Raw genomic sequence first — 63,629 nt, 5'->3', positions numbered from 1 at the left:
AACCAAATTATTTGCAGTTTCCTACGACAAATATCTCAACACATACACTGCAGCCTTCACTTAATTAAATATTATGCAGAAACAAGAGACTGAGCTAGAAATAAAATACAACACAAATGACACCATTATTTTTAGACAAATGTCCCCGAGAAAACCCAATGCGGGAAAACCGGTGCAGCAGATTTGAGGGTTTATTATTATGCAAGAGAAAATATGAGTACAATTCTTGGATGCTCAACTAGCAACCCGATAGAGAGAGAAACTAGACAAAATGAATGGTGAAATGATCTCACCCGGTCACTGGGAAAATCTGAGTCTGATCACGCTAAACAGAAGCCTCTGTGCAAAACTGCATCACTCCCACACAGTTCCTGCGTCACCCCTGCTGGGTATCACGTTGCTCCTTCTCTGGACCCTCTACTAGTTGGAAAATCCAAATCTCTGCATCCCGGTCTCACACCCTGCTCCCGGCTACTGAAACTCGATTTCCTCAGCATGAATTCGATCTCCCTCTAAGGCTTGCGCTACCACTGCGTCAGCTCTACGTGGGCCATGGTCTGCCTCTCTCTGGACATCATTCTGCCCTCTCTCTGCCTCATACTCTCCGACCCAGGAAAACTTCCTTCTTCCGGATACTCACTGCCCCTCTCTGCAAGAAATCTCCTTGATTAGAATTTCCTCCTTAGAACTTCACACTTCAGAAATTCGATCTCTTGATCTCTTGGTGTGTCTTCCAAATGAGCCTCAAACCCCTTCTTATATCTTCCTGTTGGACAACTAACGACCTAGATTAAATCATAATCAAAGGCTTAGATCATTTTGGCTTGATCCGTGTCTTTTTCTAGAAGTTTTACACCTGATTAGATTAATACCTATTAATATTTTAATTTTCCTAAGTTTAGACTTAGGAACCCCATTAAAAATATTAATTATTTTAATAAAATCACTTCTAGGTGGAATTTCCCAAAATGCTTTCTGGGTTCTTTAGAATACATGTGCCCAATCCTCCTTGCAAAATTTGAGGCTTAAAGCACATCCGATGCTACCCCAAATCAACAACCCCCACTAAGTGTCGAAGGAGGCAATTATTGCAATGACCCGATCTCCAAGGTACAATTATGGAAATGGGGTCTAAAATTTCAACCTTTTTTCCAAATTCCTCGAAACTTAAAATGGATAACATGGTTGCATCTGTCTCATCAAGACCTTTCTAATGTATAAAATTCGTCTCAATCCGATTTTCGGATCAAAAGATATGGTTGATTAAAGTCTGGCCTATCAGATAGTGCCATGTCACTTGGCCTACCACATGGTGCCCATGTGGCTACCCAAGTTAGAGCCCACCATTACCACATGACATTTATATCCTAGCTTCCAACCTGTTCATGCTAGTCTAATGTATAACATATGCATATAATACAAAGGAGGTATGCGAACGCAGGCCCCTCTACAACCATGACATCCTGGGAATAAAATTCTAATGAGATCCTCTGTTATTCCTCATTGAAACTTCCAGGGAGGAAGCATTGGGGTTTTGTGGACCCTCCTCCAACATGCACTAGTCACTCATTTGCTATGGTTTCATGCTTGGCTCCACCACCGCCACATCATCCCAACCCTTAATTCCTTGCGACACATTTAAAACTGCTTGGGTTATGTGGATCTACCACGTCATATCACCACGTCAACTTGCTTCAACCAATCAAATGAGTTGTGCTCCCATTGCACTTGTGCATGTGGGCCCCACCACGACCATATCATCTCAGAGATTAAATCCCTGAGAGATCCGCACATGCCTTCGCTTGAAACCTCTAGGGTAATTCTTTTGGGGCTATGTGAATGACGCTAATGGGCTTGCGCATCCAACAATTTAGATCTCTTCCTCCTTCGCACTTTGTCGTCACTCCTAGCCCTACCAAGTAAATAGGGGTTATATTGTCATGTGCCTACTCTAGATAAGCCTTAAGAGTTAATGACCATGGATTATATGGTAGACATGCCCTCATTTAAGTATGTTAACAATTGGGTAGTGATGGTTTTTGATTGGTTCTCTAAGGCGACCATCTTGGAACCCTACAAGAATAATATCACATTAGAAACCATTGCTAAGTTCTTCTTTGAGCATGTTTGGGTTTATTTTGGGCTACCACAAACCAATATTTTAGATAGGACAATAGGTTCCTCAATATGATATTGTTTAACAAATGGTCAATGATAGACACCAAGTTGATCAAAGTAATTTCCTTCCACCCCCAAATCGATGGACATGTAGAGGTAGTTAGCAAGATGATTTTAATTATCCTCAAAATATATAAATCTGAGCATCCACATACATGGGACAAAGCCTTCCCTAATCTCAACATATCTACAATAAATCCCTTCAGAGTTCTATAGGCCACAACCCTTTTTAGGTGTGTTTGGGATCCCAACCACTAGCCCCAATTGACATAACTCTACCTATTTCATCTACATAGGAAAAGTCTCATGCTTATATTGGGGTAAACAAGGCAACATAGATTGTTGAACAAATCTAGCACATATAACAATAAGTTCATGATATTTTGTAGAAAGCCAATGCCAAGTACTAGTAGTGAGATGATCAACATTAGGTTCAACACAAGATTCAAGTTAGTAATAGGGTTTGGTTGCACTTGTATAAAGAGTGCTCACATGTTCTCATAGGAAGCTCAAACCAATATGATATGGCCCTTATACCATTACCATGGCTATGGGTGAAAATTTGTTTGAAATGAGTATTCCACCTTTCCTTAGATTACACATTATATTTAATTTGACACTACTTTGGATATATTTTCCACCTCTATTATAATACCCTTGAGGTGATAGAGCACTTCACCCCTTTAGAACTCAACCTTAATTGCATTTGAGTCTTCTTTAGTTGATTGGATCATGGGCGCCAAGATGGTCACTTACCAACATAACTTTTAATTCCCTTGTAAAAGTAGGTTAGTTTCTCCACTAGAGTAAGTGGTTCACCAAGAGTTAGATTCAACATAAGTTTCCCCACCCAGTGGAGGAACTAGATGTGATGGAGACTACTGCTTCCTAAAGTGGGAAAACTAAACCACATATATATAGGTGTTAGGAATAAGATAATTGAGTTATAGAATCAAAATTAATTCAGAAATAAAACATAGAATGACACAATACAAAAGAGACACCAATATACTTCATTCACTTGATTTGGTTTATGTCCATAGACAAGTAGGTCCTTCCTTTTTATTCCGTCCAAAAAAATGAAGAGATACAACTTGTAGCACATCGACTGCAACCTCCTCTTCACTCTCTCGTAGTCTCCTCTCTTTCAATTACAACACTTGGTCAATAATACATAGTCACAATACATTACATCATAAAAAAAGGGTTACCTTCGGGGGCAAAATACTATCAACATAACTTCTACCATTAAATCTATGACCTAATGATGAATGACATAGTTTGACTATGAAATTACAATATTTTACAAGACATTTTTTCCAAAAAAAATATCTTTAGGGGTGCCGCCCTTGAACCCTTGCTAAGAGGGCAAGCCCCCTAACACCCCCTGTCAGGAAGTATGATCCAAATGCAGCTAAAAACAAAACTTATGAATCATGAAGATAATTGGTCTCCACAACCAACAAGGCCACCCACATCTACAATTGACTAAAAAACAATGCTAGTACACATTGCTAGTTCTACAACGGTTTCACAACTCCTAAGCTCGTGATGCAATTTTGAGCACTTCCCAAGCATTTTTAACAATATACAATTGCTAAGTTGACCAAACATATAAAGCTCAAAATAATATTTGTAATGATCCAAGAAACACTTCAAAGGTCATATGTGAAGTTGTAGCCCTGAGTGGTTGACTTATCACCTAGAGTCCTCAGATTCACATTCCTTTTGCTACCTCATCTTTTAAAGTTAGAGTTTTGGATCTAAGGTTCTTGTTTCTTAGAGTTTTAAAATTTATGTTAAAAGGCAATTTCAACCTCTTGTTTTACATTTTTGATATAAGTAAGTGTAACCAATACATCTCTTTTCATAGATAATTTACCATAATTTCAGCCAATTTGAATTACTTGGCATATCTTCGTATTTTCACTTTTCATCCCTTTATAGAGTTTAGGTGTCACCATATCACCATGCTCTTTGCAATAGCTCTATGTTATTTCACCTTTAAATACTATCTACATTTCATTCTTAACATAATTTGGATAAGATCCGTAATAAAGGTTATTCTAAAACATCATAGAATATGGATATTTGGTTATTATTATTGCTATTAAATGAAGGAGGGGAAGGCCTAACAAACTAGCATAACTAATCATTGTAAGGATCACTCATATATAACTTTTCAAATAATGAGGTGATCCCTTAGTTCTAGATTGTGCTTAGATCGAGGCTAGCTCGCATGTTGGATGGGACACCACTTTTTCCTACAACAGAAGTACGCGCTGAGGATTCAGTATACTGGTAAAGATAAAAGCAGCGAATATGCGGTGCGCGTCGTCGCCGCCTCTTATCCATACTAACAGCCCAACAGGTATATTCAATCCCCACATTTCATGTATCTGATATCTTGGTTAGTTCTGCAGCGTCCCTGGCTTCTCCTTTTCTAGCTTTTGTGATGACCTTCTCCTTTTCTAGCTTTTCTGATGGAATAGAACGATGCCAATAGAAAACGTCTGTGATGGAATGTAACGATGCCAATAGAAATTTTGTTGCAGCTGAAAATATGTATATTTTCAATCTACTTTCACTGAAAATTGATACCTGCATCTTTTAACATTAAATTTAAGAACCCAAACGAAAACAAGGCTGTAACTGCGAACAAAGTAATCTTCAAGTTAATTTCAATAAGACTATAGAACCGTTTACTATAAGAGATCATCGGCTGAATCTCATCAATTCACTCGCTTGACTGTTATGGGGTTCTTATTGAGTTTTCACTTTCACATGTATAGTATTCGTCATAACTATTCATGCCCCTGTTCTTTAAAATTGATGGGGGTATATGTCAAGGTTCAAAGTTCACGGACTCCACTTGATACCTTGACCAAAGTCCATTCTCATGGCTGTTCTGTTATCGAGAGGTAGCTAGTGGGGACCTGGAGGTAAGGATTGAAGAAATGACACCAGGAGGTCATGACCCAGGCACACATTTATGGATCTAAGCTCTCCTCCATGTTCTCCTTAAGGCCTGCCATTTGAGTGTATCAGGCTCTGGTTCAATGGTAAGTTGGAGTGCTATTCGTCAGTGGTTTAATGGCAAGTTGGAGTGCTTGTTCTGAAGATAATCCAAGTGCAAATCCTGACGGGCAGGCTACAGTAAAAACTGCACTACAGTAAAAACTGCACTTGAGACCAGACGACTGTGATGGTCCATGGGTGATGCACAATCAAGTTCTGCAATTCTCTAACATGGTACATAACTGGACTGGTACCATTAGTGTAGCAACTACATTGCAAAAAGCTAAAAACAAGGAACTAATGGTCTTATAGACTATTTTGAGTCTGATAGACCTTAAAATATAATTTCATTTCATTTCATAGGTAGCTTACTTAAGCAATCAAAATATGCAATGATACAGAACTAAGTAGTATGACATAATTAACACTGTAACTAACAAGAAAATAGAAGGGAATGGACTGAATCCAGAGCTCTTTATTGAATAGCATCTCAATTCAAACTGTGGATTATAATGTGGAGGTCTTAATCTCTCCATAATTCACAATATTTACAGTAATAAGATAAAAAGGGCAGACAATTTCAAACTTCTCTATGTACAAGTTGAGATTCGTTCTTCTCTTCTCTGTTGTGGATCTGGAGCTGCATCTTCTCTTCGCCGTGGCAATCTGCTGGAATTGCTGGGATTGCTCTCCTTTGATAATTCAATGGTTTTATAATTTTCTCTTAGACTCTTTGGTTCATTTGGTAGCTCAATACTCTGTAACTCTCTACCTTCTTCATACTTGTCTCTACGATTACCTAAAGTAGCTTGTGCACTTCTTATTTTAGGTATTTTGTCTTTCAGAGTTTTTTTAGCATATGTACTGTAGTAATAATGGCCTTTTTGTTTCTTTCACTAATCTAAGTAATTTAAACAATATGAACTGTAGATTAAAATTAAATTCTTGATGCCGATTGCTTGAGCCCAAGGATGCTCTTACATCAAATACCTTGGGAAGAAAAACATGAACATTCAACTCATGTGGATAGCTCCATGTGTTGATTTTTGTGTAGCATCGTGAGGTATTCTCGCATGCCAAGAGGCCTTCTAAGTTGGCCTAGAAAAATTATGGAAATTAAAATAAAAAAAATATATTTTTGGATTTCATGTAGGCTCAAAAGGGACAAGTCAGCCCCACCATGGAAGGGTGTGTCCCTTGAGGTAAATGCACCCATTTGACTTGTATATACACATGATGTGACGTTTCATTTGATCACTTACTCATCATCATCTCTCTTCTATAGAAGATGTTCGTGGGAGCAGAAAAAGGCTGAAGTGACTGAAGTTTGGACTTGGTTTTTGGCACAGATTTCTAGACATTTTATTGTAGATCTTGATGAAGAAGAATTTCTCCTAGAAGAAGAGCTGCTGGATTTTCTCCCATGTTTGGGTTTCCCAGGGAAAATTTGTTGTCTCTATTGCACATGGCCGTCTCTTTACATTCTTACTGTTTTCATTACATTACTGCTGAAATCTTCTGTGTATAATTGCTCAATAATATCAATGGCATAATATAAACTGTATGAAGATTATTAGGTAGTAATTATCAGATCAGAAGATTAGTTTCTATTGTGTTTATTGTAGAAAATCAACACCGTGGACCCTTCAAGTAATGTAGGCCTAAAAGCAACCCAATTCCTCCTTTGCAATCCATGATGCATCCTCTAAATTTTTGTTCTTCGTTTTGATTAAATATTCAAATTGGTCTTGACCTCGATTCTTTTGCCTATTTTTTATTTTTATTTTTTCTTCTTTAGGAGGCCTGACTGGCAATGGTACTTCCCGTTCTTGCATGATGCCTGCTTCACCGTCCTCTTCTTCTTCATGAAATTCATATAAGTTAGAAACATTAAATATTGGAGAAATGTCAAAGGTCTTTGGAAAACCCAGCTTGTAGGCATTATCAAATATTTTCTCAATATCTTACATTGACTGATTTTCTTGTACTTGAGCTTGTTGTACATTCCTCTAGGAAATCTATCCTTCCTCAAATGTGCCATGATAGGATCACCCTCTTTGAAAACCTTCAACTCTCTATCCAAATTTTCTTTCTGTTTATAGCTAGCATTACTCTGTTGTAATTTCTTTTTGACTTGTCCATGAATTTCATGCATGCCTTCTGCAAAATTATATGCATCCGCGCTCCTGTCCTCCACTTCTGGCAACTTAACCAGGTCTACAACACCCTTTGGAGACCTTCCATACACTACTTGAAATGGACTTTTACTTGTGGATCTATTTACTGCATTTTTGAAAGCAAATTCATTTTGAGCTATAGCCAAATCCCATTGGCTTGGTTTGTCTCCAATCAGACTTCTCAACAAGTTTACTAGAATTTGGTTAACTACCTTTGTCTGAACATTTGTTTGTGGATGATACACCAAACTGTACTGCAACCTGGGACCCATCTTCTTCCAAATAATCCTCAAAATTTTTCCTAGGAATTGAGTATCTTTGTCTGAAATGATACTCTTAGGCAGCCCATGCAACCTTACAATTTTTTGGAAAAATAGTATAGGTATGTGTGTAGCATCATTGGTCTTCTTACATGGTATGAAATGTGCCATCATAGAATATCTACCCACCACCATTAGAACTGAATCATGAGCTCTCTGTGTCTTAGGAAGTCCCAAAATAAATCCTTGCTTATGTCTTCACATGGATTTTAGGTACAGGTAAAGGAGTATATAACCTAGTGTTTTGGCTTCTCGCCTTGACCAATTGACAAATTCTACAACACTCAACAAATTTCTTGCCATCTTTATTGATACTAGGCCAAAAGTTCCTTTCATCCACCAATGCCTTGGTCTTATCTGCTCCAAAATGCACACCTAAAGCTCTGCCATGTATCTCTCTACAAGTATCTTCCATCTAGTGTTTGTTGTAGAATTGGGTCTTAATGAATTTTTTACCAAATAATTGTTGAATCTTTTTTGGCTCTAACATCTCCTTGACAAGATTATCATCAAGTTTCTATTGAGGAACCTAGGCATAGCTTTCTTCCATATTGTCTCCAAGTTGATTGAAAGATGCTAGGGTTTGAGGAGTTAAGAAACATATTTGTAGCTTTCTTTATCTTCCTTGAGTTGTTTCCATCATTCCTCTTAGATTTTGCCTTAGAATCCATTAACCCTTGATTGAAAAAGGCACTAGTCCACTCTTGTGTCAATCCTATAAAAATTAAACCTATTTTTTTTTCTTATTGTTTCTAGGATAAATTAGGGTATGGTTAGGGAAAAATTTGCATTTGTTAACTTTATTTACCTTAGACATTATAGTCCTAGGGTTAGACTTTACATGCATTAAACTGGAAAAGTGGAATTATTTTTTTTAATGCATTTTTCAACCAATAATTGGGCATGATGTCTAGGGTTTTTCTTGTTGTTCTACGTGTTTTCAGCTATTGAAAATTGCTGTATTCTACTTCCAAACTTACTCATTAAATAGTCCTTATTTTTCACTTGCCTATTAAAATTATTGGGTATTTTTGTATTGCTGTTATAAATATTTAGATCCTGTAATTGAGTTGATTAAAGCCCTAGTTTATAACAACAATTTGTAATTTATAGATAACATGTGTTTGGTAGCCTATTTAAGCCTTTCCAAGTCTAATTAAACCCTTTAGATTTAACCACAGGTTCCTCAGAAATCGTTGTCTTGGTATTACATCTTGTCTCACCCAAAACCCTAATTATTGTACATTTAGCCTTGGGATTAGTTTATAGTAAAACTCATAGGGGGTATTTAGCCAGGGAGCACTTGGGTTATCTAATACCTAATATCTACTAAGGGAGCCTCCCTTGTGGAGATATCTAACCATAGAATAGTAGAGGAACAATTGCCAAGGTGACAATGGTTATTGATCCCATTGTTGCTCTTAATCTAGAGTGCTTATTGAGGCTTTGCACTAAGGTGCTAGATTTTGTAGTATCATTTTTGGTGCCGTTGCGACAAAGGAGTTGAGTTCTTGTCCTTGTGGTCCGAAGTCTATGCTTCAATCCTTCTTGATGAGCTTATCCCAAAACCTTGATTAAATTCCACATACAACGATTCCATAATCTTGTTCTAGCTCAACAACTCCTAGTTTAAAGCCTAGTAAGAAACTATTATTCGTGCCAAAAGGAAGAAAGCTCAAAAGACTCCTATAGTTAAAACTCTCTTCAATAGTCCTGTTGTCGCTCAAGTTGCACACAAAAATGCAACAACGCTCAGGGTGGGGGTTGTCACTCTGATCCCTGCCCTCTCCATTTAAGCTGTCTCCTAAATGCAGGCTAAGGGGGTAGTCTCTATAGACGAGATGATGAACAACTTGTTGGGAACCAACAAGTCAAGGAGACACAATTGAATGGCCTAGCAACTTGGTTGAAATTAAGAGTCAAGTACAATTATTAAGCACGCTTTGATTAGATTCCTTAAGATTATAAGTTAGAGACCAACGCCTTTAAAAATTAATTACTTCCAAAAATATGAATTGAATTCCAAGTTACCGGATGAACAGTTGTTGCGGGATGCAAACTTTATCCTAAATGAAATGTAGGGCCTAAATCTATGTGAGATGCAACCTCTTGGTAGATTTTAATTATATGCCTACTTTAGGTGAATCCTTGTCCTCAATTCTTTTGAAGCTAGTCTTGAAAGCAAGTTGTAGAGAGAAGCCTAAAGGAAGGAGGCTATGGCCTCATTAACGATACCTACCGTGGGGTTCTAATCACCTAGATGTCTCCGTTCCTGCAAGGGATTTCCCACATGTCTCCGTTCCTACAAGGGATTTCCCACATGAGAACTGCAAGGTCACCTATGTTAACTGTGAATGAGGTTCTAGACTTCGCAAATTGTGTGAAAAAGGTGGTCCTATCTTCTTACAACCAAACTAATGCTTGGAGGTGAATATTAGAGATGCACTTCAAACCTAGAATGAAGATGCAAAATATGAGTGATTGCTTCAATGAGATTATATAAATGTGCTAAGTACTTCAACAAGATTAGATTACTTGAAATCCAAGATGCTTATTCAACATAAGATGACAAGAGCAATTCAACGAAGCACTTAGAGAACAATTGAAAGACTATCTCAAAGACGCAAGATAAACAATTCCAATTGATAGTGAAAATTTCTAAAATGGAAATCCTATTGCAGTGATTAATATGACTTCTTCTACTTATTACTTCCGAGATAAGTTATCTACTGTATTCTTATAGTAAATATCGAAACATATTCTATTGCAGCCTTCACAATTAAAACATTGCAGAAATAAAAATGTAAGAAAAAGGCTGGCACATATACAAACACCATAACACAGTTATTTTTGGATAATTGTCCCCGGAAAAACCCAATGCGGGAAAACCGGTGCGATAGATGAGGGTTTTATTATTCTTCAACGAAAATCAACATGTACAAAATTTCACCTAGTAGTAGAGATTTGAGAAATATTTACAGACATTCCTGAACCAATGTCTGACCCGAGAGAGAGGTTCCTTGACCCTCTGCGTCTCTCTGGCTTGCCCAGTGTCAATTTCTCTGGCCTCTGGACTGGCCTGTGCAATGCCCATGCTTCCCTGCAAAATTTGAGGCTTAGAGCACATATGATTCTACCCCAAATCAACATGCTTATTTGATTCTTCCTGTAAGATAATCTTTAGAGCACAATAATGAGAGCAATATATTCTTGTGTTACTTAACAATTAGAGATGATATCTTATGTTATGAACCAATTAGATACGAGAAAGATGCAATTTCTCTTAATAGCAAGCACAAGGAAATATGAGATTGCTAACAATGATTCTTTTAATATAACTAATGCAATTACCAAAAATGAGATGCCAATAATGCAAAGAGGTATAATGACAATGCAAGGATGCAAATGCAAGGGTTAGTATGATATACTATGCAAGTGCAACTCTAATGTCAATGAAATGCTTTGCAATGATGTAAGAAGAAATGTATGAAATGCAATGGAAGGCTATTGTTAAGACACAAATGCAACTTAGGATATTCAAGAGCTCCTTTACCACTGTTATAGATCAACCCACAAATTGCACAATATCAGTCCCAAAATACAATGACAATTCCAATGGTAAAGCTTTAAACAAATATGGAGTGACTTTTAGGGCTATGAGGCTTATTAGAATTAAATTTTAGGCACTCTTATGAATGATTATGAGCCAACATTTATGTCACTTATGCCACTGTTACTAATACCTCTGATATGATATAAATTTTAACAGTGAAAAGAGGGATAAAAGATGCAAACCCTTAGAGGCCTATGCCAAGTTTAGGGACACCCAAGAGAGAAGTCACTCCTCCAATGCTTGCACTCACAAAGAGTTCGCTTGAAACACAAGGAGCAGAGCTTTTGGACCACTGCAACCACTAAAATGTTAGAAAAAACATGTGCAATTAATGGATCAGACTTGTACAAGACTAGTTAACAAGACTAGGGCTTAGCGTTTTGATGTCTTGGCCTTGTAACCCTTCAAAAAGAACCTGCAACACCAATGGATCATCCTCAAACCAACTATGTATGATGGATCTAGCCCTCCAAAGGTTGCAGCTAGGCCTAGGAAGCCCAATGAGGCTTGCAGCTTAGTGGGAAAGAGGCTTTAGGACTCATGACTAGGGATTTTAGCCCTCCTTGTGCAAGTGGCTAGGCCTCCAGGGGCTTGGATTATGAAACAAATGACTTTAAGCCCTTGAAACCCTTCTTCAATGGATAGTAAGCTTGCAAAACTAAGATTAGTGCACAAAATCACAAGAAATACAATGAGAAACCCTTACAAACCCCTGCAAAACAAATTGTTGGCCCTTGTTATCACTTGCAAAGATGAATTTAAGCCCTTCTTGGGCTGCGACTAAGTCAAGAAGGCCTATTTAGGCTTGTGGCTAGGGTAAAATGGCCCTTTTTGGGTTGCGGCCACGGCCTCAAAACTCTGCAATTAGGCCTCAAGGGCCTTCAAACCTTTGTGACCACCTCTTTCAAGCAAGAAATGTCAATTTCAAGCCCAAAAACGATCTCCAGCACCAAGAAACCCCCTACAAAATCACTCTAGAAGATAATTACTGATGAAAACCCTAATTGTAGCAGCAAACAAGCCCTCTAGGGTTAGCGACTTCCTCTTGGATGCTAGGCGTTGCAAAAATGGCACTTGGGTCTTGTAGCTTAGGGCTTCTAGACCCCAAATCAACCCTCCTTGGCTGACCGACTTCTTCCTTCAGGTTGGACAACTCCTTCTAAAGCCGAATGCCCCCTCAAACCCTAGTCATTTAGGCTAGGTAAGGGTTAGGATCGTCACCCTTGATTTTCTTAATCCATTGGTACCTGCAAGTCAAATAAATATAGCCAAGCCATGAGATCTAGAAAATTCTGAAAGCAAAACCCCAAACTATTATTTACAAATGAGAAAATAATATACACGGGTTAAAATAATTACAAAATAATTTACAAATTATTTACACTATTCAGAAATGAAATTATGCTCTACTTAGCAAATAAATCTTTATAGCCCAATTAGATTTTGAGAATAATTGATAGAAATAATTTGTAATTAATTGTACAAACCCAAACTCCGCACAAGGGATCGTTAGATAAGCTCTAAGTCCAAACAAAATGCAATCACCTTGAAGTCCATGTACTTGGGTCATACCCAAGGTAATATCTGAAGATCTCTACACATAAGATAGAATATTAGTTCCAGAGGGGCTCGATTCACACACAAAGTCTAGAGATCTAGAGATCCCTGCTAGATCTGCTAGGTTCAATGTGCTTACTCTAACCCAATACCTAAAGCAAGATACCTTTGCTAATATATTATCCAATCACTGGTTATGGAACAATAATTTATAGTTAAAATAATTAGGGCATTAAAATAAATTCAACACATACCATGATTCATCAAGGGAGAATACACCTTGAATTGAAACGCCAAAGACTTTTTATTAATGCAGAAATTTTGGCAGAGCTTAGTCGAGTACAAAAAAAATTGATCTAGTGAGATCCAGTTACAATGAGGAGCTTTAGACCTTCCTTATATAGAAAAAATGAGAAGGAATAACTCCTCCAAGTGGAAATAATGGCTAGTTGCATTGATCCATGGCTTGATCCTGGAAGAAAAATTTCGACCTTCCTTGTTCACTATGTTGGAGGGGTCAAACTTTGACTTCTGGACCATGGAGGACATCCAAAAAATAGAATTTTTGTTACTTGTGCAAAATAATCATTTGCTTGGCCCAAAAATTCGATTTGCTGGAGAAAATATTCTTCTGGGTCCAACGAATTTCTGGATTGGGTCCTTCTACCTTGGAAATGAGGCATTTAAATTTTGACTTGAATTATTTCCTTTGAAAATAGCCTCCAATATTTTTTTGATGAATTCTCCACTTGGAGGGTAATTAATTTTTCCTTCATTTCTTTTTTGGATAATTTATGCTTATTTATTTTTTATTTTTTACCAGAAATTAAAAAAAGGACTCAAGTGGGGATTAAATAATTTTCCACCCTCTAAGTGTATCTAAAAATATTTTGGTAACAGTGTTCTAATTATGAGGAACCATTCACCAAAAAATATTCCTAGATAACACTTTCACATCAAGATATTACGATTTCAACCCCTAGAAGGGGAAATACACATAGACTTAGACTCTTAAGACTCAATCAAATTTTGCAACAAGACACATGATCTAGTATGAGAAAAAGACATAGACTCATTAACACTAGGACTCACCTAAGACCTCGTCAATGAGCTCCACCCTAGCTTTGGGATATATCTGGGAGAAAAACTCTGCCAATTATCTGTGTTTACAAACACAAATATTTTGTGAGGTTAAAAAACTCCCTAGAGTGAAACCCTTTGAGAAGAATCATAGGCTTATCTAGGTTTTGTTACATGGCTTAAGAATCATGTTTACATTACAAAAGCAGAATTTGGATTTACAATCATGATATTGACACAATTTTTGGTCCACTGGTGTATACTCTGCTTCCTGGACTGTTGACATGTACATGGTCAACATCTGGTTCTATTTGGGGACACGTTGCTTCAACAAAGGAATGTGAGAATCCAAAATCCTGTATCCAAGAAAACAAAGAAGCATTTGGTAGATATCCATTCTAATACACTCAACATCATCATAAACATTAAATATATATGTGAACAACTAGAATAGAAAATTCTATTCTAACAATGAAACTTAAAGCCATAAAACATAAATGCTGAAATGAAAACTATCTAATGACAGAAATAAGAATCTATCTAAGAGAGTAGGGTTAGAGATACTATACAAAAGATGCCCTATGGCATTGCTACTACTCAATCTAGTAGGGGTCCTAGGAGGGGTTCCAAAGAGGCAACTACTAGACCAAGTAGCAACAATGGGACAAGGACTCACTGTCACCTCAGTTTATGTCCCTTGCTCTTTAAGGACTTTCATCGATGGGAGGAGTCCCAGTATGAGGGAAATCACTATGAATGGTAAGTCAATGATGGGATAGATAGTGATTTCAAGAGCACATTCACAAGAGAGACTCAAATTACAGGCCTGCTTACTTTAGAAGCAAGGTGTGGGGCTCTCCAAGAAAGGCTCAAAGGAGGCCTAGACCTAGGGATTATAGATATTGCTTGATAGGAAATGCCCTAGACCTAATATTCCTAAGAGAAGAGGGTTTTTAAGTGGCCTTTGTGAAATAATGAATGATGAAGGTGTAGGACCACAAAGAAGCCCAAGTGGACCCAAGGAAGGTCTAGGGTTTCAGGTGAAACTTTAAACAAAAGATCTAGATGAAACAAGAGAGGAGAAGGAGATCAATGAAATTGGATTTTGCTTGATTTGTGATGCAATGACCCTTGATGAAGCCACTAACCAAGGAAACCAAGGGACAAGAACGAAATTGGAACTAGGGCTTGAGATATTTCAAAATCCAGCCACGGAAAATCCTTCAAAATTTGTGAGGGCCTAGAGAAAACAACAACACAGTTGTAGCCCAACTCGCTCTTGGAATGGATGCCTATAGTGGATTTCACTTGAGTCCCTAGGAGACCTCTAGGGTTAGGCGTAGAAAGGAGAAAAAGAGGTGAAAGAGATATTCGTTAAGGTGATCACCAAGGATAAGATCAGTGCCTAGCCTATTGGGAGAATGGAGTCCACATGCTTTCAATTTTTGGAGTGTTTTTACCCAATCAAGGAGTCCTATGGCAACTTTGCATGGCCCTAGAGGCAGCGACTAGGTTACCACAAGAATTTGTACTTCTTATTGTAGGAATTTGATGACTTCTCAAGGTAATTATGGAGGTAATGTACCCCTAGGTACATTCATTAACTATACCTAAACATTTAACATATGCAATATCCTCACAAGATCTAAATTCGACAAATTTGCATTAAATTAGGGCAGAATTTCAGATTTCATGAGCGAAAATTCCATACATTAATCATGTATACAAGAGATAAAGATAAGCATGAAATAGCACTTACAAGTATAGCGAGTATATCCAACCATCAAATAGAGACAAAATCGAAGCTCCAAGACCAAGAAAAGATATCCAAACATCAAAATGCATCAATGATTCTCCAATTTGTCCTCTAATAGGTATAGCGAAATTCTCAAGAGAGAGAGATACAAATCCAAGTGATGATGAGGAATGGAATGATCCTCTCATCAATATATATGATCCTCTAAGGGTTTGACTTGTGTAATTAGGCCTAATGATGCCCCTACAAATAAAATAATGTGAAAAATAACATCACTTGGTGACAAGCCCACCAAGATAACTCCATAATATAATAAGCCTCTCAAGAGGGCCAAAATGATATATAAATAGCTAGGAGGGCCATTGGAAGGCCTAATGGGTCCAATATGTGCCAAAGTGAGTGGAAGGGCTCCAATTCCAAATATAGTGACAAAGGGGGTGGTCATTTGATCTCCAAGCAAATGGGCTGTGGTGCTCCCAAGTGGTTGTGGGGCCATAAGAACATCCTCATGGGTCTCCAAGTAGATCGATCAAGCTTGTATCCCATCTGTAAGGGCTGGAACAATGATGCAAGCCCTCCCTTTGTCTCACATGGTGAGACACAATCCCTTCTGGGCCCTGGATCAACTGCCAAGTGTGTAGTGGGTTGGGCAAGGTGGTCCAGGTGCATCATCATCATCAAATAGGTGGAACACAAGCAAGTAATGGATGGTACTGAAGGATACCATGGCATGGCTATCTGCTATAGTGGAGGACCATGGATCTCAATGCACACCCTACAAATGCCAATATGACCCTCTAGAGGGCTTGGACCCTGTATAGGGAGACCAAACCCCAAGATGAAGACCCACCTGCAATCCTGTATAAGATCCAATGTGTCTCCTCACCTTCCAGTACAACAAATCATCAGTGTAATTGAGTAAATGAGCTTACAAACCATGGAACCAAGTGGACACTTCATAGTGGCATGCCCTTCCATAATGGGCTTTAGAGTATGCAAGTGTCTCCAAGTTCAAGAAGGAGGTTAATCAAGGACGTAATTAGGTGGTTTCAACTATTAAGGGAGCGACAGGTCCATGGTACATCCATAAAGTGGCAGGTGTCATGTGATATGATGATGGAACAAAGTGGGGAATTAGGGGAAGGCTCTAAGCCACATGCCATAGTACAAGGGTAGGTAAGATAAGGGTTGCCCACACTTGGGTGTATGAATGTAGGAGGGAGTAATCGTGGTACATGAGTTACCTCGGTCTTTGTTTTTCCACCCTTCTTCATATGCCTTTTGCCTTTTATTGGTTTTTCTTTTAAAACTGCTCGGGGCTTTAGGGGATGAGGGCATGACGTGTAAGGTATCGCAGTTATTACCCCCTTAGGGTTGGGTAGTTCATCGCCCACCGGGGGTTGGGACAATCATGGGCTCCTTAATGATGCAGGGGGCCAATATAGGGGCCCGAGGAACCAGGGTGACGACCATAATGATAGGGGGTAGAGCTCATGTTGGCTTTTGACCATGTGCTAAATTTGTATGTCTCGACCGCCTTTTGCATTTTATGGTACATTTCCTGTTCAGTATTGATAGTGGCCAAATTAATGCTTTTTACTTTCTTTTTAGTTGCATCAACCTCCGGGAATCGTTCCAGGCCTGACCCAAGGTGTGGACAAGGGGAGGGGGAGGCTAACTCCTTGTGGACCCAATGGACAAATGTGGACTCGGATGGGAAATATGTGAAAAGGGGTTATAATGAGTAGAGGGGAGTGATGTATGTGGTGTTGAGAAGCGGGACAACGCAACCAAAATCAAGCTTTCCTATGTAGTACCACTCCTAAAGCTAGTAGCCAATAAAGGAGATCACACAAGACTAGGATACAAGGTTAACCACCAAGTTGGACAAGGGGACAAGAGTACAAACCAAGCCTACTCTTTTCGCCGAATCCCCCCATTAATCCATGCCTAGAAGTGTCCATGATAAGTAAGCAAAGATACCCAACTGCATAATGAAAAGCCATACCTTCGGGGTTGGAAGGCGCACCTTCAAACATACAATCATAACAAATGGGCAAGGGTCCATAATGATTGGCTCAAATGGCGAAGATGGTGGCACATCGAGCTATTTGGTGGCTGCTAGTTGTCAGCTGAGGACCATCTAGGAGCAAAAATTCTCCTATGGGTGTCACCCACAGGTGGTGGTAACATGTATCAGATGTCATCCCTGAGGTCTAATCCGGAGAAGTCGTTTGCTCAGAAGCGGATCCATTGGCCGCTTTTTTGATGTACCTTGTTGAATCTTGGTCCTCTTAGGATGATGAAAGACCTCGATGTTGCATTGTATAGACCAATCAAATCTCTTCCTCTTCCTTTTCCTTTTCATGAGATGGGATGATGTATAGTCTCGGGCTTGTTCTTCCATAGGCTCAAAGAAATCGGTCAATATTGCATTATATTCTGTAGGATGTCCTTCAACCTCTGTGTTGTTGGGCCTCCTTAGATCCTCAACATGATGTCTTCTTTCAATTTCTCTGTAAAGTCTGACCATACCACCCTCAGCTACAGGAATAGTGGCATAGGGTAAATCTAATTGAATGCACCCTCCGAGATCAACTACAAACTTCCTAGATAAGAGCATTCCCCATACATTAGGTACATCTATAATGGCAATATCCATGGTGATTATTATATGGGAATGCTGCCAAGAAGACCTGCAAGTCTTCTTTAACTTGATTTCCTCATCCTTATGGTGTGCATCAACCTTATCCTATTGAGATATACTTATAGCTTTCAGAAATGCGACTCTTTGGGATGGACTCTTCAAAAGCTAAAGGACAGGGACAAAGATCTTTGCATTACTTACTCATCTGACCCAGTCAATTTTTAAACTGGATTGATATGTTTTTGAAGCAATATGTTCCTTTTTCTACCCTTTATCTTTCTTGAGATAAGTATAATCTTTACTTCCAACAGTTTCTAGGATTTGCTCCTGAGATGGATTTTCTCCATATAATTCTGTAATTGGATCCTTTTCATCACTGAAATTGTTGATGGTGAAGGATGAAGGAATCATATCCATGTCATCATCCCCAAGGCATAAGGGGGAATGCTAATTGATCACATTGATTCCCACTTGACTTTCATCTAAGATTCTTCTGGCAAAACCACAAGAGCTTTATTCATCGAAGCTTTCACAAGGACGGCAGAATGGCACAGGCTGATCAACCACATTTGTAGATTCTAGCGAATTTGGCGTTCTTTACTCATTTCGAGAATAATTCTTTTGCCATGCATTGTTAATACCCTTTTATTATTATTATTTCTAGGTTGAATATTTTGAGCTTGTGATCTTTCCATTTGAATCAACCTAGCTTGCATAACACTCATCTGTTGAAAAATGTGTAACTAGGTGTGGTCTTCATTAGTATGAAATGTATTCTTGTATATATAAAATGAAAAAGAAATTATTATTATTGGAGCATGGGTTTCATGCTCAAGTTCTTTTATTTTATAGGTCAAGCACCTATTGAGTGCTTCTAGGGTTTGTCCTAGGTATAAGAATCATTGTCATATATGGAAGACCCTATGGGCACATTGTAAATTGTAAAAGAAAATTTATTTTGTCTTAAAAATGTCAAAACACCTCCAAGATCAAGTTGGCCTACATGAGTTGTCAAGTTGGCCTAAGTGAAGAGACATGTCCACCCTTGAAGGAAGCCTATATATAAGAGGAACTCGTCCTTCATTTGGATCATTCACTCACTCATCTCTCATATGAAGAAGGAAGCAACAAAAGGACGCAGAAGGAAGTGCGAAAAAGAAGTCAAGTGTTTTTGGGTCCCTCTACTTTCTTCTGGGAATGCGAAGTTAGGGTTTCTGCACTGGGAAGTCTAGAAGTTCGATTTTGGAAGCAGGAAGAGCAAGAAGGCAAGCGCAGGTCTCTTAGGGTTTGCTATTAGCCCTAAGACTCAAATCAAGGCAATCGAGGTCAAGGGAAGAGCATCAAGAGGGAGATGGAGTCTCCTAGTGAAGAAGCATCAGTTGTTGGGGCAGAATTTCAGATTTATTGGGGAGGTCAAAGATATTGTAGCAGGAGGTTGAGGAAGACTTGATCTTGGAGGGTTCTTGTCTGAGTCTAGGTCATGGTATTCGTCAATTGAAAGATCTAAGAGATAAGAAGAGATTTTATGGGTTTTCCCCTAAAGAGGAGGGGTTTTGGCCCTGACTTGGAGCCTACATATTGTGTCATTGTTCTTATTGTTTTTGGTAGCTATTTGATGTATTGCATATTGAACTAACAAAGATCAAAGCTAATAAGTAAAAAGCTAACACAAGCAGTTATCAAGTCAAATAGAATTAACTACTGAATTCTCAACATGGTATCAGAGCTTTGGTTATCTAAGGGCATCATGAAGATCTCATCTAAAATGAAGAAGGTCATCAAAAGGATTGCAAGCCATTTCAAGAAAAGCATCAAAGAGGTATGGAGTCTTATATTCTCTTCAAAGAAGGAATCAATCGTAGAAAAAGATGAAGGAATCTTCTCTGCTCTTTCTGGAACATTTCAAGACGAAGACATCTAGGTAATTGATAGCGGTGCATCAAGGCACATGATTGGTCACTCTCACCAATTAAAGACCTTATCAAAAGGAAAATCCGCATACTCTGTGGAACTTGGAGACAACAAGAGCTATCTTGTGAAAGGCATTGGATCATCATCCATAAAGCTAGAAGATGGAAGCAACATCCACCTCAACAACATTCTGTTTGTTCCAGGTTTGCACAAAAATCTACTTTCTATTTCCCGTTTAGAAGATAAAGGAGATAGAGTAGCATTTATTGATGGAAAAATAGTTGTTTGGGCAAAAGACTCAAGCACAGAAAAAGCTAAAGTAATTGGTATTCGAGAAAGAAGACTCTACAGATTAATATCTCCTGTAAATCATGCCCTAGTTCACACTGAGATTAGTCCATGTGAACTTTGGCATAGAAGGTTTGGTCATCTACATTTCAAAATTCTTCCAACCCTAAATTCTATAGTAGATGGAATACCAAGTCTAAAGGAGGATCATGAAGGTGTCTGCAAAGGATGTGCATTAGGCAAAAATACCAAGAAACCATTTGGAAGCAGTGCTTCATGGTTGAAAGAAATCTTGGATCTCATTCACTCTGATGTATGTGGCCCTATGACTCCAAAATCACTTGGAGGACATCTTTATTTTGTCACATTCATAGATGATCACTCAAGAAAGACCTGGGTTTACTTAATGAAAACCAAGGATGAAGTATTCACTAAATTTCAAGAATTCAAAGCTGAAGTAGAGAACCTTACAAAAATAAGGATCAAAATACTAAGATCATAGCATTCTGTAGGGAATATGGGATTAAGAGGGAGTTGATAGTTCCATACAATCTCGAACAAAATGGAGTTGTAAAAAGAAAGAATAGGTCCATTGAAGAAAGTGTAAAAGCAATGATACATGATGAAGATCTACCAAAGTTTCTATGGGGTGAGGCAACTAAGAGTCTAAGACAATAGTCTACATACAAAATCGATGTCCTCACAGATCTCTAGACAACAAAACTCCAGAAGAAGTGTTCACTAGGAAGAAGCCATCCGTCGATCATCTTCGAATATTTGGATGTCGTGTGTACATTCGTGTACCAAAAGACAAAAGAAAGAAGCTAGATCCTTCCGGTGTGAAAGGTATATTTGTTGGGTATAGTAACTCATCGAGAGCCTATAGAGTTTATGTGAAAGATGGACATCACATTGAAGTTAGTTGTGATGTCATATTTGATGAAAGCATAGCATTTAAGAAATCAAAACAACTTTCTATAGATTTTGATGACGAAGAACTTCCTATGTTTGAGGAAGAAGTTGACAAGGAAGAAGGATCCCACCATGATGAAGAAGGACCAAGTGAACCTATTCAACCTGTGGTCACTCAAGAAACAAGGAAAAGGCCTAATTGGTTGAAGTCTACACTACTTGATGCAGAAGGTCATGGAGCAACTCAAGGATCATTTAGAGAAAGTAAAAGACCCAAGAGATACTTTGGGTATGTTGCATACATGACAAAATTAATAGAAGCAGAACCATCCACTTTCGAAGAGGCTATAGAACATCAAGAATGGAAAGATGCCATGAATGAAGAATATCAATCTATAATGAAGAATGGAGTATGGGAGATCGTACCAAGGCCTGAAGACAAATTTGTAGTTACTTCCAAGTGGATCTATAAGATCAAGCATGCAGTCGATGGAAGCATAGACAAGTATAAAGCAAGATTTGTGGCAAGAGGGTTCTCTCAACTTGAAGGCATCGACTATGAAGAAACTTTTGCTCCAACAACAAGATACACAACAATTCGATCATTAGTCTCTCTGGCAGCATCGATGGGATGGAACATCCACCAAATGGATGTCAAGACTGCGTTTCTGAATGGCACAATAGATGAAGAAGTCTACATAGAACAACCCTTGGGATTCGAAATCAAAGATAGGAAGGCATATGTTTGCAGATTAAAGAAAGCATTATATGGCCTCAAGCAAGCACCAAGGGCATGGTATGCAAGAATGGATGCATATCTACAAAGACTAGGCTTCACAAAAAGTTCTGCTGACTCAAACCTCTATATTAAGGTTGTAAACAATGAACCTGTAATCATTCTTCTATATGTAGATGATCTTCTCTTAACAGGTGTAGAAGGTCGAATTGAAGAATGTAAGAAGAAATGACAACATAATTTGACATGAAGGATCTGGGGCTGATGCATTACTATCAGGGACTAGAAGTTTGGCAGGAACCTAATGAAGTCTATTTAGGTCAAGGAAAGTACATGATCAAGATTTTGAAGAAGTTCAACTTGATGGACTGTAAAGAGATGACTACTCCAATGATCACAAACTTGAAAAGACCAAGGAGTTCCGAATCAAGCCTTGTGGACCCTTCCAGATATAGACAATTGATTTGCTCATTAATGTACTTGGTGAATACTCGTCCAGGCATATGTTTTGTAGTAAATATACTTAGTCAATTCCAAGTGGAGCCGAAGCATGATCACTAGATAGCAGCAAAACATATTCTAAGATATCTACGAGGAACCATCAACTATTGTCTGAAATATGATAGAAGGAATAATGTTCGATAGATTGGTTATACAGATTCTGACTGGGGATGCAGTGAACAAGATGGAAGAAGCACTACATGAGGATGTTTTAGTTTGGGATCATCTATGGTCTCATGGATGAGTAGAAAACAAAACACTGTTGCCTTGAGTAGTACTGAAGCAGAGTATATTGCAGCGTGTGAAGTTAGCTAGGAAGTAGTTTGGTTAAGCTGTTGTTTGACTTATTTGAAGGATCGATGAACTCTACAGTGATACGTTGTGATAACACAAGTTGTATTAGTTTGTCTGAGGACCCAGTGTTTCATGGGAAGACAAAGCATATCGACAACAAGTATCACTATATACGAGAGCTAGTGCACAATGGTGTGGTGTAACTATAGTATATCTCCATTGATGAGCAAGTCGCTGACATATTGACAAAGTCACTTCCAAACAAGAAGCTTGTATACTTAAGGGACAAGCCGGGTTTGGTGGATTTGTCCTCTCAGATTGAGAGGGAGGGATAGACACAAGCATTCTTGTCTTCATTTGGGAAGAAAGAATGGAGGGTTGGGTAACCATCTGGCATTCGATACTCTTTGAGAATGTGGTAGGGCATTCAAGACAAGAGTAGTCGTGGACCGATATTCTTTGAGGATTAACTACCCAAGATAAGGATAGTCCAATGAGAGGTCATACTCTGGGAACACCTAGGTGGGGTATGTATCTTGGAGAGACAATGATGTTGGTATCTACTATCTACACATCATTGGTCTCCCAACATTGTGCTTTGATCTTGTGGAGAGATAGAGCTGTTAGTCAAGGCCTTGCTATATAACAATGCCAGTCATTATGATGCTAGACAGATGGGTTACCAATCTGACTCTTCTTATGAGATCTCTTCAGATTGAGAATGACCATGTACCTTCTATGAATACCTCCCTATTTAAGAGGGAGTGTTGAAAAATGTGTAACTAGGTTTGGTCTTCATTAGTATGAAATGTATTCTTGTATATATAAAATGAAAAAGAAATTATTATTATTATTGGAGGATGGGTTTCATGCTCAAGTTCTTTTATTTTATAGGTCAAGCACCCATTGAGTGCTTCTAGGGTTTGTCTTAGGTATAAGAGTCATTGTCATATATGGAAGACCCTATGGGTACATTGTAAATTGTAAAAGAAAATTTATTGTCCTAAAAATGTCAAAATACCTCCAAGATCAAGGCAGCCTACATGAGCTGTCAAGTTGGCCTAAGTGAAGAGACATGTCCACCCTTGAAGGAAGCATATATATAAGAGGAACTTGTCCTTCATTTGGATCATTCACTTACACATCTCTCATACGAAGAAGGAGGCAGCAGAAGGACGAAGAAGAAGTCGAAGTGTTTTTGGGTCCCTCCACTTTCTTCTGGGAATGTGAAGTTAGGGTTTCTACACTGGAAGTCTAGAAGTTAGATTTTGGAAGCAGGAAGAGCAAGAAGGCAAGAAAAGGTCTCTTAGGGTTTCCTATTAGCCCTAAGACTCAAATCAAGGCAAGCGAGGTCAAGGGAAGAGCAACAAGAGGGAGATCAAAGTCTCCTAGTGAAGAGGCAACAGTTGCTGGGGCAGAATTTCGTATTTACTGGGGAGGTTGAAGATATTGCAGCAGGAGGTCAAGGAAGACTTGATCTTGGAGGGTTCTTGTCTGAGTCTAGGTCATGGTATTCATCAATTGAAAGATCTTAAGAGATAAGAAGAGATTTTATAGGTTTTCCCCTCAAGAGGAGGGGTTTTGGCCTTGGCTTGGAGCCTACATATTGTGTCATTGTTCTTATTGTTTTTGGTAGCATTTTGATGTATTGCATATTGAACTAACAAAGATCAAACCTATTAAGTAAAAAGATAACACAAGCAGTTATCAAGTCAAACAGAATTTACATATACATTGCCCTACTGAATTCTCAACATCATCTCCCTAGCATGTTCAATTTTCATATCCTTGATTAATCGAGTCAACTCTTTAACAGGGTCATGGTCAACCTCTTTGACTTCTTTTCCTTTAGGATCACGAGACCGAGTTGGACCTCTTTCAAAACCAGGAATCTCAGACTTACTAGATGCCTTCTTATCTTTTTCCAATTCTTTAGCTAAAGTATGGGTAGTCTTCAAGTCACTTGGATTAGCACATCTCAACTCATAAGAAGTATCAACACTAAATGCATCTAGATAGTATTCAAATAAAGATTTATCAGTGGGCTTATAATCTTGATGCATGTCTTTAATAATACCATTAAACTTCTTATTTAATTCATCAATGGTCTCATTTTCCTTTTTCTTGATATCACTAATGGGTCTGAGTAAATATCTTCCTTCTCTCTTATCCCCATATTTACCTTTGAAGGCAATGAAGATGGCTTGCAGAGAGTTGAAGGAATTGTTAGGCTTGTCTAAGAACCAGTCCAATGCCTTTTCTTCCAAGGAAATGACAAAGAGCTTCATCTTGACATCTTCGTGATTGTAAGCTGCTCTGATGGCATGTTTCCACAAGAAAGTTGAAAAGGCTCTGATATGAGCATGAACACTAATTGCATTGTTCCTTGGAAAGAAAGAATTTTGTTGAAACCATTCTCTAGAAGATCATGAGGCTGACTTTGTATATTAGCAAAGTTACAAGGAGCAAAAAAATCCGTGGTGTCTTGCTTGGCGGGGTCAAGAAAAAGCAAATGGATATTAGGGAGGGCTTCTTGTCCGAGAAAGATAAGATGTTCACTACAATGTAATTTGTTTAATCGAGCTTTAAGGGCCTTTTAAGGATCTAGAGCGGGATTAACCAAACTACTAGGATATCTTCTAGTATATGCTCTTGTGAAAGGATGAATAAGTGGAGTCGCCACCCAAACAGGAAACTAATCTAAATGCCCAAGTGATAGAAAATGTTGTGATAGCAAGGATGAAAAGATGTCATGAAACCAAGGATGAAAAGATTATTCCCCGACAACGACACCATAAAATGTTGTTGCTCAAATTGCACACAGGAATGCGACAATGCTCAAGGCGAGGGCTGTTGATTTTTGGTAGCATCAGATGTGCTCTAAACCTCAAAATTTGCAGGGAGGCTAGGACACATGTATTCCACAATACCCAAAAATAATTTTGGGAAATTCCACCCGCAGACAATTTTATTAAAATAATTAATTATTTTTAATGGGTGCCTATGTCTAAACTTAGGAAATTAAAATAATTAAAGGTCATTAATCAAACTGAGGGTGAAACTTCTAGAAGAAGACGAAGATTGAGTCCAAATGATATGAGCCATTGATTAGAATCTAATCTAGATTGTTGATTACTCAACTGGAGGATTATAAGGACTTTGATGGGCATTTGGAAAACACCTCAGAGAGATCAAGAGATCGAATTTCTCAAAGAGGGTAGCACAATAGTTGCTAGAGAGAAGATCGAAGTGATTTCATGCAGTGAGGGGTAGGGATAGTTTCGGAGGGAGATTTCCTGATCCAGGAATACATCGCAGAGGAGGCAGAGGGACATCCGAGAGAGGCAGCGCAGAGGCTACGTTGTGTGAAAATTCCTCAACAGGAATCCCTACTGCAACAACTGATGATATTACTTCTATTTGTTAAATTCCATTAAACAAATTACTTGCAGTTTCCTACGACAAATATCGTACTACATACACTGCAACCTTCACTTAATTAAGTATTATGCGGAAACAAGAGATTGCGAAAGAAAGAAAATACAACACAATTGACACCGTTATTTTTGGACAAATGTCCCTAGAAAAACCCAATGCAGGAAAACTGGTGCGACAGATCTGAGGGTTTTATTATTATGCAGGAGAAAATTTGAGTACAATTATTGGATGCTCAACTAGCAATCCGATACAGAGAGAAACTGGACAAAATGAATGATGAAATGATCTCACCCTGTCACTGGGAGAATCTGAGTCTGATCACACTGAATTGGAACCTCTGCGCAACACTGCGTCACTCCTATGCAGTTATTGCGTCACCCCTGTTGGGTATCACACTTCTCCTTCTCTGGACCCTCTACTGGTTGGAAAATCCGAATTTCTGCCTCCTGGTCTCACACCCCAACTCCCAGCTACTGAAACTCGATTTCCTTAGTGGGAATTCGATCTCCCTTTAAGGCCTGCGCTGCCACTACGTCAGCTCTGCGTGGGCCATCATCTGCCTTTCTCTGGACGTTGTTCTGCCCTTTCTCTGCCTCGTACTCTCTAGCCTAGGAAAATTTCCTTCTTCTGGATACTCACTGCCCCTCTCTGCAAGAAATCTCCTCTATCAGAATTTCCTCTTGAGAACTTCTCACTTCAGACATTCGATCTCTTGATCTCTCGGTGTGTTTTCCAAATGACCCTCAAGATCCCTTAAATAATCTTTTTGTTGACATTCAACAGCTCAGATTAAAAGCTAATCAATGACTAATATCATTTTAGCTTGATCCTCATCTTCTTCTAGAAGTTACACCCACAATTAGATTAATACCCATTAATATTTTTAATTTCCTAAGTTTAGACTTAAGGTCCCATTAAAAAATATTAATTATTTTAATAAAATTGTCTCTGGGTGGAATTTCTAAAAACGTTTTCTAGGTTCTTTGGAATACATGTGCCCAAGCCTCCCTGCAAAATTTGAGGCCTAGAGCACATCTGATGCTACCCCAAATCAACACTCCCTCTTAGTGAGGAATGTGCTCTAGCAATATATGATGTTGCATACTGCTCTGACTCTGAAGCATCGTTCTCTGCGTTGCTGATGTCTGACATGTTGTCCACCAACTATTGCGTTGCTACTGTAACTGTACTGCGGCTGACACTGCCACTGTCAACATTACATCCGTACTACAACTCCCTCTCAAGTGCTGCATCTGTGCTGCTGTTAGCACTGCCACTGCCAACAACCACTGCACTACACACTGTTGCTGCTACTCAATCAGCAACGGAAAAACATCCAAAATTACTGAACTAACCGTGTTCAGTATGATACCACATGAATGTCGAAGCCTGATTGCTGGTAGTCTCTGCGCTGACCCTTTGAATCTACTGCGCTGCTGCTAACCTCTGTGTTGTGCCATCTGCACTGCTGCCAACTCTGCTCTGCGCTGCTTAGACTCTAGCGCTCCTAGCCACTGCAATTGTCTCTCTGACACTCCTCCGCACCATCTGACACTAGTCCATCCTGCTGCTCCTGATCTGGGCTCTCGTAGCAAGGAAATGATCCTAGAGGTGGATTCCTCAAGGATCGTGCCCATCTGTAGCTCTTTCAAACTACAACTCCAAATCAGCCCACCTCCCTCTTGGAGGTGTCTCGACTGTCATGGCGAACTCCTCCTCTTCGATCTTCATGGCTGTAACCTTTAGATCGTGTTTCTTATCCTTGTCCTTCTTCTTGAGAGGACACTGAGTAGCGTAGTGACCCATCTCACCACACCTGAAACACTTGATCTTTGAGACGTCTTTCTTATGTCTCCATTGGTCCTGTTGTCCCTTCGATGCAAGGGCTGCATTCTCCTCCTCCTCCTTGGGCTTCGACCCATTGCTGCTGCTGCTTTCGTCAAGTTTGACCTTGACCAAGTCTCTCCTCAGCTCCTCTTGTTTTAGAGCTGCCCACATCTCATCCCAATTAGGCAATGCTGCTCTGCCTAGGATACTCTGGACAAAGACTTGCCACTCATCTGAGACAGAATTGAGGGCTAGTCTAACCAACTCTAAATCCTGAGGTGTATGCCCTGCAGCGAACAACTCATCATGGGTTTCCTCAGCTTCGTGAGGAATGGATCCACATGCTCTCCCTTCTGCATCTGAGCAGATCTTAGCTTCTGCTCCAAGTACATCTTCCACTGCTTGGAAGATCCTAGATATAACGTGGCCAAGGCATCCCACATCTCCTTAGCAGCCCCTTTGCTAGCAATGTGACACACCATGTGATCCTTGACTCTGTCCAGGATCATCCTCTTGGCCTTCGCCATCTCTGCCTTGTTCTTCTTTAGCGAATCTGGGTCGGCAGGTTCAGCCACCACGTTGTCGACGTATGGCTTGAGGGCATGCTCATCTAGAAGGAATGACATTCTAGCCTTCTAGATGACATAGTTGGATGCTCCATCCAACCTGTCTCGATCCCTCAAGCCACTGGTTGCCATATCTGCCAAAAATAGAAAGTCGAATGACCTCCTCTCTCCTCTATGTTGCTGCTGGGCTAGCCTATACACTCCCCACTGGAGCTAGTAAAACTGCTGCCCCTTGCTGCTACTCAACTCTAAAGAATTCAAATTCCTTGGCTAGGAATTCTCTAAGGAAGAAATTCGCTCCGCTGTGCTTCTCCTCTTTCTTCTTATGATCTTGTGCCTAGCGAACTGCCTGCAGAAAAATCTGCGTCCCACCAACTTTCCTCACGCTGAGGCTTCAATGCTACTCCCTCTGCCCCGACAAAAAATTGAACCGAAAGTCCTCTCCGTTGACTCACTCAGAGAGAGACAACCTCAAACTTTCAACCCTCTGGCTAAGAACTTCGTAAACCCTCTGGGGTTTCGAACTGCTGCCTCTTGCAACTTTTTCAAACTCCCTCTTCTGCTCAGCGCTGGATCTACCGGCTCTGCTCTTCTTGCTTCACCTGCAACTTTGATACCATGTGAAAATTCCTCAACAAGAATCCCTATTGCAACAACTGATGATATTACTCCTATTTGTTAAATTCCTTTAAACAAATTACTTGCAGTTTCCTATGACAAATATCGTAATACATACACTGCAGCCTTCACTTAATTAAATATTATGCGGAAACAAGAGATTGAGCAAGAAAGAAAATACAACATAATTGACACTGTTATTTTTGGACAAATGTCTCCGGAAAAACCCAATGTGGGAAAACCGGTGCAACAGATCTGAGGGTTTTATTATTATGCATGAGAAAATTTGAGTACAATTCTTGGATGCTCAACTAGCAATCGAATACATGGAGAAACTAGACAAAATGAATGATGAAATGATCTCACCCTATCACTGGCAGAATCTGAGTATGATCATGCTGAATTGGAGCCTTTGCGTACCCTCTGCGCAAAACTGTCACTCCTACGCAGTTCCTGCATCACCCCTGCTGGGTATCACGCTGCTCCTTCTCTAGACCCTTTGCTGGTTGGAAAATCTGAATTTCTGCCTCCTCGTCTCGTACCTTGGCTCCCAACTACTGAAACTCGATTTCCTCAGCAAGAATTTGATCTCCCTCTAAGGCCTGCACTGCGACTGCATCAATTCTGCGTGGACCAGCATCTACCTTTCTCTAGACATCGTTCTACCCTCTCTCTGCCTCGTACTCTTCGGCCCAGGAAAACATCCTTCTTCTGAATACTCACTGCCCCTCTATGCAAGAAATCTTCTCGATCAGAATTTCCTCCTGAGAACTTCTTACTTCAGAAATTCGATCACTTGATCTCTCGGTGTGTTTTCCAAATGACCCTCAAGCGCCCTTAAATAATCTTCTCGTTGACATTCAAGGGCCTAGATTAAAAGCTAATCAATGGCTAAGATCATTTTAGCTTGATCCTCGTCTTCTTTTAGAAGTTACACCCACAATTAGATTAATACCCATTAATATTTCTAATTTCCTAAGTTTAGACTTAGGGTCCCATTAAAAAATATTAATTATTTTAATAAAATTGTCTCTGGGTGGAATTTCCCAAAACTCTTTCTGGGTTCTTTGGAATACATGTGGCCAAGCCTCCCTGCAAAATTTGAGGCCTAGAGCACATTCGATGCTATCCCAAATCAACACGCTGGGCAGCGTAAGCTCATGCAGAGGCAATGCAAAGCCTCAGAGGGAATCCACAAATTCGCTGGGGAGTCGATTTCCAGAGCCATATGCCGGGGTGTGAGACCAGGAGGGTAGAAATCGAAGTCTCAGAGGAAAATCGATCAGCCGAGAGGAGTGACAGTTCCCAGAAGCTGTGACGCAGAGCAGTGTAGTGATTGCGCAAAAACAGCTAGGGGTCGACCATTCAGTTGTTGGATCATTGTCGGATCGCCAACGATAGTGTGAGGTATATCTCACTCATCTCCCTATCAGTCAGATTCTCTGTATTGGATAACCAACAAGGCATTCATATATTGTATTAAGAAAACTACTGCTTCATAATACAAACCCTTAGTTGCTACACCTGTTTTCCCGCATTGGGTTTTTCTGGGGACATTTGTCCAAAAATAACGGTGTCATGTGTTGTATATTTTTTTCTTGCTCAGTTTCTTGTTTCCGCATATAATTTAATTGGTGAACGCTGTAGTGTATTAGTTTCGGTATTTGCTGTAGGATGCAGTGAATAATTTGTTCAGTAATTAACAAATAGAAGAAACTTAATCAGTTGCTGCAGAAGAAATTTGGGTTTACAAATTTTCACTTGGTATCAAAGTTGAGTGAAGCAAGAGAGCAGAACCAGAAGAGCCCAACGCTGAAGAGGAGGGAAGTCGAAGTGTTATGTAGGCAGCAAATCAAATCCCTAGAGGGATTGCACAGTCCAGGCCAGGAGGGCAAAATTTTCGAGGAAAGTCTCTCTCTGAGTGAGTCAACAGAGAGAAAGACTTCTAGATCGAAGTTTGCTAGTGTCTGAGGGAGCAACGCAAAAGCTTCAGCGCAAATTAGTTTTCTGCAGCAGTTGCTGGGGTAGAAAAGCGTCAGAAGGAAGAAGGCGACACTATCGAGGGAATTTTTTCCTCAGAGAATTCCTAGCCAGGGAATTAAATTTCTCTATTGCTTAGAAGCAACAGAGAGAAGTAGATCTACTAACTCCAGCAGGGAGTGCGTAGGCTAGCCTAGTGCTGTGCAGAGGAGAGAGGAGGCAGTTCGACATTTCGTTGGCAGAGATGGCAGCTAATGGGTTGCGAGATCAGGATCGGTTGGAGGTTGCATCCAACTATGTGATTTGGAAGGCAAGGATCTCATGTCTTCTAGATGAGCACGATCTTAAAACCTATGTCAACAGTGTGGTAGCTGTACTCGCGGATCTAGATCTGCTCAAGAAATACAAGGCTGAGATGGCAAAGGCCAAGCGATTGATCCTCGATAGAGTGAGAGATCACGTAGTGTGTCACATTGCTGGCAAGGACACTGCCTGACAGATGTGCGAGGCATTGGCCACGCTATACAGAGGATCTTCCGAGCAGTGGAAGATGTACTTGGAGCAGAAGATGAGATCCACGCAGATGTAGAAGGTGGAATGCATTGATTTGTTCCTAACAAAGCTTCAGGAAATCCAAGACTCATTGGTAGCTGTGGGGTCAACACCTCAGCTTACCAAGATGGTGAGGCTGGCCTTGAATTCAGTCTCAGAAGAATGGCAAGTGTTTGTCCAGAGTATCCTGGGTAGAGAGAGATTGCCGGATTGGGAAGGAATGTGGGCCGCTCTTCAACAGGAAGAGATGAGGAGAGACTTAGTCAAGTGCAAACTTGATAGCAGCAGCAGCAGTGGAACGAAGCCCAAGGAGGAGGAAGAGAATGCAACCCTTGCATCTAAGGGGCAGCAGGAGCAACAGAAGAATAAGAAATTTGTCTCGAAGATCAAGTGCTTTTGGTGTCGTGAACTTGGTCACTACGCTGCACAGTGTCCTCTCAAGAAAAAGGACAAAGACAAGAAGCATGATTTGAAGGCTGCATCCGCAAAGATCGAGGAGGAGGAGTTTGCCATGGTTGCCTAGATACCTCCAGGGGAGAGGTGGGGTGATCTAGAATTGTAGTTCGAAAGAACTGCAGATGGGTAGGATCCTTGAGGAGTCCACCTCTTGGATCAAAACCTTGCTACGAGAGCCTAGATCAGAAGTAGTAGGATGGACCAGTGTCAGTTGGTGCAGAGGAGTGCCAGAGTGACAGTTGCAGTGGCTAGGAGTGCCAGAGACTGAGCAGCGCAAAGCAGAGTTGGAAACGGTGCGGTTGGCACAGTGCAAAGTCAGGAGCAATGCAAAGGCTTTAGAGGGTCAGCGCGGAGACTAGCAGCAGTAAAAACTCCAACAATAGATGCATCATATTGAACACATGTTCAGTTATTTTGGATGCTTTTTCGTCGTTGATGCAATAGCAACAGTGAATGGAGAAGATTGCAGTGTTGGCAGTGGCAGTGGCAACAGCAGCACAAATGCAACATTTACGAGGGTTGCAGTGTTGGCAGTGGTAGGCTCAGTAGTAGTACAGATGCAACATTTGCACAGTAGTTGATGGGCAGTGATGTCAGACATCAGCAGCGCAGAGGGAGATGTTACAGAGTTCGAGTGATGCTTCAGCAGGTTGCATTACTAGAGCACATTCCTCGCTAAGAGGGAGTGTTGATTTATGGCAGCATCGGATGTGTTCTACGCCTCAAAATTTGGAGGGAGGCGGACACATGTATTTCACAATACCCAAGAATCGTTTTGGGAAATTCCACCCGAAGATAATTTTATTAAAATAATTAATTATTTTTAATGGGTGCCTAAGTCTAAACTGAGGAAATTAAAATAACTAAAGGGTATTAATCAAACTGAGGGTGAAACTTCTAGAAGAAGACGAAGATCGAGTCCAAATGATCTGAGCCATTGATTATAATCTAATCTGGGCCGTTGATTACTCAATTGGAGGATTATATGAAGGACTTTGATGGGCATTTGGAAAACACATAAGAGAGAGATCAAGAGATCAAATTTCTCAGAGAGGGCAGCACAACAATTGCTAGAGAGAAGATCGAAGTGATTTCTTGCAGTGAGGGGCAGGGATAGTTCTAGAGGGAGATTTCTCGATCCGGAAATACATCGGAGAGGAGGCAGAGAAACCTCTGGGAGAGGCAGCGCAGAGGCTACGTTGGGCAGCATAAGCTCATGCAGAGGCATCACAGAGCCTCAGAGGGAATCCGCAAATTTTCTGGAGAATCAATTTCCAGAGCCAGAAGCTGGGGTGTGAGACTGGGAGGGCAGAAATCGAAGTCTCAGAGGCAAATCGATCCGCCGAGAAGAGTGATGCAGTTCCCAGATGCTGTGACGCAGAGCAGTGCAGTGATTGCGTAGAAATTGATCAGTGTTGGATTGTCGGTGATAGTGTGAGGTATATCTCACTCATTTATCTGTCAGTCAGATTCTCTGTATTGGATAGCCAACAAGGCATCCAAAGATTGTATTCAGAAAACCACTGCTTAATAATACAAACCCTCAGCTGCTGCACCGATTTTCCTGCATTGGGTTTTTTCGGGGACGTTTGTCCAAAAATAACAGTGTCATGTATTGTGTATTTCTTTCTTGCTCAGTTTCTTGTTTCCGCATATAATCTTTTGGTGAAGGCTGCAATGTATTAGTTTCGGTATTTGCTGTAGGATGCAGTAAATAATTTGTTCAGTAATTAACAAATAGAAGAAACTTAATCAGTTGCTACAGTAGAAATTTGGGTTTCCAAATTTTCACAAGGGCTTGTTGAAAAATCTAGGGCAAAGTAGTGTAGTGTGGTTCTTCATTACTTGATAACAATTTGTGGAGCCTTTTTACTTTTCTTGTTAGCTTATTCTTCTTCTTATTATTGCATATGTGTGTACTTCATGAAACTGCTACCAAAACATAATACAGGAACACAAGATGTTGGCTCTCTGCCAGGGCCAAAACCTCTCTTCTCTTGAGAGGAAAACCCTTTAGTGAATTTCTCTTATTGAAACTTCTATTGATCAATGCCAAACCCTAGACCCCTTACTAAGATATCCTCCAAGCACAAGTCAAGTCTTTACTCCTTTTGGCACCATATACCCAGGAACACAAGATGTTGGCTCTCTGCCAGGGCCAAAACCTCTCTTCTCTTGAGAGGAAAACCCTTTAGTGAATTTCTCTTATTGAAACTTCTATTGATCAATGCCAAACCCTAGACCCCTTACTAAGATATCCTCCAAGCACAAGTCAAGTCTTTACTCCTTTTGGCACCATATACCCCGGCACTTCATCCTCCACTGTTCTTTGGCACTTCATCCCCCACTGTTCTTCGGCACTTCGTTCTCTTATGAATCTTGTCTAGAAATAGACCTTCTTGAGTGAGTCTTCTAGATGAGGTGTTCCTCTTCTATCCCTTGCACAAGTAGACTTCAACGTTGACCAACCGAGATCCTTACTGAGTATGGCAATGCTGCTGTTTTGCTGCCTTAGTTTCTTGCACGTGTGGGAGGATTACTAGGTTCATATGCTCTTCTCTCCTTCGCTTGAGTGTCTTTCTTCCACGCTAGAGTAGGAGGCCTTTGTAGGCCTGCTTACTAGCCCAAACAATGAAGAATATGCAACTGTGATTTTATTGCTGATATAGTCGTAGACTGTCCTTCATTCCCTTGCACGTGTGACTGTGTATACCCTAGAAATAGTCCCTTCATCTTTGTTGTTCTTCCTCTTCTCTTCATTGCCCTTGTAGACCCTTTACCTTGGCTTCCTTCGACCTTCTTGTCCTCTCTGTTTCTTGCATATTTCAAAGCTTGAGTAGTGTGTTTTATTTGGAGTGGACAACCTCTATAAATAGAGGACTGTCCCTCCATTTAAGCTGACTTATAGGCCGACTTGATTGACTGTATGTAGGCCAACTTTGAGGGCTGTTTGGTGGCTGATTTATTGAGCAGAATTTAGATAGTTTCCATGGTGGTGTATCATGCTTGAAGGAGCTTCTTGAAGGTGTCATTACATAGGAGTAGACTTGACTTTGCTTGGAAGTTTCCCTTTGACTTTAATATATATTTATACATAGTGGAACATGGCCGTAAGGCCTTCAATATTTTCTCTTGACTATTTGACTCACCTATAGCACTTTGACATGTCCTAGACCTACTTCAATGAGCAAGAAACTCATTGTCATATATTATAAAAATAATATTTCTTTTCTTGAATAAGTACAAATATCAAAAGTACATTTATGAAGAACGAACCTAACTACACTTCCTTCAACACTCCCTCTTAACTAGGGACGTATTCATACAATATTACAAAGTGTTTTGGCTATTATCAATCTTGAAGAATTCACATAAGAGAAACTGGATTAGCAATCCATTTGTTATAGCATCATAACCATCAACATTGTCATAGTGCAAGGCCTTGACTAACAGCTCCATCTCTCTACGAGACCATGAGCTACAATGATGGTGAGACCAATGATTTATAGACACTTTCATCATTGTCTCTCAAGGTACATACCCACCCGGGTGTTCTCCGAGTATGACCTTCTAGGACTATTCTTATTTTGGGTTCCCAGCCCTCAAAGAATATCGGTCCTCATGCCTACTCTTGTCTTGGATGCCCTACACATCCTCAAGGAGTCTTGGATGCCAGATGATTACCCAATCCTCCCATTCTTTCTTCCCAAGTGAAGACAAGAATGTTGTGTCTATCTTGTGTCTACATTTCCATTTAGGGCCTTCATCTAGACTTACGGCTGTTAGTCCCAGTCTAGTGCATGACCCATGAAATGGAAAATACAATTGTCACTCCTTTGTAATCAGGGGTGATCGAAAACTCCCTCTTTATCATGGACCTGTCAGAGGTCCCTCTTAACTGGGGACTCTTTCCTTCATCAGTAGCTTCTTCTTCGTGGGTCCTTTAGCTGCTTGATCTCCTTCCTTGCTTGATGTCATGAAGTCTTTGTTCAAACTTCTTCTAGGTAGGGCGCCATCCATTGATCACTTTCCTCCTTGGTTTGTCAAGTCATTGCTTTCTTCGAGGAAAATGGTTGTAATGTCATATATCAGGATTCCTTGTCATCTTGGCTACTCCTTTGTCATCTTGTCCATGCTTCGGAATATTCTTCTCATGGATGCTTCTTTGTACTTGCTTGTTTACATGTTCTGACCTAGTAACCCATCATGACTTCATCCTGATATTACTTCAACATTGCTTTTCCTTTTGTTGGATGGCTTCTTCATCACGACATCTTTATAGAGTGAAATCAATTATCTGCAGCTTTTATATCTCCAAGGCCTTCATAGGTGTCAAGGGTCCTTTCTTCCTTTATCAGAGTTGTCCTGCCTTCTTTTGGGAGATTTTTTCAGAGCATTTTGTTAGATAGTGATTCTCGGTGATCATGGTGTTCTTCCACATGCTTGATCTCTTTCTTCATTTGCTTCTTCTCAGATGGATAGGTCAACCATTTAATGCTTCTTGTGAGAGTATTCCTTTATTGCTTGATTTCTGGACTTGTTAGCATTTTTTCTTGCTTCTTAGTCAACAATCTTATGCTCCTTATGTGAGCATATTCTTTTGTTGACCTTCATTGCATTGTGGTACATGCCTTCGAGCATATGGTCTTGGTGAAAGAGATTCTTTCATGCTTGATCATGTTATAGAACTATCCCATGACTCAATAATATACAAATGATAACTTGACTAAACTTTAATGCATACATACCTCATCTTGATTCTCTTTGATCATCCTTTGGTGTGGCCCTTCTTGCTTCATCTTAGCTTGCCTGCATATCATCCTTTTCTTATTCCCAATGAGACATCTGCCTTGGTTCATGAACCTTCTTTTGAAGATTCAACCACAGGATCTTAAAGATCCTTACCTTGCAAAAGTTTCCTTTCTTTTGATGATGGAGGTCTTCTAAGATTCTTAATCATGATCGATTTTCCTTTCATCATGTATGAGGTCCTATACTAGGTATGCTTCTTCTACATGAATATCTTGAGCTATATCTTCCATGCTCCTATATTCTAGAAGATATTTCTACTTATGCATTTTTGTTCTTATCATAAATGCTACATTTACATGAGTATCTAGAACTCTATGTACATCATGCTACTAGATTCTAGAGGGGGCCTTTGATTTAGTCATTTGTAATGGCTTGACTAGATGGGCAAAGTCCGGTAATTTCACTTGCAATACTTACAATGGAGCAGGTGTAGTAGATTATGTAATTTGCTCGCATGGTTTGTGTGAGAAAATTGAGAAAGTTTTGATTGGAGATCAACTGTGGGACTTAAAATCAGATCACAAGCCAATTTATTTATGTTTCTCTTGGACTGGAAAGAAACAATTAAAGTAAAAAATTCAGCATGTCCAACAAAATCTCCCACAGGGCAGAATTCTTTTGACTCCAGAAAATTGTAATACCTTCAAAATGACGCTAGAGAGGCTCTTTGAGAAGGAGATAATCACAATTCACAACTTTCATAGTTATGAATTAACACATTTAATTCAATGCGCACTTTCAAAGTGCAAAAGAGCAAAAATTAAGAAGTCTGAAACAAATTGCTTTCCAGTTAATGCTTGGTTTGACGAGGAATGCAAAAAGGCAAGGAGAATGTGGAAAGAGTCAAACAAGGATAACATAAAGCTCAAAGCTTACAAGCAGTTATTAAGCAAGAAAAAGGTCGATTTCATGGTTTCAAGGAGGGAAGAACTAATCTTCCTTGGGAAAAATAATCCCAAATTATTTTGGAAGGAGCTCCAACCGAAAAAGATACAAATTGGAAATAGTATTACAACTTCTAAATGGTTTGACTATGCAAGACAACTCTATGAGCAAGATCCCAAGGTTGACCCTCCCCCCTTGGTCAACACTGATACTGAACTCTTCATGGTGCAAGAGGTAGAGATGGGTATCAAGAAGTTGGGTGTTGGAAAAGCAAAAGACTTAGCTGAACTCCAAGCAGAATATCTAAAGTGGGGCTCAAAGATCCTTGCACCTCACATTACAAAATTTTTCAACAACATCATACAACAGGGGCTCCCCATAGAGTGGACAACTAGTCTGGCAATAACTCTTTTCAAAAGCGGTGGCATTAATAATCCCTCCAATTATAGGACCATCATGATAAACCTTTGTTTGCAAAGCTATTTGGAAGCATGCTAGAAAATAAAATTAGCAAGTGGGTAGAAGAAAGGGATAAGTGTGCTAAAGGGAGAGCAGGTTTTAGACCTAAACATTCCATAGTTGATCATTGTATAACTTTAAGCCACATCATTGAAAAAGTTTGGGAGAAAAAGGAAGAAGTCTTTTGTTGCTTTGTTGATTTCAGAAAAGCGTTTGACTCGGTTCCTAGGGATAAGCTTTGGCACAAAATGGAGGAACTTGGGGTTCCTAAACATTTGAGAGCAATTGTGCATAGGTTGTATGAAGAGGTGAAAGTCAAAATTAGAACTTCAGCAGACATTTCTGAAAGTTTTAGAAGTGATATCAGGGTTAAGCAAGGTTGGCCACTGTCTCCTTCCATTTTTGGTTTATATATTGACAAGCTTGAGGAGTGGTTAAATTCGCAAGGGGTGATGGTATCTTTTTGGGCAAGTTTGTTATAAAGCTTCTTTTGTATGCAAATGACCTTATTCTGATTGCTAAATCGACCTTTGGTTTGCGAGAGCACTTACTATCCCTTGAGCATTTTTGTAGAAGTGTGGGGATGCAAGTCAATATCAACAAAACAAAAGTAGTGATTTTCTCTAAGAAAAGAAAATATAACCAACATAAGTTTTTTGGAGGCAACATTATGGAAGAAGTTGCGGATTACAAATACCTCGGAATTGACTTCAACAAAATCTAAGTTGGGTTGGTTGTAGAAAGAAAGGAACTTTGGGGGGTTGGAAAGCATTTTATGCTTTTCAAAATAGGTGTAGAGAGGCAGAGTTATGGGACTGGAAAACCACTCAAACTCTTTTGGGCTTCTAGTCATTCCGGTGATTCTCTATGGTTGTGAACTATGGGCCAACAGTACATTCGACATGCAGTGGAGACAAATTGAGAAAATTCAGAAGCATTTGACTACAAACAAATTCAAGATTAAAAGTGCAGTTCCTTATGATATCTTGTTAAGTGAAACAGGGGCTGCTCCTATTGAAGCAATTGCTATGGTGCTAGTCATAAGGCATTTAAAAAAATTTGAGCAAATGGAAGAGGGTAGATGGCCTAAGGTTGTCTTTAATGACAGATTGTGCAATAGAAATATAAACTTGGATGCAACAAAATAACAAATGGTTTAGTAAATGGGGTATTTGCTTGAACGCGTGTCCCATAAATAGCAAAGAGATAAAAACTTTTGTTATGGAAAAGTTCCACAAGCGTACTTGGGATAAGGAGCTAGGAAGAAAGAAAAAGTACTATATTGAAGTGTTTAATCCCACTCATAGTCATCAACCAAAAACATACATAGAGGCCAATATTTATTGGAGAGTCAAAATTGTTATCGCTCAGTTAAGGACTAATTCTCATCAACTCCGTTGTGAAACAGGGTGCTGGAAAAGGCCAAAAGAAGTGTGGGAGAAAAGAGTATGCATTTTTGTTCTTCCAGAAAAGTGGAAACAGAAAAACATTTCATTTTAGAATGTGAGGCCTTCAAAGACAATAGGGAAAGTTATGGAGATATGCTGGCAGCTAGCTCTTGGGATAATCTATTTAGCGAGGGGTTTGTCGAGAAGCTGGGAGCATTTATTGTGAAGCTTCACAGAAAAAGGGCCGATTACTTCAAGCAAATGAAGAAGCAATTTGTCCCATAGGCTATCTTTAGCCTTGTGGACATTAAATAATTTCTTTCTTTCTTCTAGAAGCCATTAAAGGGTCGAATACATCAGACAGGTGAAGAAGCACTCTGTCTCATAGCCTATCTTTAGGGTCATGGACCTTAAAATAATTTCTTTCTTTCTTCTTCTTTTTTTTTTTTAATTTTTTTATATTTAATTTTATTTTTGGTAATATTTTTGGGGTGGAGTGGGTCAGGTATGGAGGGCGAGCGAGGGGGGTAGGCAGGGGGAGGAGGGCAGTGGGGTGGGATGGAGAGAGCGAGGGGGTGGCGATTTTTTTCTTTTCTTTTTTTAATAATTTTCAAATTTTTTTGATGATTTTTTTTTTTTTATATATATTATATATATATATATATTTAAATTTAAATATTTTAATTTTTTATTTTATTTTATTTTAATTGTTTTGAATTTTTTGTGTTTTGTTTGTTTGTTTGTTTGTTTTTTTTTTTTTTAAATTTAATTTTTTTTTTTATTTAATTTTTTTGGTAATTATTTAACTTTTTTTTTAAATGATGTTTTTATTTTTAACTTAAAAAAATGATTTTTATTTATCTTTTCTTAAATTATATATATATTTTTAATTTTTTGTTTTGATTAAAATGTTTCATTTTTACAAGTTTTGTTTTGTTTTGTTTTTTTTTTTTAATATAGTTTTTGATATTTGATTTTTTTTTTTGGCATGAATCGTCCCCTTGCTACCCCTGGCCGGTTTGGCCTCAGGGTGATTGGCGATTTTATGTTTTGTTTTGTTTTTCTTTTTTGTAAGTTTTTTTTGTTTGTTTATATCTTACAATTTTTTAATTAATTAATTAATTTTATTATTATTATTATTTTTTAATTTTTTAATTTTAAATTTAAATAATTTTAAATTTTTAAATTTAAACATTTTTAAATTTTAATTTTTTATAATAATTTTAATTTTATAATATATATATATATATATATATATAGATTTTTTTTTTTTAAATTTATATATATGTATGTATATATTTTTTAATTTAAATATTTATATATATTTTTTAAATTTATTTTATTTATTTTATTTTTTTGTAACTATTTAACTTTTTTTTTTAAATAATGGTTTATTTTTTTATTTTTAACTTAAAAAAATGGTTTTAATTTTAATTTTAATTTATTTTTTCTTAAATTATAATTACTATATGTATATATATATTTTTTAATTTTTTAATTTATTTTTTTGTTGTATTTATTTATCTTTTATTTAAATTTTTCATTTTTACAAGTTAATTTTGATTTTTTTTTGTCATGAATCATCCCCTTGCCACCCCTGGCCAGTTGGGCCTCAGGGTGGCTGGGGAATTTTTTTTTTTTTTTTTTCAAGTTTTTAATTTTTTTAATGTTGTATTTTATTTTGTAACTTTTTAATTTTTAATTTGGTTTTTATTTTATTTTACTCTTTTTGTTTTTGTTTTTTTTAAATTTTACATGATATGGTTAATTTTTTTTACATTTTATAGTTGTTGTTGTTTTCTTTTGTATTTTTGTGTTTTTTTTTATTGTTTTTTTTTTCAATATTATAATTTTTGTTTTCTTATGTATCTTTCATATATATATATATATATATATATATAATTTTTTTTGTAGGGCCCATGTCAATGCTTGTCTAGCAACCCGATCCCATTATGTGCAATTTGATAGTTGTTATATTGAATCGAGCCTGCCCCACAATGTGTTAATTTCATGGTTGGTCTTTAAGTTTTCATTACAATGGGTTGAGCTCACCTATACTGTGTGTCAATTTGATAGTTGATTTTTAATTTTTTTTGCATTATATCAAGTTGTCATAGGCTAATATTTTAAAATCGCTATACATCTAGCATTTAAAAAAAATTACTCTTGGTATAATAACTATTTAATTTAGGTGTTCTTTTTTTTAATTTTTTTAGTCATATTTTTTTTTTTTTTTTTTTCCATAATGTCATGTTTGAAATATTTTGAAAACTTAAGATTGTTTTTTAGTCATAATCTTTGGTTTTAATTCCATGGTTGAAAAATTGTCAAGATTTTAGTGTTTTTTTAAGTCGTGATATTTTATCTTTAATGCTATGGTTGAAAACAGTTATAAGTATTTTTTCTTAGCACCATGCTTGAAAAATGTTGGAATTTTAAGGTTTTTCAAAGAAGTGATATTTTAAATTTAATGTCATGCTTAAAAATCGTTGGAGTTTTAAGGCTTTTCAAAGACGTGATGTTTTATCTCTAATGTCATGCTTGAAAATCGTTGGAAATTTAAAGTTTTTCAGAGTCATGATATTTTATTCTTAACGTCATTATTAAAAAACGTTGAAAATGTACCCTGAAAAAGAACACGTTATTTCAACATCAACACTTTTCGATTTCAAGGTGTTTTTTGCACCAAACAAAATGGCTTTTATTGTCTTTTACTGTTATTTTTAAAAAATATTGAAAATTTACTCTGAAAAAAATGCTGATGCATAATCAACACTTTTTATTTTTGGGTTGTTTTTTGGGTTTTTTGGGCTCGAGTACCCGTTTTGAGGTAATAGTTCCCATTTGATCGGTAGCTATGTTTTCTACTAACATGAAATGTAAATCTAATCTAAAGACAAAAATGAAATGCTGAAATAACAAGGAATAGGGTTAGAAATACAATACAGAGGATGCCCTATGGCATCAGATGTTATCATTGAAGAACAACTTGAGCATTTGACCATTTGCAGGTAAGTCAAGTGGTTCACTCTCCAATGTACTCAAGTGAAATGAATTTGGTCCAGCAATTGCCTCTGATAATATAAGGACCCGGCTACAAACTGTCAAATTTCTTGTGATTTACTGGTTTCTCATTCCTGCAATCCCAAAGTAATACCATATCTCCAACTTGCAAAAATCTAGCTCGAGAAGATTTATCAAAACTTTTGTTAACATTAGATTGATTTTTGCACATATTAACAAAAGCTTTTCTTTGAGTTTCATCTAACTCTACAATTTGATCAATTTTATTTTGGACAACATCTTTATCAATGGAAAAATGCTGAAGGAGTTGATAAGCTGGGAATTTAAGGTGCACAGGCAGAGTTACATCCAAACCATAAACCAATTCAAAGGGAATTTTACCAATAACTTTTTTCTTTGTGATCCTATTGGCCCATAATGCATACTTGATTTTGCTATCCCAGGATCACTTATCATCTTCTACTATCTTCTTGATAATGGTTATAAGATTTTTATTACTTGATTCCGCAAGGCCATTACCTTGAGGATAATAGTTAGATGAATGAGATAAGACAATGCCATACTTAAAGCAAAAAGACGAAAACTGTACAGAACTAAAAGCTTTGGAATTATCAGTGGTGATCTTAGCTGGGACACCAAATTTAGTAATGATTAATTTTCAATAAAATCCATGATCACCTTTTCAATGGCATTCTTAGTAGGAATGGCTTCAACCCATTTAGTGAAATAATCAGTAGCAGTTAAAATCCATGAGTAGCCATTGCTAGAATTTTCATGAAATTTCCCAATGAAATCCAGACCCCAATGTTGAAAAGGTGCCTCAACAACGACATGTTGTAAGGGCAAGGCAACTAGCTTCTGTTTCCCAATGAATAGTTGACAAGCTTGGCAACTCCTAACGAACTTATGCACATCAGAAAAAATTAAAGGCCAATAATAACCCGCTCTAAGAATTTTATGGGCGGTAGTTCTTGCAACATAATGACCACCACAAAATCCCGAATGAAACTCGGAAATTAGCTTTTTGGACTCAATTTCGTCAACACACCTAAGTATAGTACTTTTAGGATTCCTCCATCCAAGGCCATCCTTCATGAGGCATTACTTAGTTGCTTTCAATCTAAGAGCCCTTCTTTTATGAGCAACTAAATGGTCAGGACATGTAAGATTTAACAAGTAAAAAATGATGTCCTTGTACCAATCATGCTCTCCTAATCTTTGCAGCTCAATTGAAGATGAATCATTTAGACAAATCAAACCCAAAGCTTTTTCATTACCCTCAGTCAACATCTCAGCCAATCTTTGACCTTTGACCAACTTAGTGGGTCTAATTTCCAAGTCATATTCCTGGATCTTAGTAACCCACCTAGCATGAGTCCCTAAGCAATCGGTCTGAGTTAATATATTTTTAATAACAGAATGTGGGACAAAAGTAATGATTCTGGAATAACCCACATAAGTCCTAAAATGCTTAAGAGACTTGACCAAGGCATATGCTTGCTTTTCCATGGTAGTATAATTTAACTCAGAATTCTGAAGCGCTGTACTCATGAAAACAATAGGCTGCTTGTTGGGGAAATTATGTGTTATAATTCCAACATTAAATTATCAATTCGGGGTCATAAGACTTAGAAACACAAGCGCAGGTAATGTAGGATCAGAGTGTCTAACCTAAACTAACATCATGAAATCTGAAATCTATTCCTAAACTAAGTACGGAATACAAATCACTGAACAATTTTAATCTCAATCCAAGCAAAACTTAATTTCAATTCGGGTATATGAGACAAGCTAAATAACCGACTCCTTGATCCTATCTTGTTCACACATTTAATTATGAAGAACTTCAAAGGAAACTAAATGACAGTTTAGATCAATGTTCTCATGCTACCTAATTTAACACACTCAGATTTGAAAGACTTCAAAGATCAAAGCTTATATTCTAACTCGAAACCATAAACTCAGAAAATCTATCCTAAGCAAGCAGCCTTTTATAAAAAGAGTGACAACCTATAATCTCAACACAATTTCACTACAGTTATATGGAATTTCGAAGCTATGCTATAACTCTCAATCACAAAATCTTCATTAATGAATAATGTTCCGCCTTACTGTTTCTAGGTGCTTCCTCGTAAAACACAATGTCACAAGAACTTTGCATTGTTGATAAATGCATATGATTAAGAAAAGACCAGATCTAATTTGGATCAACAGGGTAAGCTCACAAAGTAGTTATCCTTTTCGGAATTCATTGAAATTGGAAAGTGTCCTTCTAAGTGCTTTGAACCAAAGAAGTATGATGAAGAAATCATTCATGCACAAGAAACACTAAGCAACACTGTTCCTCTGTTCGCAAGACTTAAGGGCATAACATTCTTCCAAATCCACGGCAAACAAGACAAGTAATTTAAGTGTAGAATGGGAAACAGTGAATCCAAGATCTATTGGCAAACAACTTTTAAAACAAAATATAAACCCTTGAATCTCAGTAAAACACACCTCCTACAATCTATATTGATTACAGGACTCGTTTCCAGGTTGTGGTGGGCCCTTGCCACTTCCCGGAGCAAGTCTTAAATTAACTCAATATCTCAAATCAGAAATCATAACACTTACAGGAAATAAAGGCCTAAACGAAAATTATATTAAAGTTCAATGGATCATTAGTTCAAATAAGAAATATGCCATAGTCTCCGATGTCTTCTGAGCATATAGCTCTTACAAAAAGCTATGCATATGATACTTTCAGCTCCCTCTTTTAAAAACAACGGCCTTTTTAAAAAGTTCAACCGATGGAAATGGTTGCAACAAATTAACTAAGTGGAGTAAAGAATAGATCAGAGCCAAGTAAAGTAAAAGAATAGATCGAAGATAATCCAAATGAAAATCTTCTAGAGAGTGCAACCAACTGTCCCAATCGTGGTCCTCTGCGTGGCTGGTCGCTGAAACCGTCAAACCCAGGTTTTCTGTACTTAACCCAGAATTTCGACACTAATTCTGTACTTAATACTCCCCTGACCATAACTTCTTTGTGATGACGAATTTTGCCAAACGGTTTCTGGGTTACCTGAATGAGGGTATTCTGAACAAAACCTGTGTCTCATAATCCTGATATTCTTCCCCATTTGATCACAAATTTTATATTTTCACCTACAGGAATTCTGCATTCTATACTTAGTCCTGTAGCATTTTGCTGTATGAAGAATTTCGGCAATGGATCCCTGTGGTAAATGAACTTGGCACAACCATCATCCATGGCAAAATCATCTCTAATCATAGAAAAGTCAAGAAAACTAATGATAATCAACCACGAAGTGTAAGACATGAATCGGCGGCAACTTGTGGAATTATGGTGTGAGATGAGTTAAAAATATAGGAATTTAGGTTATGAATAGTGGTATTGTACAATGGAAAAATGGGCATATTTGAGGCCCAACATTGCTCGTGACCTTATTTTTTTGTAACAAGACATCGACAATTGTATCTTCAGAAGCAAAGGAAAAAACCATAAAATCTCTCAAATAATTAGGGTTGGCTAGAACAAGAGGCTTCACAATAGCACCTTTGATTTCCTGTGATTTCCTGAAAACCCTTTTTATTGTCTTCTTTCCACAAAAATTTAGCATCTTTCTGAAGAAATCCTTGAATAGGCTTTGCTATCTCCGCATAATTTGGAATAAATCTCCTAAGAAAGTTGGTCTTTCCAAGGAAAGACTGAAGGGATTTGAGATTAAGAGGAAGAGGAATCTTTTGGATTTCCCCAACCCTTTCAGGGTCTATCTTGATCCCATCTTTAGAGATGATGTGATCAAGCAATTTCCCTTCAGTTACTCTAAATATAGATTTAGTAGGATTCAAGGAGATTCCAAACTCTCTACATCTGTCAAAATCTTGCCTGAGATGACTTATATGACTGATACCATGCTTAGAAAAAACCATAAGATCATCTTGATATATTTCAATGATTTTACCAATTCAACCCTTAAAGGCATAGTCCATGGCCCTTTGAAAGGTAGCTCCAATGTTAGTTAATCCAAAAGGCATTCTAATGTATTCGAATGTACCCCATGGTGTGGTGAAAGTAGTTTTGTGCCGGTCTTCTTTCTTAACCCATACTTGATTATATCCAGAAAAACCATCTAGCAATGACATCATTCCCGAACCCATTACTCTTTAAAACATAGTCTCCATGTTTGGCAAAGGGTAATTGTCTTTTTTACATGCTAGATTAAGGTTTCACAAATCATCAAGTTGGAACACCATGTAGAATGCTTTGTTTGAGCAATAATACCAGCTACAAGCATCTTTGAAAGTTCCTTTTGGATTAAGGGAGCCAACTTAGGATTTATCTGCCTGAGTTTTTGACAAAAGGGTTCAGCATTTTGATCTTTTAAAGGGATAGTTTGTTCCATGACATCTTCCCTATAACCTTTTAACTCATCATAAGAAAATGCTAAAACATCTCTATATTCATGAAGTAAATTAATCAATTTCTTTCTTTCTTCATCACTAGTACCTTTACCAATTTTCACAATTTTAGGGTCACTAGAGGTACCAATGTTTACTTCAATGAACTCCCCTGGATCCATCTTATTTTCATCTTTTTTCTTTGTAGCATCACGTTGATCAAAGTGCTGCTCTAAAGCTACAACATTCTCGGGAGTAGGATTTGTTATATCTTCATGGTTATCAGATCCATCCTCTTTACAACTAATCTGAAAATTCTCAAATTCATCCAAATTATTAAGAAAGCGACTCACCTGTTTCTCATCATTGAAAACTTGCCAATTCTCCATATTGTCAGGTACAGAAGGTCTAAAAATAATTTCCATTTTAACCTTTTTCTTTAATAATTCATCAGACCATTGCAAGGTAGATGTTGCTACAACAAGTTCACTGCTAAGTTATTCTTTTCTCTTGGGATAGCTTCGAGGTCAAGAGCATCAAAGTATTCCATAGTATCCCACACAACATTTCGATAGTTTCTTAATCTCTGATTTTTTCATGTGAATTTGTTCTTAATCTGCATGATAATTAAATCAGAGTCTCCCTTGATATTAAGCAACTTAACCTTCAAATCTTTTGCCAATTCAAGACCCAACAATAAAGCTTCATACTCGGCAACATTGTTGGTTGCTTCAAATTCCAATCTATAGGCAAATTTGAAAATGTGACCAAGGGGAGACTTTAACACTATTCCAACACCTTTACCATGCCTAGAAGATGCACCATCAAAATTCATAGACCATACTTTATCCTTTACATCACCAAACTTTTCATCAACCTTAACATCTAAAGGAATTATGGAGTTAGATAGAATGACACAATTCCCAAGGTTAGGTTGTTCTTTTATTATCTCATTATGTGGGCTCTTGGGATCTTCAACATGGAATCTTCTTTCAGGCTCTCTATTAAGTCTAAGGAATCCAGAACCTGTATGAGAAGGAATAGTAGCATATGACCAATTCATTTGAATACTTCTTCCTAGATCAGAGGCCCATTTCCTAGACAATAACATTCCCCATGCATCTGGTACATCAACTACAACTATGTCCATTACAATCATTATGTTAGGGTTGTTGAAAAATGTAACTAGGTTCGGTCTTCATAATGACATGCGTTATTGTGATTTTATGTAATTAATGCAAAGAAGAAAAATAAAATTATTATTGTAATGCTTGTCTCATGGGTTTCATGAGCAAGGAATTTTATTTTTAGTATGACTCCCATTGTGAGTCCTTAGGATTGGTCATAAAGTCAAATTGAGTCAATGTCATGTATGAAGGACCCTTCTTGGGTATGTTACATTTTGTATGAGTCATTAAATCAGTATGTAAGCCCTCCAAGACCAAGCACAAAACAACTTCTTCAAGTCAGCTACAAAATGGAGTAAATAACCTCCTCAAAGAGGCATGTTGGCTCAATTCTCTCATGTCGGCTAATTTACAGAGGCAAACCACTATTTATAGGCAACTCGGGTTTCATCTTTGACACAAAATTTCAAACAGATTTTTGGTGAAGTATAAGTCTGAAACAGAAGTGCGAAATAGGTCAACGAAGATGCTCCTGCAACCAACGAATTAAGGAAAAGGAACAACAGAAATCTTTTGGAGTGATTTGGGACTGTTTTAGGACTGTTTCTTGTCATAGGTGTGAAGAAAGGAGGCAACATATGTTGCAGAAAGAAATTGAGAAGAATCAAGGACTGCAAGATTACTTGTGAAGTCAAATCAGCAAGCCGAGTTGGAGAAGATAGCTATACAGTCCAAGCGAAGAAGGTTAAGGGAGTGGATCACCATATATCTCTCTCATGAGTGCTGCAACTAGGGTTTCAAAGGAGGGCCGAAATAAGGTGCAGGTCTGAAGCAAAAGGAAGTTGAAGTTGAAGAGTAACCGAGAAGAAGAAAGGAGCAAAAGGATTGTTTGTGTCTTGGTCTTGGAGTGGAAAATAGGTTAAGGGTCTTGGTCTTGGTATTCGTCAATTGGAATCTCTATAAGAAGAAGTTGTTCAGGTTTTCCTCTTAAGAGTGAGAGGTTATGGCCCTGGCTGATAACCTATATTTTGTGTCTCTTGTTTCTTTATGGTTTATGCATTGGTCTCTGTTTGATGAAGAAGAACACTAATAACCTAAGTAAAAGAAGATTCTAATCTAAAGAAGTAAAAAGCACTCACAAGTAGTTACTAATAGAAGAGAAATCACTTAATTACTTTGCCCTAAATTTTTCAACATGGTATCAGAGCTAAGGTGACTAAGTCAGGGAAGGGCATCTTATCAAGGCACTCAAGGATGAAATCTCGAGGAAGGCATTAAAGCAAAGATCATCTTTAAGACAAGATCTTCAAAGGAAGCATTATAACCCTAGATTGAAGAAGGAGTCTACAAAGAAGTCTTGGGATCATCATCAAGAAAAGAAGGCCAAGTTGAAGAGATCTTCGAATCAAGGTCCTTACCATTGAAGAAGATCATCCAAGAAGCATTAAGACATCTTCATCAATCATCATCAAAGGGATCAAGTTGAAGATTTTATCTTCACTTGACAAGTAAGTACTGTTTCTTCTATAATCTAATCTAGCAAAAATGACTTCATTTTGCAAGGAGATCTATAAGTTGGTTGGGTCATCGAACTTCCTTGCATGGAAAAGGAGGATAGATATAGTCCTCAAAGAAAATGAAGTTATTGATCATGTCAATGGAAAGGTCTCCAAACCATCCAAAGGACAAGCACTATCTGAATACATGGAAAGGGATCTAAGGGCTCAAGAGATTCTTATGGAGTCTGTCAAAGATCCCCTCATTCTCTATATAGCAGAGCTGGAGACATCTAAAGAGATATATGATAAACTGGTAGAACTATTCTCTGAAAGTGCCATAAGAGAGATCATATCACTTAGATTTGATCTACACAAATTGAAGGTATCAAAGGATGAAGGGATATCCTCATGTCTCTCAAAAGCATCTCAAATAAGATCTCAACTTCAAGATCTGGGAGAGATGATATCGGATAAAGAAATGATCTCCATTGTTCTAAATGCACTAACTGATGAACAAGGTAACCTCGTATCAAATACCTATGAGGACAAGAAAGCTATCCCATTCAACAACTTGTGGTCTCTATGCAAGATAGAAGAAGACAGGTTGAGGGCAAAAAGTGTTGAAGAATCAAATGAGAAGATTCAAACATTTGCTGGAAGGAAAGGGAAATTTGGAAAATTTGGTCCTCGGAAAGGAAAGAAGAACATAGCTAAGATTCAATGCTATGGATGTAAAGAATATGGGCATTACAGGAAAGATTGTCCCAAGTTAAAGAAGGGAAATAACAAGAGAGATAGAGAAGAAACCCATATCACCAAAGAAGTGGAGGAAGCTAAAAAGAAGAAGTCCAAGAAAGAGGAAGTAAGAGATCTCCACTATTGAGATAGTCTTCCTCACATAAGTTCTTTTCAAGTTCCTAAGTCTTCTACTGTAAGATATGGCTATCATGATTCACTAAGTAAAATAATGGGATGCATCAAGGCATCATCAAAACATTGAAAGCAAGAGCTCAGGGCATCATCATAGAGAAGCATGAAAGACAGTTAGAATGTATGGAAGTCAAGGATATAGCTCTTGGGAATATCATTGAAAACACAAGTGGCAAGGTCATCTAGTACAAGGTTCATCATATATCTGTCAAATGGAAACATCTGCTTATGGGGATACTTTAGATCCTCAAGATTCTTTGATGGAATCTTCATTGAAAGATTCACCGCTCATGAGGGAAGCAAGTTTTCATCAAAAATTTCAAACTTGTGGAATTCATGGGATGATGGTATGATAACATAAAAGTGAAGCAGATCAAGGGATTGAAGATATTTCAATCTAGGAAGCTGTTGCAGGAAGTCTGGATGACCCAAAGGAAAATGAGGTATCTATGCTTACAATCTATATTGAAAAGTCTTGTCGTATGGTCGCAGGTAACATGGACCAATGCTCTACCTTAAGAGCATGATCAAAAGAAAGGATCTCCTCCCTCAAAGGAATGTAGGAATGCATGGATCACACATTCACTAGATGAAATCAACATAATATGTCCTCATATGAAGTATGAGGTGGTTGACTACAATTGAGGAACTCTGATTGGAAGCTCCTAGGAATGAAATGTGTGAAGAAAGGAAGGAAGAGATCGTGGAATGTGCAATCATGGTAAAAATCAACATCCGAAAGACCAAGAAGATTTGACTAGGATATCTCCATGGAAGATATGACTCTGATGAAGTTTGAAAAAGAAAGAGGACCTTGACAATATATATATATATATATATATATATATATATATATATCTTTGGGAGATGTGTCGATATGTATGCAGGATGTTGATGCAAACTAGAAGATGTCATGATGAAAGACCATCACAAAGGTAATGTTGATTTTAATGTTCATTCCTTTATTTTTACAAATATCTAGATGGGTTTATGTAGGGCTGTCAAGGGAAGATCTATGGATGTCTTCCACCACCAATGCACATGTAGTAGGATGAAAGATCCTTAAGTAAACATGGCATGAAGAAAGCAACATGGCATGAAGGAAGGCCATATATGGACTGATGGATCACTTTCCGATGATGACATGGTTGACTCATGGATGAAAGTGATGGATGGTCAGTGCCCTATGTAGAAGTCCCAAACATGAAGACTCCTAGATAACGAAAAGAAATTCATGACATCATGAAGAGGAGTTCTTCAAGCAGTTGGTTGTCTTATCATCTCTACTTGAGGAGCTGCTGTAGGTCACTAATTAAGAGGGAGCCTGGAAACACGTTTCTTACTTGGAAGAAACTTGGAAATTCCTAAGCCAAGAGGAGCTTAGGTACATTCCTTCCGTAGGAATGAGTACATTCCTTTATTGGAATAGATATCTCCTCCCTAATTAAGAGGGAGGGATAAACACATCATTCTTGTCTTCACTTGGGAAGACAAAATGGAGGATTGGGTAAACATTTGGCATTTGATGCTCTTTGAGGATGTATTAGGGCATCCAAGATAAGAGCAGTCGTTGAGGACCGATATTCTTTGAGGACTGCGAATCCAAGATAAGAATAGTCCTGGTGGAACACACCCTGAGAACCGTTGTGGGGTATGCTCCGAGAGAGACAATGATGAGGGTGTCTATACATCACCGGTCTCGCCAACATTGTGCTCTGATCTTGTGGATAGGTACAACTATTAGTCAAGGCCTTGCTATGTGACAATGCTGGTTGATATGATGCTATACAGATGGGTTACCAATCCGACTCTTTTTATGAGAATTCTTTAGATTGAGAATGACCAAGTACCATTATGAATACCCCTAGTTAAGAGGGAGTGTTGAAAAATGTAACTAGGTTCGGTCCTCATAATGACGTGTTATTGTGATTTTATGTAATTAATGCAAAGAAGAAAAATAAAATTACTATTGTAATGCTTGTCTCATGGGTTTCATGAGCAAGGAAATTTAGTTTTAGTACGACTCCCATTGTGAGTCCTTAGGATTGGTCATAAAGTCAAATTGAGTCAATATCATGAATGAAGGACCCTTCTTGGGTATGTTACATTTTGTATGAGTCATTAAATCAATATGTAAGCCCTCCAAGACCAAGCACAAAACAACTCGTTCAAGTCGGTTACAAAATGGAGTAAATAACCTACTTAAAGAGACAGGTCGGCTCATCTCTCTCATGTCGGCTAATTTATAGAGGCAAACCACTATTTATAGGCAACTCGGTTTTCACCTTTGACACAAAATTTTAGACTGATTTTCGGTGAAGTATAAGTCTGAAACAGAAGTGTGAAATAGGTTAACGAAGATGCTCTTGCAACCAATGAATTAAGGAAAAGGACCAATGAATTTTTTTGGAGTGATTTGGGACTGTTTTAGAACTGTTTCTTATCACAGGTGCGAAGAAAGGAGGCAACATATGTTGCAGAAAGAAACGGAGAAGAATCAAGGACTGCAAGATTGCTTGTAAAGTCAAATCAGCAAGCCAAGTTGGAGAAGATAGCTATAGAGTCCAAGCAAGAAGGTTAAGGGAGTGGATCACCATATATCTCTCTCACGAGTGCTGCAAACTAGGGTTTCAAAGGAGGCCGAAATAAGGTGCAGGTTTGAAGCAGAAGGAAGTCGAAGTTGAAGAGTAACCGAGAAGAAGAAAGGAGTAGAAGGATTGTTTGTGTCTTGGTCTTGGAGGGGAAAATAGGTCAAGGGTCTTGGTCTTGGTATTCGTCAATTGGAATCTCTATAAGAAGAAGAATTTGTTCGGGTTTTCCTCTTAAGAGTGAGAGGTTTTGGCCTTGGTTGATAACCTATATTCTGTGTCTTGTTTCTTTATGGTTTATGCATTGGTAATTGTTTGATGAAGAACACTAATAACGTAAGTAAAAGAATATCCTAATCTAAAGAAGTAAAAAGCATTCACAAGCAGTTACTAATAGAAGAGAAATCACTTAATTGCTATGCCCAAGATTTCTCAACAAGGGTAAACTGATAAATGAACCTGTAAATCCTTGATTAATCCATGAACTTCAATCTTCTTAGAATCCATTAGAATCCATGGCACATATATTGTAGTAAGGCCTAGAAATTCTCAAAATGAGATGCTCCATGACCCTCTTGGTCATAACACAGGTCGAGGCACCAGAATCCAACATGCAGTTATACAATCTATAACCTTTAACCAACAAAGTAATAAAAAATGGCTGATGCTCTTTGTTATCAGAATCCATACTTTGCAAATATATGGGGGTGTCCTGATAGACAGTTTCAGGAGCCTTCTCTTGAGAAACATTAACATGAGGAGCTTCAATGACATTTAATAACTTAGCCTTTTGGGAAGGAATTTTCAATATCTCGGTGATAGGAACCCATATTTTTGCATTATTTAACCAACTTCCCAAATCAACATCCAATCCAGAGCTTGAACCAGGGTTAAAACTTCGCGGGGTAATTTGATTATCACTTTGATCCTTATTCCTTCTTTGATAAGTTAACCCTTTATCTTTTTGCAATCTCCAAGACTTGCTCTGGAGAAGGCTTTTCACCAAATAATTTAGCCATCAAATCCTTTTCGTGATCAAAGTTATTAATAATAAAGGAAGATGTAAAAGAATTGACCTCATGATTATTTTCCTTAACGTCCATCCAGTCTTTCATAGATAAATGATACTCCTTGCCAACAACATTTATTTGATTACTTGCCCCAAACATCCCACTATCCATGTCCCACTATCCATGATTCTCTTGACAGTGGGGCAAGTAGCTTCTTCATGAAGAGCATCACAGGCCCTGCAATAAGGCAGAGCTTCATCCACAAGGTTAGCAGACTCAAGTGGATTAGGCAGTCTCTGCTCACTAGATTGGCCCTTCTTCTGCCAAGCATTATTATTTCTAGGTTGGAAATTTTGTGCTTGAGATCTTTCCATTTGGACCAACTTAGCCTGCATAGCATTCTTTTCCTTAGCATGGTTAGATATTATCTTTGCTTGATTAAGCTCCATGCTTTCAAGCTTCTGTAGTAATTTTTGCATCGGGTCATCATTAGTTTATTTAATCTCTTTTCCCTTAGATTCTTTCAATTTCGTTGATCCCCTATCAAAACTTGGAATTTCAAATTTCCTAGATGCTTTCTTATCCTTTTCAAGCTCCTCAACCAGAGCCTGGGCAACCTTATAATCATTGGTTTTAGCACGTCTCAACTCGTAAGAAGTATCAACATTAAAGGCATCAATATAGAAATCCAAAAGAGACTTGTCAGGAGGTTTATAATCTTGAGGTATCTCTTTCACAATACCATTAAACCTTTTATTGAATTCCTCCACAGTCTCATTTTCATTCTTCTTTATGACGCTAATAGCTTTAACCAGATGCCTTTCCTCTCTCTTATCTCCAAACTTGTCCTTAAAGGCATTAACAATCAACTGTAATGAATCAAAAGAGTGATCAGGTTTCTCAGTGAACCATTCCAAAGCATCTTCTTCCAAGGAGAGCACAAAAAGTTTCATCTTTACATCCTCACGACTGGCGTTAGCACCACCCCATTTATTAATGAAATGCCTAAAATTATTAAGATGAGCTTTAACAATTATCGCATTATTGCCTTGGAAAGAAGGCAATTTATCCAAACCTTTATCAGGAAGGTCATGCGGATAACCTTGAATGTTAGCGAAATTACAAGGAAGATACAAGTCATCCATGAAGTCTTGTTGAACAGGATCAAGAAAAAGCGAATGGATATCAGAGAGAGCTTCCTGCCCGAGATTAACAAGAAGTGTACGGGAAGAGAGCTTGTGTAATCAAACTTTGAGAACCTTTTCAAGATCTGGAGTAGGATTAACCAAGCTACTTGGGTTCCTTCTAGTACATGCCCCTCTAGAAGATGAAGGAAGTGGAGTCACCACTCAAATATAAATCTAACTTCAAAGACCCAAGATGCAAGGAAGGAAGTTAGTAAAGGAAACCAAGGACAAGGAACTTATCCTGGTGAAGAATGTCATAAAATGAAATATGAGAGATGAATATGATTAAGATGAATGTCACAAAGCCAAGATCCAATAAACTGATCCTCGACAACAGCGGCAAAAAATGTTGTCTCTCAAAATGTATAGACACTACGACAACGACTCAAGTCGGGGGCTGTCACCTTAATCCCCAACCTCTTTGTTCTAACTGTGTCCCAACAATAGGCTATGGAGGGTAGACCATATGGAAATGAAATGACGAAGGACAAGTTGGGAACCAACTAGTCCGGGAGACACAACTGAGTGGCCTAGGACTTGTTTAGATTTAGCAAGATATTAAGGATTTGATTGGATTTATATATTTGAAACCAGTGCCTTGTGGAGTCAACACTCTTGCTTTACAAATTTAAGACCAAGTACCAGATGGACAACTACTGCTTTAATGCGTAACTATCTTATATGAAATGCAATTCCTAAGACTTATGTGAAATGCAAAGATCTTGGTTAATTTTAATTAAATGCCTAATCTAAGTTTGACTTTCCCTTAACTATTTTGAAGCTGGGCTCCAAGGTAAGTTGTGGGAAGGAGGCCAACAAGAAGCAAGCAATTGCTTGATTAATGATACCTTCTGTTAGGCTCTTATCACCCGATGCCTCCGGTGCTGTAGAAATTGTGGCTCTGAAGATTGCAAGGTCACCGTGTTAACTACCGAAGAGTTGCCTGGGCCCCTCAAACTAGATGAGAAAGGTTGTCCTAGAAATCTATCAACCAAGCTTATGCTTGGAGGTAAACTTTTAGATGCAAGACTAAATTTAGGATGCAATGCAAAATAAGATGAGTAAATGATTCTTAAAGTGAGATTGTTGATATTTGAAGTACTTAGTTTATGGTTTATCTTGAGTTACATAGATAAGTACTTAGCAATAAGATACAATCTTAACCAAAAGAAAATGTGCCAAATTGACAAATATCCCCAATAAGATGAAAGCTTAGGATAGCAACAAAATATAATTAGCTAACAATATACCCAATGCTTCAAATAATCCAATGACAATCAATTACTTGACTGACGATTATTTAGACAATGTGGCCAATAGTCAAATTAGGGAGTGCTAATGACCATTCAACAAGAGCAATGAGAATTACATCAAAATCCTTATATTACTTAGAATGATAAAGACTATTAAAAAACAAACGATGTAAACAAGTTGCTTAGTAAGATACTCCTTATCCAATATTATTACTCCTATGAACCAGTGAAAGCACGTAAAGCCACACAAGCATTCAGATCTTAAATAATCGCTTTATAACGTCAGAAAGCAATTTAAACTAATTCCCTAAGTGATCTTATTTAAGGATGATCAACAAATAAGATAATAGTGAGCAATGGCTATAGAGCAAGGCACAATGAAATTTCTTTATGCTACAATAAATCAGTCCCTAGGATAACAAAGAAGAATTAGTAGGTTTGCCGAGAGAAACCTACTATCTAATGCTTATGAGTGAAAGAGAGCTTCTAACAATGTAATCAGATTTTATGACCAATTGAGGACTTCCCCTCATGCCCAAGATCTGAATCTCAATTAATTATCTGCACACTTAAGATTAAATCTTTTAGTTTCAAAAGGGGCTAGATCCACATTAAAACCCTCCAGATCTAGAGACACTTGCTAGATCTGTCAAGCTAGAATGCTTTCTCTAAACCCAAAACCTAAAGCAAGATCTGTGCAAAATCGATAATTCAAGTACTGGCAAACGAAACTAAAAAACTTTATAAATTAGATCAACAGAGCATTTAAGCAGATGATTCAGAGAAAATATACCAGTAAGCAGAAGAGGAACACCGTGATAGATAAAACCCCAAAGTCTTTTCAATTAATTCCAAAAAGTGCTACAATAGCAAAATTTGACTCAGAGCTTTCTCAAAGATTTTTTGTAGCTCGAGAAGCAAAATGACCCCTAATTTATAGATAAATTCTCCAAACGGCTAGTTGGCCTAATCCCCGTCAAAGTAACCTTGACCGTTGGTAAATATTTGATTATATTTTAATCTCCACCGTCGAAAATCTTTATTTTTAAGGAATTTTTAATTTATCTTTTAATCCATTTTTAATTAGCTCAAAAAATTGACTTTGGCTTAACCTCCAAGGCCCAAGGGTCCAATTTTTTTTGAAATCTTCAATATTCCTTAGTGGCGGACCTCCAAAGATCAATTTCTTTAAGACCCACGAATTTTTCCTCTGGAGAATTTAATTTCTCTAAGACTTAATTTTGATTCTAATTATTAAATTTCTGGCTTAGGATTTTACTTTATTTTTGCTAGAAAATTTAATTAATTGACACGAGGGATTTAATAATATTTCCAACCCTCTGATATTTTAAAATATTATTTACATCAGATGATTACATTTCAACCCTCAAAGGGGGAACACCCATTCGTTATAGACCTTCAATATAATACCCAATTCTGCGACTCAATGTGATCTAGTAGACCAAGTGATTTGTAATAAAATAATTTAGCCAATTAGCTTAAATTATTCCCAAATCACTTTTACAAAAGACTTGACTAGAACACTATGACTCACCTAAGATCTTGACGACAAAATCCACCCTAGCTTTGGGGTGAGGCTGGAGGGAAAAACTTTGTCGATCATCTGTGTTTAGAAACACAGATGAATCAGTGAGACAAAAAACCTCATAGGATGAAAATTGTCACCAAAATAATAGGTTTACCTAGGTTGTTACATACACATATGGTCTTACTAAGATCATTTACATTGCAAACTGTAGAATGGGTTTATAACTCTGATAGACTGATGACTGATGATGATGAGTCCTGGATAATCTAAATGCTCGAACATAATGGAATCCCTTTGCGAAAAAGTGTACTGCTATAGGGTAGTTGACATAGAGTGATCAACAGGCTCCACATTGAGAGGTATCACAAGTACCACCTTTAGGGCCAGGGGAATCAAGCCAGAATCATATTGCAGACTTAGAGGCTACTCGTTCTGCGCACGAGGATGGGGACGATGATGATTTTGATGATGGCCATTAGCACTTGTAGCTGTAGTATTGTAGTATCATGCTTATTTTTGAACTGTAGAGGCCATTTAGAGCATATTTCTTGATGTATTTTTTTTTTCTCTGTAAAGCTAATTCTATTAAAGGGAAACAAAAATAAAATTACAATGAGGCTGCAGCCTCAGCCGAGAACAGTAGAGTTCCTTCTGAGTATCATAATTGCCCCAAATTTGGGGAAACCAGTTTAACATTACAAAAAACCATGCAGAAGACCGGGAAAACATCGACAAAACCAGAGTGAAGACTTGAGACATTACCATCTGAAGCAGTTGAAAACAAGACAGAATTGCCTACCATGTAAACGAAAGACACAACAACAAAAGACTGGACCAGTCAGCATCAGAACCCTGAGCTGGCGCGCGGGTGTCCACGAGGCATCACATTGGGACGTCCTGGTCAGGAGCCTCCTCGATAATGGGGCACGCGTTCCCATACCAGATCTCACCTTCCTTCGCCACGTCGCTTTCTGCCCTGCCCCCTGGAGGTTCCCTCGCCTGAAGGGTGCCGCTCGAGCTGCCAGCAATTGCCATCGAAATTGTGGCCCCATGAGAGCTGCCACCTGGTTGCCGAGTGTCACCTACATTATCACCTTCCGCATGCTGACCGCCACGCCTAGCTTCCCTGCCTTCTTCCGTCGGGAGCTGCTCAGAGCCATGACTAACATCCATTCTGCGAATGTCCTGAGGTTGCTCTGCAGAGTTTCGCACAGGAGCACTGTGCTGATCTTCTTCTTCTGAGAAAACGATGGTGACATTAGCAGTGATGATGGGCCGGTTCAGGTTGCTCTGGAACCTGAAGTGAGTCGAGTGGGAGGCCGGATTAGGATGCCGAGGGAAGGTCGCAGTGTGAAGCCGGAAATCTCTGTGCTCAGCCATAGATGCCTGCTCACAACCTCTGCCACTGCTAGTGTGAGGAGAATTGGCTTGAGGAGGAGGCGGAGAGGCAGGTGGTGGTGGCGGATCAGAGCTTTGCGCTGTCTGAGAGCGAGCGCTACCACCTTGGTTACCTCCTCTGCGGCTCCTCATGCGGTGACGAACCATAACAATGTGGCGAGAGAGAAGTTCAGGAGAATTGGGGGCTTGGAAGGAAAGCAAAGAATGCACAGAGGGCTCCTAGATAGGGTTCAAAGGGCAGTGCCTGGAATGGGAGTAATGATACCCATTTCCAAAGTCAATACAGCAAAGAAGCCAACATCGTCTTCCTGTAACAGTTCTACTGTAGGGGTTTTTGGCTTGGAGTGGGCAAATGCTGAAGGAGGGAGGGCATATAGAGGGATTGATGGGTGCCATGTGAAATCGCATAGCTTTCGTATCTTGGCCTGAGCGGCCATTAAAGGCTTCCTGCAGGCGGACCTGCTCTCGCCTTAAGTGAGTCTGCGGAGGCCATAACTGAACTTGGGATGGTGCGCTGGCCACCATCTGGCTGGGCCGAGCGCCGTCATTCTGTTGGCTCGCCATTAATGTTCTTGAATTTCACCTGCATTCGAGTTTGATGTATTTATTTTGGTCATGTGTAGTCTTGCTATATAAATGAGAACTTTTGCGTATTTGTGTGTAAATGGTTTGGATTCACACACACACACACACACACACATATATATTTTTTAATTTGAATATTTTATGTGTTTTTGGTTGATCAGTTTTTTTACTGGTTCCAATCTGGTTCTGACTAGTTCCTAGTCTAGAGGGTTTTCTGGTTTGATCACTGGTTTGGATCCGATAACATTGATGCCAAAATTGGGTTACTATGTTAAAACTTGGATTTAAGACTATTTCCAAGAGCAATGAACATTGTTACTCTATCATGCCAGAAAGTTATGATCACAAATATCCTAGATAATTTGACTTCATAGAACTTTTAGTACACATATTACTTTGTTAGTTTCATGTCTTCTTTTGGAAGAAATAGGGAAGAAATTTCCCGCACTTATAGTTGTTCTTTGGATTGGTTGTCAAGTCCATTTGTCCTCGAAGTCTTCCAGATTACATACTATATCTAGGAGATTTTGAGTTTTTCTTAGATATTGAGCTCTTAGGATGCTTTGCTTTATCCACCTATTGTTATTAAGTGTCTTGCTATAATCGAATGAGCTTTGATCTGTATGACCCAAAGAATAATGTTATAGTTCTATTCTATATTTCTAGTCCCATTGACCTATTTCTTGGTCATTTAATGGACATTTACTAAATTATCTTATCTATGGTAACTGAACTACCATTCTTAATAACCAAATGCTTTGGTTTTTGTTGAGAAGTCTTAACCCTGCTTAAATATGAATCCTGATCAGAGGCACGTTTCATAAATATGATATTGAAAATGAAAAAAGCTTTAATGTTTCATACTGTTTGAACTTTGAAGTGTTGGAAAAGCATTCCAGAATGTAAGAAATAGGGTAGAGACTACATATCAGCATGAAATGTCTCTCCTAATTTCTTTTTCATTGCTGAGGTGCATTAAAGACTTACTTTCTAGAATGCATCATAAACATTATGGCATAAAAAATTTAGGAGTGAAGAACTTCAGCTGTTTTCTGTCTATGCTTAGCTATTTTTGGGAATTCTGAATATTATAGAATTCTAATTATATTCTAGACTTTCCAGATCATTTCTGTGCTTTAAAGTTCAGGTGGTCCTTTTGACCGATGACTTGGGGCTTTCATGCTTACGATTTTCTATACCAAACATCTATTATTATTCTTTAAATGCTTGTTTACTGATCCTTGTCTCTAAAACTTAATTTGTCTCTAAAACTTAATTTGAGTTTATAGTATCTTATATTGGTGTTGCACCTGAATATAGAGAGAAAAGCCCTCCTTGAAATTCCATGAAGTTTTTGATGGATCACAAGATGTATAAATTAGTTATTTTATTAGCAGTAAGAATAAATATGTTAATAGGTGAATGTCACTGGTTAGGCTTCTCATTCACTCGGTCTTGTCCATATGTGAAAGAGAAAATGTAGCTATGAGAGCATGTCTGAAAGAGTTGATTTATGCTTTCTACCCAGATGGGGAGCCTGATATATGATGTAGTACTTCAACCATCAGGGGTTCACCATTCTGTTACATCAATAAAAAAGGGTGGGGAAAGGAGAACACTGGAGAGGTGGCCATATCATGTTAATGTGTCTTTTCCAGAATCAAAGCAAGGGAGATGGAAATACATAACACACAATGCTGTACCAGATGCGGCTGTAGCAGCAATAACGGTTGTGGTAGTTGGTGCAGCAGCAACTGCTCTTGCCAGGATGAACAAAAGTACAGTTATAGAACCAAAGCAAGTAAGTTATATATATTTGGATTCTGTTCATTTAAGTTTCTATGCTCAATCATGCTAATTCATGTTCCTTGGTACATGCATAAAGAAAACATAAAATATATTTCTAATTCTTCTTGTTAAAGGCTTTTACATTTCTATGCTGTTTTCCATGCACATGTGTGTAGAAAACTTGTGAAGCTTGTAATGGATCTGGTATATGTGGTGATTGCAATGGTGAGGGTTTCGTCCTCAAGAAGCTATCAAAAGAAGCTGCTGCAAAGGCTAGACAAAATGCAAAGACTGCAGCAACTCGATACACAGCTGGGTAAGATGTAATCAGTGATTGTTCCAGTACTGCTAATTTGCTTAATGCGAGGAACTAATTTAAAAGTGATTGTTCCAGTACTGATGCGAGGAACTAATATAACTGTCTGCTCCACAGGCTTGCAAATAAATGGAATTACTGTCCAAAATGTTCAGGTTCCAGAGGCTGTTTAGTTTGTGATGGTCGTGGGACAATTAAATAACTTAAGCTGTTAGTTCCGTGATATTGTAATCTGCATTTACCATAAAATGAATCGTATTGGGCTTATATCTTGTAACTCGTGTCATATTTATTTATCTCTTTCATCTTGAATGTGGCTTCCTTGCTGTGCATTGTCATCATTAAACCCCTGAAAAGCTTCATTACTAGATTATCTTTATCGCAATGTATGTATAAGACCAAGACTCAGATTTTCCAGCAACTCTGTTCTTTGCTAGGAAGAATCAATGATGTGGCTTGGGAAGTCCATACTAGCTATGGCATGTAAGATGACATGGTCCTCGAGGCCCAGAGCATACTCCAAATTGTCTACTCGAAAGTTCCTACAAAACAATAAAAATCCATTAGCTCATTTCCGTCTGTTTTGAGGAAAGGGAATGTCCTACCCATACAGGTGTCTACTCATTTTAAAAAGGTAGCCATCAATCCTGACGCACATGACCATTAGCTCACCTCCACCTGCCTTGAAGAAAGGGAAGGGTTCTACCCATATCGGGTTTGTGCATTTTCAAGTGGTAATAGTTACCAATCCTGGCACATGATAAATTTATGAATCGAACATCTTGGCACTCAAAGATGGGGAGAAAGAGGTTCCATGTTTAGTATTTCCTTCATTAATTTTCCCTTCCTTAGGTTATGCAATTTGTGGGAGTGTATTAGAATGACCAAAAGGATTGGGCGTGGGTGTGACAATTGTCCTCTAAAATTAGGATTCACAAGGGTGACAATATATATATCTATGGAGATATATATATTTACAATATATATATTTTTTCCATG

At 38.3% G+C, this 63,629-nt stretch overlaps 1 protein-coding gene across 2 annotated transcripts; it reads left to right on the top strand.

Moving 5' to 3' along the window:
• Positions 1 to 4,328: 4,328 nt before the first annotated feature.
• Positions 4,329 to 62,942, top strand: LOC149246749 (uncharacterized). Of its 2 annotated transcripts, none has more exons than XM_089458012.1 (4): positions 4,329 to 4,549; positions 62,095 to 62,327; positions 62,491 to 62,630; positions 62,748 to 62,942. In XM_089458012.1, exons 1-4 carry the CDS (start codon positions 4,501 to 4,503, stop codon positions 62,830 to 62,832), a joined length of 507 nt encoding a protein of 168 aa, XP_089314138.1. In that variant the 5' UTR covers positions 4,329 to 4,500; the 3' UTR covers positions 62,833 to 62,942. The 2 variants fall into 2 exon arrangements, with proteins under 2 accessions (XP_089314138.1, XP_089314139.1); XM_089458013.1 differs by having other exon boundaries at positions 4,330 to 4,549; positions 62,055 to 62,327.
• The last annotated feature ends 687 nt before the right edge of the window (positions 62,943 to 63,629 follow it).

The sequence above is a fragment of the Pinus tabuliformis genome, chromosome 7, assembly GCF_031772625.1.
Source record: "Pinus tabuliformis cultivar Carrire ecotype Pingquan chromosome 7, CPIR1, whole genome shotgun sequence".
NCBI classification, from domain to species: domain Eukaryota; kingdom Viridiplantae; phylum Streptophyta; class Pinopsida; order Pinales; family Pinaceae; genus Pinus; species Pinus tabuliformis.
This window is presented reverse-complemented; position numbering and strand designations above follow the sequence as displayed.

Excerpts from the sequence above, each read along its gene's own strand:
- LOC149246749 (XM_089458012.1), top strand. The coding sequence starts at position 4,501 with ATGCGGTGCGCGTCGTCGCCGCCTCTTATCCATACTAACAGCCCAACA. Across the intron at positions 4,550-62,094 it reads CCATACTAACAGCCCAACAG|GGGTTCACCATTCTGTTACA; the intron begins GTATATTCAATC and ends TTCAACCATCAG. Across the intron at positions 62,631-62,747 it reads GCAACTCGATACACAGCTGG|GCTTGCAAATAAATGGAATT; the intron begins GTAAGATGTAAT and ends TCTGCTCCACAG.